The sequence below is a fragment of the Oncorhynchus tshawytscha genome, linkage group LG19, assembly GCF_018296145.1.
Source record: "Oncorhynchus tshawytscha isolate Ot180627B linkage group LG19, Otsh_v2.0, whole genome shotgun sequence".
Taxonomy (NCBI): Eukaryota; Metazoa; Chordata; class Actinopteri; order Salmoniformes; family Salmonidae; genus Oncorhynchus; species Oncorhynchus tshawytscha.
This window is the reverse complement of record NC_056447.1, coordinates 33,962,513-34,034,407: the sequence shown is the minus strand read 5'-3', so window position 1 is coordinate 34,034,407 and position 71,895 is coordinate 33,962,513. Positions and strand designations below refer to the sequence as shown.

Sequence of the window (71,895 nt, the reverse complement as noted above, 5' to 3'; positions counted from 1 at the left end):
CCTCTCTGTCAGCCATCAGAAAGAAAAAGTCATAATTATAGTGCTTCTCTCTGTCGCATGGCCTCAAATAAAGCTTCTTGCCTGAGCCCTTTTACACTCCCCCCTGCCCTGACACACACCCACACACACACACGCAAAAACACACACACACACTCACACACCCTTCAATAAAGAGGCACTAATCAATCAGGGGCTCCCCTGCCACAGCTTCATCCTGCTCCCTGTCTGAAAGGCGGACTGACAGCCCTTAACCTCCCAGCATTGTCAGGGGAGACTGATTAGGCTTCTGACTGGCTACCTCAGCCACCAGCAAGAAAAGCATGGGTTAAAGGGTCCCCATTTGAAATCGAAAAACACTGAAAAGTTCTGGACACCTGCTTTTAAAGCGATGCTTGTTTCTGCAGTTCTATCCCCTCTTTTTTGTTATTTGCAATTTGGGGGAGGTGGAGGGGAATGGGGCTGTTTAGGAGGGAGGAGGGAATCTGGTGAATAAGTGTGTGTGTGTGTGTGTGTGTGTGTGTGTGTGTGTGTGTGTGTGTGTGTGTGTGTGTGTGTGTGTGTGTGTGTGTGTGTGTGTATTTGGGCTGAAGTTTTGAAGGGGAGCTTGGCCCTGGGCCCAAGGCTGGAACAAAGAGTGGACGCTCTTTACATGCATAGCCAGACAGAGCAAACTGGCCGACATAGCTGCCAGCAAATACGAGGCCCCAAAAAAGTGAAAAGAAGAAAGTAGGGGAAAGCCAACCAACACAACATCAATCGACATCCCTCTCCAACCTTGCAGCATTTTAGCCATTTGTTTAGTTAATATCAGAAATGTATTGGGTGGCATGCTTGCGAGGCATTAAATAGCACAAGCTGCTTAGATTTTAGTGTTTGTGTTCAATATGGGCTATGTGGCCATGGGTAAGAGATCCCTTCGCAAACACCCGCAGGGTGAACAAATACATGCAATTAGTTCAACAGAGCAGCAGAAAGACAGGTGGGTGGAGAGGAGAGAGGAGAGGGGCTGCTTTGTCTGTTCTGTTTATGTTCTCTTCATCAGTCCAGCACTTGATAGTGGATCCGTCACATATCAAAGCCCACTGTATATCCGTTAACCTCTGAGCAGAGCACATGAACATGAACAATACACACATCCCATAAATAATAATATATATATGTATTTACCTTTATTTAATAAAGCTTTGCAAATTCAGACCAAAACTTTCTAAAGCCTGAAGTTTTCTTCTTTGACATGCCTATTATTTCTGGAGGTGCAGTGGATTCTTTTTCTTTTCTTTTCTCTTTTTTCTCCGAAATCAGCTTAAAGCACTGCTACGATTTTGCCCTCCAAAAGAAGGGGGCACCCACTCCATCAATGAAGAACAATAGCATATTCTGACAAAAGTCTGAGGGCGTTACGCCACCCCTCCGTCACCAGTTCACCCTCCATACAAACTCCACCGGTGACTGGTAAATGCCACTTCCAATCTTTCTCTTTTCTCTTTCTCCCTCTCCTTCTCTTTTCATCCCTTCTCTTCTTTGGGGCCATCAATGGGTGTTTTAAGCATTGTGCGTGTTTTTGGGGGGCGGTGAGTCAGTCTGGATCATTAAAAGCAGGCCCAGTCTTTGGCCAGATCAAAATAATTAACTGGAGGGGTCACAAGCTAATGAAATGAAAAGGGGGGCTGAAAGGGACCTCTAAATGGCTCTCACTAATCCTCCCTTTACCTTGTTTTAGGGAGGGGGACCCATGCCTCTATCGGCCATCTCCACTGATAATAGGTGGACGTTCTGTAGGGGGATATATGAGGAGGTGTGTGTGTGTGTGTGTGTGTGTGTGTGTGTGTGTGTGTGTGTGTGTGTGTGTGTGTGTGTGTGTGTGTGTGTGTGTGTGTGTGTGTGTGCACATGCGTGCGTGCCTGTGTTTGGGTGTATCCTTAGATCCCACTTGTATTTGTGACTGAAGCTAAACTATATTTCCTGCCTAATCCTAAGTTAAAACTTTCCATGAAATGTGTGTCCCAGACACCCAACCCACATTTTGGGAAACACAAAATTAAATATCAGGAAGGACAAGGGAAGGATAAACAAAGGATATGAATAAGGGTAGATGACTGTGAGCAATGAACAACTCTGCGTCACTCTGAACAGGTTCTACTGGAGCAGGACCCAACCTGTCAGTGAGAAGAGAAGAGAAGAGAAGAGAAGAGAAGAGAAGAGAAGAGAAGAGAAGAGAAGAGAAGAGAAGAGAAGAGAAGAGAAGAGAAGAGAAGAGAAGAGAAGAGAAGAGAAGAGAAGAGAAGAGAAGAGAAGAGAAGAGAAGAGAAGAGACTATATTTCCTGCCTAACCCTAAGGTAAAACATACCATGAAATGTGTAACAAGCTCTCACAGTCTCACGTCAGAATTAGACATTCATCCATGTTCCTCAAATGTCAAATTTCTAAGTTCTTTCAAATGTCAAATTTCAAAGTGTTTAAGGTTAGGTTTAGGCATTAACTCCAAATTCTTAAGGTTAGGGTTCAGTTTAGGCATTCATTCCGAAGGTTTTAATGGTAAATACCCATTAAATTGCTGGGAGTTTATACATGGTGTGCAACTTTTTTATTTTCATAGTTTATAGTTTATTCGCCGTTAGTCAGCACCTCCACACAAACTATTTTTTCTGGGTGTGCGCCAGCTCATGTTTTTTAAAGGTTAAGGTAATACACAACTCAGATAAGGCCCAGATGCAGACATTGGAGGCAGACAGTTAGAATCTCAGATGTGTATTACAAAACAGTCGTCAGGTGAACGGCAGGTCCAGGGCAGGCAGGGGTTGGTAATCCAAGACAGCGTCAATCAGGGACAGAACCGCAGGCAGGCTCAGGGTCAAGTCAGGCAGCGGTCGGTAATACAAAACAGCGTCAATCAGGGACAGAATGGCAGGCAGGCTCAGGCAAAGTGGGATATATACGGAGGGTGCGGGGCAACCGAAGACGAACAGCAGAGTGGCTAAGAATCTTAGACATGGGGAAAGTTTATGGGACTCCCCCCGGAGGGGCAGATCCCGAGTGGACAGCCATACCCTCTGCCCAAGATGATAGCGGGGAGCAGGGCTCCGGTGGCGGTCTGCCTGTCGTCGATACCTGGAGGTGGTCTTGAGAAGAGCGGACTAGGCTCTTTTCCAGGTACGGCGACAGCGGTGGACGAACATTTGGGCCGTGGGTATGCTGATCTCTTCCATGAATCTGGAAGACATGCTGTATAATGAGCTGAGCCGTCTCCTTGGCTGAGGGTAACTTGAGAAGGGGAATGAAATGGGCGGCTTTGGAAAACCTATCCACCACCGTCAGGATAGTGGTGTTGCCATCGGATGGAGGAAGACCAGTGATGAAGTCCAGGGATATATGGGACCAGTGGCGGTGAGGAACAAGGAGTGGTTGAAGGAGGCGATGAACACAGAGAAGTCAGGAACCAAGTCACGAACCATGATGGGCCACCAAAAACTTTTGTTGTACAAAGCCCAGGGTCTGACGGGAGCCAGGATGGCAGGCAAGTCTGGAGGAATAAGCCCATTCCGGGACCGGGGAACAGGCAGAGTCCAGGACAAACACCCGGGCAGTAGGAGATTGGAAAGTTCAACTGAGTGAATAGCAGGGCCCATCGAGCTTGCCTAGAGTTGAGGCGTTTGGCGGTGCGGAGATTTTCCAGGTTCTTGTGATCAGTCCACATTATGAATGGCTGTTCCACCCCCTCTAAGCAGTGCCTCCACTCCTCAAAAGCCATCTTTACCGCAAGTAGTTCTATTGTAATAATTCCTCTCAGCGGTGTTAAGACGATGAGGAAAGCAAAGCACAGGAATGTAGCTTCTGGTCCTGGGAAGAATACTGGGACAGGACATATCCCACTCCTACGCCCGAGGCATCGACCTCCACGAACTGACGGGATGGATCCGGATGGAATAAGATGGGAGCTGTAGTGAATTGATGCTTGAGGCCCGAGAACACCCGGTCAGCAGCTGGAGACCACGTGAACGGGACATTGGGAGAGGTGAGTGCTGAAAGGGGGAAGCCAGTGTGCTGTAACTCCAGATGAAACAGCGGTAGAAATTAGCAAACCCCAGGAAGCATTGCACCTGCACTCTGGATGTGGGTTGAGGCCAATCCAGCACCGCTATCACCTTCCCAGAATCCATCTGCATATTTTCTGCAGTGTTGATGGAAGGAGACTGTGGAGATATGGAATTCGCATTTCTCAGCTTTAACAAATAACTGTATCTCCAGGAGACGCTGGAAGACCTGTTTTGTGTGAAGAACATGTTCTTGAGCTGAGCTGGAAATGACGAGGATGTCATCGAGGTAGACGGACACGAACCGTTTCTCCATGTTCACCACGGAGAGCATTGTTAACAAGGGCCTGGAACACTGCAGGAGCATGAGTCAGTCCAAATTGCATCACCGGGTATTCATAGTGCCCGCTAGCCGTGTTAAAGGCTGTCTGCCACTCGTCTCCTTCCCGTAAGCGCACCAGATGGTAGATGTTCCGAAGGTACAACTTCGAGAAGATAGTAGCCCCCTGGAGAGGCTCGAAAGCTGAGGCAATGAGTGGTAGCTGGTAACGTTTTTTAACCGTGATATCATTAAGGCCCCGGTAGTCAATACACGGGCACAGGGTTTTGTCCTTCTTCTCCACAAAGAAGAACCCTGCGCCAGCGGGGGAGGCAGAAGAACGAATACACCCTGCAGCCAAGGAGTCCTCAATGTACCTTTACATCGCCTTGGTCTCGGGACTCAACAGGGAATAAAGCCTTCCCCGAGGTGGTGAAGTGTCCTGGAGAAGGCAGTTGTAGGGCCGATGCGGAGAAAGCGATGTGGCATGGGCCTTGTTGAAAACCTCCCAGAGGTCCTGGTACTCCGCGGGAACAGAGGAGAGGTCCGAGGCTTTTCCCAAGCCTGCAGGAAGATGACATAGGGCAGTCTGCAGTAACTTCAGGCAATGAGCGTGGCAGAATGGGCTCCAACCTTTGATAGAACCAACCGTCCAGTCGATAAAGGGATTGTGCCTCTGGAGCCATGAAAACCCTAAAACCACGGGTACCTGAGGAGATTCGATGATCAGAAATTGCATGGACTCACTGTGGTTACCTGACACTCACAGGTTGATAGGAACCTCATTATGGGTGACTCTGCCAATAGAGCGCCCATTCAGCGCTCTGACGTCAATGGGAAGGGAGAGGGGTTGAGTAGGGATTCCAAGCTCTGACACCAGGGCAGTGTCCATTAAACTCTCGTCAGCCCCAGTTTCAATGAGTACCCAGACAACCCACAGCAGGATGGCACGGAGAGGGGTACGAGTACTGAGAGATTCTAAATTCTCCGTATGTCCCACCAGCGTACTCGTACCTACTGATGAGCCTGATGAGGACAGGTAGAAATTAAACGACCGGTACAGACAGCTCTTGGTGTTCAGTATGCGTAAACATTCAGCAGGACACAACCTAGCTCTGCCAAGTTGCATAAGCTCTGGAAGAGGCAAGTCAACAGACCTCAGGTAACCTCGGATTCTCTCTGTAAAGTAGTTGCAGGGGACTTCCGGGATCCCTCGGAGGCGAGGTGGGATCATTGGATGAGCAAGTGTGACTGGGAACAGACCTCCTCTCCCTGCTATGTTCCCGTAAGCGCCCATCAATCCATATGGCCAAGGTAATGAGAGAGTTGAGATCCATGGGCAGCTCCTGGGCTGCGAGTTCATCTTTACCCTCTCTTCCGATAATTCATGAAGGAACGTGTCGAACAGGGATTGCGGGTTCCAGGCACTCTCGGCGGTCAACATGCGGAAATCAACCGCATAGTCTGCCACACTACTGGAGTCTTGACGTAGTAAGAGTAGCTTCCGAGCAGCCTCTCTCCCAGACAACAGAGAATCAAACACCTTTTTTACCTCCGTCATGAACTCCTTCAGACTGAAGCACACAGTGGATTGTTGCTCCACACGGCTGTAGCCCAGACGAGAGCCCTCCCACACATCAGCGTTATAAGGTACTCTATCTTCGAGCGGTCCAAGGGAAAAGAAGAGGGCTGCAGCTCGAAGATGAGGAGCACTCGGTGAGAAACGCCCGACAGGTTCCTGAATCTCCAGCGTAGCACTCCGGAGGACGTAAGCAGAGTTCTCGGGAAGTCAGGGTGGGCTGGGGAGACGCGTTGCTAACCAGGTTACTGAGAGGCTCGGAGGTTACTGTTGTGGCTGGCTGCCTAATAGACAATCCGCGGAATAGCTCCAGCAATGTATTGAAAGTGTGGTCATGACGTTCCGCTAAGGTCTGGAATCCTTCCATAACATTTTCAAGCAACACCTCGTGTCTTCTAATGGTGGCTCCTTGAGAGGAGAGGGTGTTGCGAAGCTGGCCCAAGTCTGCTGTGTCAGTCATGGCCAGTTGGTACTAACACAACTCAGGATAAGACCCAGATGCAGACACAGGAGGCAGGTTCGAATCTCAGATGTTTATTACAAAATAGGGGGTAGTCAAATGGCTGGTCCAGGGCAGGCAGAGGTCGGAAATCAAAGACAGTGTCAACCAGGGACAGAACGGCAGGCAGGCTCAGGGTCAGGGCAGGCAGAGGTCGGTAATCCAAAAAAGCGTCAACCAGGGACAGGATGGCAGGCAGGCTCAGAGTCAGAGCAGGCAGAATGGTCAGAACCGGGAGGACTAGAAAACAGAAACTAGAGATACTGGAAAATGGGAAAACACTCTGGTAAGACTTGACAAGACAAGATGAACTGGCAACAGACCAACAGAAAATGCAGGTACTGTATAAGTACCCAGGGGATAATGGGAGAACATTGGAGACACATTGGAGACACCAGGTGCGGGGGGTGAAGATAAGCACAAGAGAGGTGAAACAGATCAGGGTGGGATAGGCTTACAACAAAAATCTCAAACAACTTTCTATTACTGGATTCAAACATGCAACCTTTTGCACATGAGGCAGAGGGTCCTAATGGTGAGGTAACATGTAACATTTTGCACCAGAGGCAGATGCTTATGCTGATCCACCATCCCCGACCACAATTCCCTAGCAAAACCGAAACATACTTGATTGTAACAGCACTCCCTGTTGCCCCTATTGGCCAGTTTCCTTGTCATCTCCCGACGAACTCAGACATGGATGGACGTCTAATACTGACTTGTATCACGGGTGACCTGGCTGGAAATGTGTGTTCCAGGCTCCCAACCCACAATGTGGGAAACACAACATTAAATGTCAGGAGGGACAAGGGAAGGATGAACAAAGGATAGCACTACTGTGAGTAATGAATAATGCTGTGTCACTGTGAACAGGTCCTACTGGAGCAGGTCCCAACCTGTCAGTGAGAGGAGAGGAGAGGAGAGGAGAGGAGAGGAGAGGAGAGGAGAGGAGAGGAGAGGAGAGAGAGGAGAGGGAGAGGAGAGGAGAGGAGAGGAGAGGAGAGGAGAGGAGAGGAGAGGAGAGGAGAGGAGAGGAGAGGAGAGGAGAGGAGAGGAGAGGAGAGGAGAGGAGAGGGAGAGGAGAGGAGAGGGACAAAGCCATCACCTACAGAGAGATTAACCTAGAGAAGAGTGCCCTAAGCAAGCTGGTCCTGGGACTCTGTTCACAAACAGATCCCAGGATAGCAACACAATTACACCCAACCAAAACATGAGAAAACCTCAATAAAATTACTTGACACATTGTAAATAATTAACCAAAAAACAGAGCAAACAGGAATGGTATTTGGCCCTAAACAGAGAGTACACAGTGGCAGAATACCTGACCACTGTGACTGACCCAAAATATGACTATGAACAGACTCACTGAGCATAGCCTTGCTATTGAGAGAGGCTGCCTAAGGCGGATCTGGATTTCAAGAGACTGACCAAAGAGAAGACAGGCTATGTGGCTTTCAAGAGAAGACAGGCTATATACACACTGCCCACACAATGAGGTGGAAACTGACAATTGTATGACCATATTAGAAACACATATTTCCCTCAGATTACAAAGACCCACATAGAACTCGAAAACAAATCAAATTTTGATAAACTACCATATCTATTAGGCGAAATACCACAGTGTGCCATCACAGCAACAATATGTGTGACCTTTTGCCACAAAAGGACAACCAGTGAAGAACAAACACCATTGTAAATATCAAATCAAGTTGTATTAGTCACATGCGCCAAATACAACAGGTACCCAGGGGCTAATGGGAGAAAAGGCTTACTTACGAGCCCCCAACCAACAACGCAGTTTTAAAAAATACAGACAAGAATAAGAGATAAAAGTATCAAGTAATTAAAGAGCAGCAGTAAAACAACAATAGCGAGACTATATACAGTGGGGTACCGGTACAGAGTCAATGTGCTGGGGCACCGGTTAGTTGAGGTAGTATGTACATGTAGGCACGGTTATTGAAGTGACTATGCATAGATGACAACAACAGAGAGCAGCAGCGGTGTAAAGAGGGAGGGGGGCAATGAAAATTGTCTGGGTAGCCATTTGATTCGTTCAGGAGTCTTATGGCTTGAAGGTAGAAGCGGTTTCGAAGCCTCTTGGACCTAAACTTAAGCGCTGTTACCATTTGCCGTGCGATAGCAGAGAGAACAGTCTATGACTAGGGTGACTGGAGTCTTTGACAATTTTTAGGGCCTTCCTATGACACTGCCTGGTATAGAGGTCCTGGATGGCAGGAAGCTCGGCCTCCAACCGCAAGGCACTATACAGGGTAATGCGAACGGCCCAGTGATGGACTGGGCCGTTCGCATTACCCTGTGTAGTGCCTTGCGGTTGGAGGCCGAGCAGTTGCCATACCAGGCAGTGATGCAACCAGTCAGGATGCTCTAGATGGTGCAGCTGTAGAACCTTTTGAGGATCTGAGGACCCATGCCAAATGTCTCCTGAGAGGGAATATGTTGCGTCGTGCCCTCTTTACAAATGTCTTGGTATGCTTGGACCATGTTAGTTTGTTGGTGATGTGAACACCAAGGAACTTGAAGCTCTCAACCTGCTCCACTGCAGCCCCGTCGATGAGAATGGGGGTGTGCTCGGTCCTCTTTTTCCTATATTCCACAATCATCTCATTTGTTTTGATCACGTTGAGGGAGAGGTTGTTGCCCTGGCACCACACGGCCAGGTCTCTGACCTCCTCCCTGACCGCCTATCACTGTTGTGTCATCTGCAAATGTAATGATGATGTTGGAGTCGTGCCTGGCCATGTAGTCATGAGTGAACTTGAAGTACAGGAGAGGATAGAGCACGCACCTGTGAGGGGTCCCAGTGTTGAGGATCAGCGTGGTGGATGTGTTGTTGCCTACCCTTACCACCTGGGGGTGGCCCGTCAGGAAGTCCACGACCCAGTTGCAGAGGGAGGTGTTTAGTCACAGGGTCCTTAGCTTATTGATGAGCTTTGAGGGCACTATGGTTTTGAATGCTGAGCTGTTGTCAATGAAAAGCATTCTCACATAGGTGTTCCTTTTGTCCAGGTGGGAAAGGGCAGTGTGGAGTGCAATAGAGATTGCATCATCTGTGGATCTGTTGGGGCGGTATGCAAATTGGAGTTGGTCTAGGGTTTCTGGGATAATGGTGTTGATGTGAGCCATGACCAGTCATTCAATGCACTTCATGGCTACAGACGTGCTACGGGTCGTAGTCATTTAGGCAGGTTACCTTAGTGTTCTTGTGCACAGGCACTATGGTGGTCTGCTTAAAACATGTTGGTATTACAGACTTAACAGATGTTTAAAATGTCAGTGAAGACACTTGCCAGTTGGTCAGCGCATGCTCGCAGTACATGTCCTGTAATCTGTCTGGCCCAGCGGCCTTGTGAATGTTGACCTGTTTGAAGGTCTTACTCAGATCAGCTAAGGAGAGCGTGATTCACACAGTCATCCGGAACAGCTGGTGCTCTCATGCATGTTTCAGTGTTATTTGCCTCGAAGCGAGCATAGAAGTAATTTAGCTTGTCTGGTAGGCTCTTGCCACTTTGTAGTCTGTAATGGTTTGCAAGCCCTGCCACATCCGACGAGCGTCAAAGCCGGTGTAGTATATTCATGTTGATTTATTTTTCCTTTTATACTTTAACTATTTGCACATTGTAACAAAGTCAAAGATGGAGGTAAGATGGTATTCACATACACACACAACACTACCGACAGCAATACACACAACAATCCATACATTGAGCGAGCCAACACATGACAGAAGGCACCACTGTCCTTGTCTGATGATTTATATTCCTTGTAACAGAATGAAATTGTGTCTGAGGCAGAGACAAAGGCAAAGGCAGGTGTCCTAGCATTTACCTGGTTTCAAAAATATTGTAAAAAGATTACAGATTCTTAAAAGGCGCAAGTTTAAGTTTGTTCCACCTGAGCGAGTCTGATCACAAGTCAGAGACTACTATGATGATACACCAAATGCAGTAATAGTTTATGTGTAGGGAGCTAGGAGTATTTCTCCTGTCTTATCCGGTTGTACTGTGTAAATTTAAGTATGCTCCCTCTAATTCTCTCTTTCTCTTTCTCCTTCTCTCTCTCTTTCTCTCTCTTTCTCTCGGAAGACCTGAGCCCTAGGACCATGCCTCAGGACTACCCGTCCTGATTACTCCTTGCTGTCCCCAGTCCACCTGGTCGTGCTGCTGCTCCAGTTTCAACTGTTCTGCCTACGGCTATGGAACCATGACCTGTTCACCGGACGTCCTACCTTGTCCCGGACCTGCTGTTTTGGACTCTCAGCACCTGCTGTCTCTAACTCTGAATGATCGGCTATGAAAAGTCAACTGACATTTACTCCTGAGGTGCTGACCTGTTGCACCCTCTACAACCACTGTGATTATTATTATCTGACCCTGCTGGTCATCTATGAACATTTGAACATCTTGGTCACGTACTGTTATAATCTCCACCCGGCACAGGACTGGCTGAGGACTGGTTCCTCTCTAGATTTCTTCCTAGGTTCCAGCCTTTCTAGGGAGTTTTTCTAGCCACCGTGCTTCTACATCTGCATTATTTGCTGTTTGGGGTTTTAGGCTGGGTTTCTGTACAGCACTTTGTGACATCGGCTGATGTAATTAGACTTTATAAATCAATTTGATGGATTTGATTGAAATGCGTTTGATGATTCTTTTTTTCTTCTTCTAATGCCTCTTAAGGGGAAAGTAATCCAAAAGTAATCGGATTACGTTACTGAGTTGGGTTAATCCAAAAATGATGTTACTGATTACAATTTTGAACAGACTAGTAACTGTAAAAAATTTCATTTAGAAATCTACCCAACCCTGAAAGTGGGCAGGGCCTCTGAGCGTCCTTCCAGTCATTAGGTAGCAGGCAAACATCAGCTCTGTATCCCAGGAGTTCAGCAGTAGCCAGTTGAACCCAGTCTCACAGTTAGCAGTTTGGATGGAGTAGATTTACCCTGTAAACTGAGAATGTCACGGACAAAGGCACAGGAGAGCACAGCATTGGGAAAAAGAGGGTAAAAGAGGGAGGGAAGGGAGGGAGGGAGGGAGGGAGGGAGGGAGGGAGGGAGGGGGAGGGAGGGAGGGAGGGGAGGGAGGGAGGGAGGGAGGGAGGGAGGGAGGGAGGGAGGGAGGGAGGGAGGGAGGGAGGGAGGGAGGGAGGGAGGGAGGGTAAATGGTTGTGGGGAGGTAGGACAGGGAGAGATTAAAATAGTTTGAATTGAGTCCACGCTCGCCCTATTCATTTGGTATTCTGCTTAAATCAGGGCTTTTGTTCGGCCTGGCAAAAAGTGGTGTCAATCATCTCGATCCGGTTTTGTAGGATGAGGGAATTTATTATGAATTTGCTCCTACAAATAATGAGGACCATCACCCCCCTTTCTCCCTCTCTCTCTACCTCGCAACTCCAAACCCCCATCCCTCCTCACCCCACCCCCGTATCAATGCTGGAGAATAGTCAATAGAGAGTGAAGTTAGCAATCTTTGGGCCACTCGCACTCTGGACCCACATCAAAGTGACAGAGACGTCCAATCAGATTTGTCTTACAGGCATTACATGATGAATATGGTGCGGCTGCGGCACAAAAGCGCCTTTGTGACGGCTGGGAGCAGAGACTATTCACAGCCCGCCACAGCCATCCAGAGTGGAAGTAAATGGCCAAAAGGGCCCTCGCTGAAAAAAGCACCCAAACTTGGACAGCACAATGGGTCATGCAAATGACTGCCCCCCCCACCACCACCACCTCTGACTTCCCCCCACCTCCAACATCCCCCCTCCACCCCTTCAGGGTTCCTCCTCCTCTGGGTTGTCTGAAGTTTAGGTCCTATTCAGACACACACTGAAGTGTCAGTTAGGAGTGTTGGTCTGCGAGCATTCAAACTTGTTTTTTCTCTTTCCTTTTCTTTCCCTGTTCTTTTTCGAAAAGAGAAAGATTTCTTTTTTATGAAAAGATAGAAGAAAAACATGAGTCCAATGACTGACTTTTTTGTCGGAGAGTGAGACAACTAGGCGAGGTGGTGCAAGGGAAGGAGCCTATTGAAGACTATTTCTGCGGGCGGAACGAGGGTTTTTAACACAACGGAGAGGCCTTCTGACATGAACTTGCATGAGGGACAAAAGAGAAAATGAAATCTGATTGGCTCCATTTGGCATGGAGAAAGACATTGTGTGTGTTTTGTGTAGAAGAGCCAGGTAGCCATTCCAAAGAAACACAGGAACAATATGTCTCAGTGCATGAGTGGACCACAGAATCCAATGGACCTTCATGACACTGTGGCCATAATCGTTCCAAATCCAAGCTAGCAGGGTAGGAAGTGCCCAAATGTTCCTTAAGTTTGACCTTTAAATTTACAATTTATTAACAGACCAACCAATTATTTATTAATTGTCCATCCATTAACCTTTTACTGCAGTGGGCTAAATCAGGGTCACAGAGTGCTTCTTGGTAGTCTTAAACAAATTTACTTTGAAACAAAAATGTTCACCTCACACACATGGTTATGGGTTTAAAACAAGACGACATCTCTACCATGTCAGATAGACTTGAAATGTATTCAATTTTGAGTTTGCATCCTAATATTACACTCTATATACATCACAGAAGACTGAAATATAACAAAACCGTTTGACATAGAAACACCGGATTTTCATATTTTTTCATGATTATTAATTATGAAATTATGAAAAATATGAATAACATTCCACCCATGAGGCCACTAGTCATTTGACTGCAGGAAAGGGCTACAGCTGAGAATGGCATAAGGTGAAACAGCGCCACTGGTCGCCCCTGACACACTTGTTATTGTTTTTGCTATGTTTATGAAACGGAGGAGAGGATAATCCGGCATCGTGGTAAAGAAATCGCAGTACATACTCTGCTTTTTTATCGCTCAGGAAATGATTTGCAATGATTTCTGAGGAGAAAATACAGTGTTTGCTGTTTGAAGTAACGTCTTTGTTATTGTAATTTTGCAAACAGATGTGGATTCACCGCTACAGATTCCAGCTTTAATTCGTCATTTATTTTGGCCGCATCCCAATTTTTTAGGCAATTTGTATACAATTAATTAATTTCAATTCAGTTCCATATTGATTTAATTGAAAACTGATTTGATTACAACCCAGAATGAAATATGACTAGGGCCCAGTTTGTCCTAGTCAGGTCATCAAGTTTGTCGCAGTCAAGTGAAGGAAATCTCCTGGTCCTAAAAACGTGATGGTTTTGACCTTCACAACAGCCTCCCTACACTCATTACTCTTCCATTGGCCCCTGCACACTTGCCCAGCCATGTCCCTCTCTCTCTCTGCCTTGTCTTCCAGCCGTGTTTGTACAGAGCAGGCTAGACACGGAGTATGTGTTGCAATGCCATCCACACGTTACAAATGACCCAGCTGCAAATTAATCTTACGCTTGTTTTCCTTTTATGTGGTGTACGTCTGTATCCCTGCTTAAAAATTAACAACTGTAGGCACTGCCCAAGGTTGTGCACCATCTTTCCACCTATTTCCCACTCTGTCTCTTTATTTAGTTCTGTATATGTCTCACACTATTTATCTCTATTTCTCTCTTCAAATGAATCTGAAATGAAGAATACAATGCCTAGTTAGGCTTATTACTACCCACTGGAGCAGTGGTTAGCAGGTTTGCTTATACGAGCTGGGAGACCAAGGTTTGAGACTTGCAAGAGGCGTTTCATGTTGCCGATTGCTAAAATCGCTACAATTGTGGTAGCGGTGTGATGGTGCTTTGAGGGTCATTGAAGAGGTGTGCACATTCATTCATATGGTCTAACTTTCTTATCAAGTAACTTTGAAAACACGGTTTTTGCAAACACCAATTGAAAAATGACAGAACAGTCACGAAATAAGCACATTTTCATGGTTAACAAGATCCAAAAGTATATCTTGCCAACTGCTGAAGTTATATTACAGTATTATAAAAGTGTCAGTCAATAATGAGCCTAGATGTCATCATCTAATCTAGATTAGAGTTCAAAGTATCAACAGGGCGTTGCAAAAGTATTCATCCCCCTTGATGTTTTTTCTATTTTGTTGCAATACAATTTTTAAAAGGTTTTCATGTAATGTACATACACAAAATAGTCCAAATTGGTGAAGTGAAATAAAAAAATACTTGTTTCAACAACAACAAAAAATATGAATAAAAACGGAAAAGTGTTGCGTGCGTATGTATTCACCCCTTTGCTATGAAGTCCCTAAATAAGATCTGGTGCAACAAATTATCTTCAGAAGTCACACAATTAGTTAAATAAAGTCCACCTGTGTGCAATCTAAGTGTCACATGATCACAGTATATATACACCTGTTCCTTCCGAAAGGCCCCAGAATCTGCAACACCACTAAGCAAGGGGCGCCACCAAGCAAGCGGCATCATGAAGACAAAGGAGCTCTCCAAACAGGTCAGGGACAAAGTTGAGGAGAAGTACAGATCAGGGTTGGGTTATAAAAAAATATCTGAAACTTTGAACATCCCACAGAGACACATTAAATCCATTATTAAAAAATGTAAAGAATATGGCACCACAACAAACATGCCAAGAGAGGGCCACCCACCAATTTCATGGACCTGGCAAGGAGGGCATTAATCAGAGGCAACAAAGAGACCAAAGATAACCCTGAAGGAGCTGCAAAGCTCCACAACGGAGATTGGAGTATCTTTCCATAGGACCACTTTAAGCAGTACACTCCACAGAGCAGGGCTTTATAGAAGAGTGGCCAGAAAAAGTCATTGCTTAAAGAAAAAAATAAGCAAACAGGTTTGGTGTTCACCAAAAGGCATGTGGGAGACTCCCCAAACATGGAAGAAGGTATTTTGGTCAAATTAGACTAAAATGTTGCTTTTTGGCTATCAAGGAAAATGCTGTCTGGCACAAACCCAACACCTCTCATCACCCAGAGAACAACATCCCCACAGAAAAGCATGGTGGTGGCAGCATCATGCTGTGGGGATGTTTTTCATCGTCAGGGACTGGGAAACTGATCCGAATTGAAGGAATGATGGATAGCGCAAAATACAAGGAAGTTTCTGAGGGAAACCTGTTTCAGTCTTCCAGAGATTTGAGACTGGGATGTAGATTCACCTTCCAGCAGGACAATGACATTAATTATACTGCTAAAGCAACACTTGAGTGGTTTAAGGGGAAACATTTAAATGTCTTGGTATGGCCTAGTGTCACGTTCTGACCTTAGTTCTTTTATTATGTCTTTGTTTTATTGTGGTCAGGGCGTGAGTTAGGTGGGTGGTCTATGTTCGTTTTTTTTTGCGATTGCTGTGTTTGGCCTGGTATGGTTCTCAATCAGAGGCAGCTGTCAATCGTTGTCCCTGATTGAGAATCATACTTAGGTAGCCTGGTTTCACTTTTGAGTTGTGGGTGTTTATTTCCTGTTTAGTGTTTTTTCATTCACCTTACGGGACTGTTCGTTTGTCGTTTGTTGTTTTGTTCAGTGTTCAGTTGTTTTATAAAAAACATGAAAACTTACCACGCTGCACTTTGGTCCTCACCTTCTTCCACCACAGACAATCGTTACACCTAGACCGCAATCCAATTGAGAATCTGTGGTATGACTTAACGATTGCTTTACACCAGAGGAACCCATCCAACTTGAAGGAGCTGGAGCAATTTTGCCTTGAAGAATGGGCAAAAGTCCCAGTGGCTAGATGTGCCAAGCTTACAGAGACTTACCCCAATAGACTTGCAGCTGTAATTGCTGCAAAAGGTGGCTCTTCAAAGTATTGACTTTGGGGTGTGAAAAGTTATGCACAGTCAAGTTTTCTGTTTTTTTTGTGTTATTTCTTGTTCTTCAAAGTGGTAGGCATGTTGTGTAAATCAAATTATACAAACCTCCAAAAAATCAATTTTAATTCCAGGTTGCAAGGCAACAAAATAGGACAAATGCCAAGGGGGTGAATACTTTCACGAGCCACTGTACTTCCATTGTCACTTGTCTCAATAGTGTGCATGTTTTAAGCGTATCAGCGGTCAAACATTGCTTAAAAGACCAAACCAAACACAGGCAGGTGAATCTGCTCTCTGAGGAAAGGCAATGCGTGCCAAGATAAAGTCAAATTCACCATTTTACAAGCACAGTGGCTGACTTAATACTACCAAGGGCTTACCTATAGACCTCACCACACCTTTCACCTTTACACAGGTGGAAGGCCGGAACGTGATTGAATGGAGGGCCTCGCTCTCTGAGACATATCTGATCCCTGCATTGACCTCTCACAGATAGACCTGATGCTATTCAGATACTCGCTTCACTTATCATAGGCTACATTCAACAGGTGCAATTTATTTTTTTATGTGTGCTGGATGATACAGTTGAAGTCGGAAGTTTACATCCACTTAGGTTGGAGTCATTAAAACTAGTTTTTCAACCACTCCACAAATTTCTTGTTAACAAACTATAGTTTTGGCAAGTCAGTTAGGACATCTACTTTGTGCATGACACAATTCATTTTTCCAACAATTGTTTACACAGATTATTTCACTTATAATTCACTGTATCACAGTTTATTGTGCCTTTAAACAGCTTGGAAAATTCCAGAAAAGTATGTCATGGCTTTAGAAGCTTCTGGTAGGCTAATTGACATCATTTGAATAAATTGGAGATGTGCCTGTGGATGTATTTCAAGGCCTACCTTCAAACTCAGTCCCTCTTTGCTTGACATCATGGGAAAATCAAAAGAAATCAACCCAGACCTCAGAAAAAAAAATGTTTTACTTCCACAAGTCTGGTTCATCCTTGGGAGCAATTTCCAAACACCTGAAGGTACCACGTTCATCTGTACAAACAATAGTATGCAAGTATACACACCATGGGACCACGCAGCCGTCATACCGCTCAGGAAGGAGATGAACGTACTTTGGTGCGAAAAGTGTAAATCAATCCTAGAGCAACAGCAAAGGACCATGTGAAGATGCTGGAGGAAAAAGCTACAAAAGTATCTATATCCACAGTAAAATAAGTCCTATATCGACATAACCTGAAAGGCTGCTCAGCAAGGAAGAAGCCACTGCTCCAAAACCACCATAAAAAAGCCAGACTACGGTTTGCAACTGCACATGGGGACAACGATCTTACTTTTTGGAGAAATGTCCTCTGGTTTGATGAAACAAAAATAGAACTGTTTGGCCATAATGACCATCATTATGTTTGGAGGAAAAAGGTGGAGGCTTGCAAGCTGAAGAACACCATCCCAAACAGGAAACAGGGGGGTGGCAGCATCATGTTGTGGGGGTGCTTTGCTGCAGGAGGGACTGGTGCACTTCACAAAATAGATGGCATCATGAGGAAAGAAAATTATGTGGATATATTGAAGCAACATCTCAAGACATCAGTCTGGAAGTTAAAGATTGGTCGCAATGGGTCTTCTAAATGGACAATGACCCCAAGCATACTTCCAAAGTTGTGGCAAAATGGCTTAAGGACAACAAAGTCAAGGTATTGGAGTGGCCATCACAAAGCCCTGACCTCATTCCTATAGAACATTTGTGGGCAGAACTGAAAAAGTGTGTGCGAGCAAGGAGGCCTACAAACCTGACTCACTTACACCAGCTATGTCAGGTGGAATGGGCCAAAATTCATCCAACCAATTGTGGGAAGCTTGTGGAAGGCTACCCAGAACGTTTGACCCAAGTTAAACAATTTAAAGGCAATGCTACCAAATACTAATTGAGTGTATGTAAACTTCTGACCCACTGGGAATGTGATGAAAGAAATAAAAGCTGAAATAAATCATTCTCTCTACTATTATTCTGACATTTCACATTCTTAAAATGAAGTGGTGATCCTAAATGACCTAAAACAGGGAATTTTTACAGGGATTAAATGTCATTGTGAAAAACTGGGTTTAAATGTATTTGGTAAGGTGTATGTAATCTCCAGACTTCAACTGTACTAAAATACTTTAGAAATAAATCACTCAGAAATAAATAACTTGTGGGTGACCTCTTTATTTACATAAGTAGCCTATTCACACACTTGAGTCAATACTTTGTTGAAGCCTCCCTCCTAAAAATTAAGCTCTCTCAGTTTTTAAAGATATTGTGAAATAAATATGTATTTCCAACACAGCACAGCTATGAATATGCCATTATTGCCTACTGGGCCATAAAAAAAATATTTTTTTTTACCTACGGCTGTTTCTCTATCGCCTCTTTCAATGATTACTGTTCCCATTTCGATGGACGCCGTCCTGCTGACTAAATGCGGTCAGGACAGGCATTATTTCATCCTGGATAACTACATTAATTTCGTAGGCTGTTCTAGTTAGGCTGTCCAATCAGTGGTTGTGTGGAGAGTAGAGGATAAGTGAGGGCGCGCTGATCTCACTTAATTGATTTGAGGGCACCACCGGTGTCTCAGGGTCGTTAGAGCCAATGAGCCAATTTAGCCTGATATTATGTTTATGGTAAATGTGCCGCTAGGAATGGAAAGATTTGAGGCATACATGAAAGGTTTACCCACAGAGGTGCTCCTGAGTGAATGGGTTCTTCGTGATTGATAGTCAGTCTTTGATTTCCCAGAATGAATGTTACCCTTCGCATTGTGAAGGTGAAAAAAACATGGATGAATGTCTTATTCTGACATGAGACTGTGGGAGCTGGCAATGAAAATCACCTCACCATTCAAATGACCTGAAAATATCAATTTTTTCCCCTCTTCCTTTTCATGGATCTCGAGTGAATTGCATGGTCATCGTAAGGTAACATAACGACTCAAGGACATTATGTCTTACTGCACGTTGCATAACAAGAAAGGGCATTAAAAATAGCATTTCACGCATGTAATAATGGGCCAGCAGGGTTTCTCGCCAACATTGGTTTGTCTATTGAGTCTCTGAGATGTGGGAGGTTATAAAAAGAAATGAGTAATTGATGTCATTTATCACTTTTCTGTCCAACCGGCATGGGCCCATATACTGGACGTACGAGCACCATTAGCCAATGGAATTGCAGAGAGCTTTGTAATTGAGTTCAGGCACATGGGTTTTTCCCTGCAAGTAGCAAACTTGTGGGCAAGGGACAGAGAGAGATGACACTGTATATACAGTGGGGAGAACAAGTATTTGATACACTGCTGATTTTGCAGGTTTTCCTACTTACAAAGCATGTAGAGGTCTGTAATTTTTATTATAGGTACACTTCAACTGTGAAAGACGGAATCTAAAACAAAAATCCAGAAAATCACATTGTATGATTTTTAAATAATTAATTTGCATTTAATGCTCCAGATACTCAACTAGTCTAAAGAAGGCCAGTTTTCCATGCTTCACGGTTGGGATAGTGTTCTTGGGGTTGTACTCATCCTTCTTCTTCCTCCTCTCTAAGTGGAGTTTAGACTAAAAAGCTCTATTTTTGTCTCATCAGACCACATGACTTTCTCCCATTCCTCCTCTGGATCATCCAGATGGTCATTGGCAAACTTCAGACGGACCTGGACATGCGCTGGCTTGAGCAGGGCGACCTTGCGTGCGCTGCAGGATTTTTATCCATGACGGCGTAGTGTGTTACTAATGGTTATCTTTGAGACTGTGGTCCCAGCTCTCTTCAGGTCATTGACCAGGTCCTGCCGTGTAGTTCTGGGCTGATCCCTCACCTTCCTCATGATCATTGATGCCCCACCAGGTGAGATTTTGCATGGAGCCCCAGACTGAGGGTGATTGACCGTCATCTTGAATTTCTTCCATTTTCTAATAATTGCGCCAACAGTTGTTGCCTTCTCACCAAGCTGCTTGCCTATTGTCCTGTAGCCCATCCCAGCCTTGTGCAGGTCTACAATTTTATCCCTGATGTCCTTACACCCTCTCTGGTCTTGGCCATTGTGGAGAGGTTGGAGTCTGTTTGATTGAGTGTGTGGACAGGTGTTGTTTATACAGGTAACGAGTTCAAACAGGTGCAGTTAAAACAGGTAATGAGTGGAGAACAGGAGGGCTTCTTAAAGAAAAACTAACAGGTCTGTGAGAGCCGGAATTCTTACTGGTTGGTAGGTGATCAAATACTTATGTCATGCAATAAAATGCTAATTAATTAATTAAAAATCATAAAATGTGATTTTCTGGATTTTTGTTTTAGATTCCGTCTCTCACAGTTGAAGTGTACCTATGATAAAAATGACAGACCTCTACATGCTTTGTAAGTAGGAAAACCTGCAAAATCGGCAGTGTGTCAAATACTTGTTCTCCCCACTGTATACACTGCCGTTCAAAAGTTTGGGGTCACTTAGAAATGTCCTTGTTTTTGAAAGAAAAACATAATATTTTGTCCATTACAATAACATCAAATTGATCAGAAATACAGTGTAGACATTGTTAATGTTGTAAATGACTATTGTAGCTGGAAACGGCAGATTTATAATGGTATATCTACATTATCAGCAACCATCACTCGTGTGTTCCAATGGCATGTTGTGTTAGCAAATATTTTTTTATTTTATTTAACCTTTATTTAACAAGGCAAGTCAGTTAAGAACAAATTCTTATTTACAATGACGGCCTAGGAACAGTGGGTTAACGCCCTTGTTCAGAGGCAGAATGACAGACTTGTACCTTGTCAGCTCAGGGTTTCGATCTAGCAACCTTTCGGTTACTGGCCCAACACTCTAACCACAAGGCTACCTGCCATCATTTTAAAAGGCTAACTGATCATTAAAAAACTATTTTGCAATTATGTTAGCACAGCTGAAAAATGTTGGTCTGATTAAAGAAGCAATAAAACTGGCCTTCTTTAGACTAGTTGAGTATCTGGAGCATTAGCATCTGTGGGTTCGTTTACAGGCCAGAATGGCCAGAAACAAAGAACTTTCTTCTGAAACTCGTCAGTCTTTTCTTTTTCTAAGAAATGAAGGCTATTCCATGCGAGAAATTGCCAAGAAACTGAAGATCTCGTACAATGTTGTGTACTACTCCCTTCACAGAACAGCGCAAACTGGCCCTAACCAGAATAGAAAGAGGAGTGGGAGGCCCCGGTGTACAACTGAGCAAGAAGACAAGTGCATTAGAGTGTCTAGTTTGAGAAACAGACGCCTCACAAGTCCTCAACTGGCAGCTTCATTAAATAGTACCCGCAAAACACCAGTCTCAATGTCGACAGTGAAGAAGGCGACTCCGGGATGCTGGCCTTCTAGGCAGAGTTGCAAAGGAAAAGTCATATCATAGACTGGACAATAAAAACAAACGATTAAGATGGGCAAAAGAACACAGACACTGGACAGAGGAACTCTGCCTAGAAGGCCAGCATCCCGGAGTCGCCTCTTCACTGTTGATGTTGAGAGTGTTAGGCATCAATTACAGGACACTTGTAAATCCTATTCCACTGTAGCTCAAAGTGGCCAAATCAAAGAAGCCTTTCCATAATCCTAAACGTTTGTTTTCTATTCCCTTGTGCATAAATCGTAGTTAATTGGAATGGTGCCTATAGGAATTTCAGCTGCTGCAGTTGTGGTTTATTATGATTCCATAGAGAGAAAGAGTAGGCTACAGTGAAATTAACCTTTCTAGGGCGCAAGCGGAACCCCTCGACAACATTCCGCTGAAAGTGCGCAAAATTCAAAAATATTTTTGGGAAATACGTAAGTCCAATACAGCAAATGAAAGATAAACTTCTCATCATCCCATCTTGTCCGATTTCAAAAAATGCTTTACAGCGAAAGCACAATATATGATTATGTTAGACCACCGACAAGTCAAAAAAACACACAGCCATTTTTCCAGCCAAAGATAGGAGTCACAAAAAGTAGAAATATAGATCAAATTAATCACTAACCTTTGATGATCTTCATCAGATGACACTCATAGGACATCATGTTACACAATACATGTATGTTTTGTTCGATAATGTGCATATTTATATCCAAAAATCTCAGTTTACATTGGCGAGTTACGTGCAGTAATGTTTTGATTCAAAAACATTCAGTGATTTTGCAGAAATACTCATAATACACATTGATAAAAGATACAAGTGTTATTCACAGAATTAAATGTAGACTTCTCCTTATTGCAACCGCTGTATCAGATTTCCAAAAAACTTTACGGAAAAAGCATAATCTGAGAACGGCGCTCAGAGCCCAATCCAGCCAGAGAAATATCTGCCATGTTGAAGTCAACAGAAGTTAGAAATAACACTATAAATATTCACTTACCTTTGATGATCTTCATCAGAAGGCAGTCCCAGGAATCCCAGTTCGACAATAAATGACTGATTTGTTCCATAAAGTTCCATAAAGTCCATCATTTATGTCCAAATAGCCACTTGTTGTTAGCGTGTTCAGCCCAGTAATCCATCAGCCCAGTCTGGACGAGCACTTCGTCCAGACAAAAACTCAAAAAGTTCTGTTACAGGTCGTAGAATCAAGTCAAACGAGGTATGGAATCAATCTTTGGGATGTTTTTAACCTAAATCATCAATAAGGTTCCAACCGGAGAATTCCTATATCTGAAGAAAAGCACTGGAACGAGAGCTAACTCTGTCGGGAGCAAGCGTCACGAGCCTGAGACACTCTGCCAGACCACTGACTTATTCAGCTCCCATTCCCCCCCTCCTTTATAGCAGAAGCCTGAAACAAGTTTCTAAAGATGGTTGACATCTAGTGGATGCCGTAGGAAGTGCAACTTGATTCCATAGACACTGTGTATTCGGTAGGCCAAGCTTTGAAAAACTACAAACCTCAGATTTCCCACTTACTGGTTGGATTTTTCTCAGGTTTTCTCCTGCCATATGAGTTCTGTTATACTCACAGACATCATTCAAACAGTTTTAGAAACTTCAGAGTGTTTCCCATCCAATACTAATAATAATATGCATATATTTGCATCTGGGTCAGAGTAGGAAGCAGTTCACTCTGGGTACGCTATTCATCCAAAAGTGAAAAAAACAAGTAAGCTATTTTAATGCAAATTAAGGGACTGCAACTCTCAGACTCGACCATAGAAGACATCGGCGACGACATCGGTAAGCAACTGATTACTGACATATCCATGGCACCGTGTTTTAGTATTGCGCTTGATGAAAGCACTGCTGTAAGTGTCATTGCCCAATTATGTGTTTGGGTCCTCTTCCCTCAAAACGAGACATTCAGAGAGGAACTGTTATGTTTACTGCCCCTTCAGAGACAAACACAAGGAGAGGATATTCTGAAAGCCCTTGTTACATCATTTTTTGCTGATAATAATATTGACTGGTCAAATCTAGCATCTGTGTGCACTGAAGGAGAAGGGACTCATAGGCCTGATGAGAAATAGAGAGGATGTTCCCGAATTTGTTACGTTTCATTGTATCATTCATCAGGAAGCACTTGTGACTAAACTCAAAGACTGTGACTTACAGAATGTGATGCAGCAAGTTGTGCACGTGGTGAACATTATTATTGTGAGGGCACTGAATCGCCGGCAATTCCAACAGTTGCTAGAGGAATACCAGACAGAATACGCCAACTTAACATTTCACAATGAGGTAAGATTGCTGTCTCGTGGCAGAGTTTTGGAAAGATTTCTCTCTTTCCTCCCTCAAATCCGTGAATTTGTTGCAAGCAAGGGGAGAGAGGAGCCAGAGCTGGATGATCCACAGTGGATATTAAAGCTGGCTTTTTTAACTGGCATCACCTGCCACTTGAACACAGTGAATCTCCAGCTCCAAGGGAAAGCAAAAACTCCGGGCAAAATCCTGCTTGTGATCACAGCATTTCAAAATAAATCACCACACTGTTCATACCTGACAGACAGTTTATTAATTTCCCAAAACTCAAAGCAGTCACCACATCCAACACAGACATACAGCAGCATTTGAGCTACGATGCAGTTGTGTGTGTGTTTTAGAAGAGTTGAAGTTGGAGTTTGAATCAAGATTCAAGGATATCATGGAGTAAAGGAGTTTTTCAACTTCATTAAGAACCCTTTTCATGTGCCAGTGTCCTCTCTGACCCCAGTCATCACAGCCTTCTCTCCTGACCGTGCTGGAATAGTGGAGCTGCAGGCAAATGGCACATTGCAAGGTGAACTATGATCAGGTTGGTGCCCCCCCCCTTGGGTTGTGCCATCTTTGTGGGCTATACTCAGCCTTGTCTCAGGATGGTAAGTTGGTGGTTGAAGATATCCCTCTAGTGGTGTGGGGGCTGTGCTTTGGCAAAGTGGGTGGGGTTATATCCTTCCTGTTTGGCCCTGTCCGGAGGTGTCCTCGGATGGGGCCACAGTGTCTCCTGACCCCTCCTGTCTCAGCCTCCAGTATTTATGCTGCAGTAGTTTATGTGTCGGGGGGCTAGGGTCAGTTTGTTATATCTGGAGTACTTCTCCTGTCCTATTCGGTGTCCTGTGTGAATCTAAGTGTGCGTTCTCTAATTCTCTCCTTCTCTCTTTCTTTCTCTCTCTCGGAGGACCTGAGCCCTAGGACCATGCCCCAGGACTACCTGACATGATGACTCCTTGCTGTCCCCAGTCCACCTGGCCGTGCTGCTGCTCCAGTTTCAACTGTTCTGCCTTATTATTATTCGACCATGCTGGTCATTTATGAACATTTGAACATCTTGGCTATGTTCTTTTATAATCTCCACCTGGCACAGCCAGAAGAGGACTGGCCACCCCACATAGCCTGGTTCCTCTCTAGGTTTCTTCCTAGGTTTTGGCCTTTCTAGGGAGTTTTTCCTAGCCACCGTGCTTCTACACCTGCATTGCTTGCTGTTTGGGGTTTTAGGCTGGGTTTCTGCACAGCACTTTGAGATATCAGCTGATGTACGAAGGGCTATATAAATACATTTGATTTGATTTGATTTGATTTCTGGAGCCTTGTGTCAGACACAGAGTATCCCTTCTGAAGTAGTTTGTGCAAAAAGTGAAATCATTTTTTTGTCAGTACTTCATGTGAAGCAACATTTTCATCAAGGAACATTGTGAAACAAAAACCAAGAAACAGACTGACCAATGCACACCTGGATTGCCTCATAAGGATAGCAACAACAGACTATACATTTAGAATGAAGGGACATTTTCACTCATCCAACTACTGTAGCCCATTTGATGTGTGTATGTATATATTTGTGATGTGCTGTACATCAAATCAATTGCATGTGCTCTATTGCTCTGCATTTGCTCTCAATTGATAATTGAGGAAGAAAAAGTACAACAAAATTAAGATTTGTGCAGCCCTCTGAATGATTGTCTCAACCCAAAGTGGCCCACTTACAAAAAATAGTGAGTAACACTGATGTAGAAGAACAACTTACATGAAGTTGTTATCAGCAGCAGCCGAAAGAGATATCCTCTGCCTTTGATAGTTCTGGGTTACTGCAAGACTAAGCAAAACATAGTGTGTTCAAAGTAATGTAATCATTAACTAGGCTATTGATTCACCAATACTTATTATAGGCCTACATCATTTATTTTAAATTATTTATACATACAGTGCCTTTGGAAAGTATTCACACCCCTTGACCTTGTCCACATTTTGTTACGTTACAGCTTTGTTCTAAAATTTATTCAATTGTATTTTTTCCTCATCACGCAACACACAATACCCCATAATGACAAAGTGAAAACATGTTTTTAGAACTTTTTGCAAATGTATTAAGTATAAAAAACATAAGTATCTTATTTACATAAGTATTCAGACCCTTTGCAACGAGACAGGATTGTGTCGAGGCACAGATCTGGGGAAGGACACCAAAACATGTCTGCTGCATTGAAGGTCTCCAAGAACACAGTGGCATCCATCATTCTTAAATGGAAGCACCTAGACTCTTCCTAGAGCTGGCCGCCCGGCCAAACTGAGAAATCGGGCGAGAAGGGCCTTGGTCAGGGAGGTGACCAAGAACCCAATGGTCACTCTGACAGAACTCCAGAGTTCCACTGTGGAAATGGGAGAACCTTCCAGACAGACAACCAACTCCAACAATCAGGCGTTTATGGTAGATTAGCCAGACGGATGCCACTCCTCAGTAAAAGGCACATGACATCCATCTTGGAGTTTGCCAAAAGACACATAAAGACTCTCAGACCATGAGAAACAAGATTTTCTGGTCTGATGAAACCAAGTTGAACTCTTTGGGCGTAATGCCAAGCATTACGTCTGTAGGAAACCTGGCACCATCCCTACAGTGAAGCATGTATTGGCAGCATCAAGCTGTGAGGATGTTTTTCAGTGGCAGGGACTGGGAAACTAGTCAGGGTTGAGGGTAAGATGAACAGAGCAAAGTACAGAGAGATCCTTGATGAAAACCTGCTCCATAGCGCTCAGGACCTCAGACTGGGGGCGAAGTTCACCTTCAAACAGGACAACAACCCTAAGCACACAGCCAAGACAACACAGGAGTGGCTTCGGGACAAGTCTCTGAATGTCCTTGAGTGTTCCAGCCAGAACCCAGACTTGAACCTGATCGAACATCTGGAGAGACCTGACAATAGCTGTGCAGCAACGCTCCCCCTCCAGCCTGACAGAGTAGAATAGGAGAAACTCACGAATTATAGGTTTGCCAAGCTTGTAGCATCATAACCAAGAAGACTTGAGGCTTTAATCGCTGCAAAAAGTGCTTCAACAAAGTACTGAGTAAAGGGTCTGAATACTTCTGTAAATGTGATATCAGTTGTTGTTGTTTTTTACATTTGCAAACATTTCTTAAAATGTGTTTTCGCTTTGTCATTATGGGGTATTGTGTGTAGATTGATGAGGGGGAAAAAACAATTTAATCAATTTTAGAATAAGGCTGTAATGTAACAAAACGTGGAATAAGTCAAGGGGTCTGAATGCTTTCCGAATGCCCTGTACCTTCTCTCTCAGTCAGCAATAATGGCTTCATGAAACATAGGCTAGTCCCCTCAATTGATGCACACTGAAATACTTAGATAAAATAAACAATTAGCTAACTGCCAATGTCAGGCTGCGTCTGTAGCTTCATTTGGCATATCCCATAACAAAACCTAATGTTCATTTGAAAGTTGCCTGGCTAGCTTATAAAGTGACAAATTAAAGTAGCCTAGCTTTTTCTGTTTAGCTAGCTACGTTAGCTAGCTGGTGTACAAACATGTTCAAATTCTAATCATGTTTAAACTTTATTTATCTAGTCTATAGTTTATCATACTGCGACTTCATATATTGAATTAAATAATCAACTTTGCTTACAATACATTGAAAGATAAAGGGCTCATTGGTAGGCTATTTGCAAGTTGGTTCAACCACCATCCTCTCTTGAATTCATATGCTGAAATGGATCGGCAGTTGGTTGTTCAATCGAAATGGCAGTTACATTTTGAATTGATCGAAAAGTTCTATATAGAACCCCTTTTTTATCTAAGAGTGTTTTTATCAAACACATTATTATCTTGCATTTACACAACCACTCCACAAATGTCTTGTTAACAAAACATCGTTTTGGCAAGTCAGTTAGGACATCTACTTTGTGCATGACACAAGTAATTTTTCCAACAATTGTTTACAGAAGGATTATTTCACTTATAATTCATTGTATCACAATTCCAGTGGTCAGAAGTTTACATACACTAAGTTGACTGTGCCTTTAAACAGCTTGGAAAATTCCAGAAATGTCATGGCTTTAGAAGCTTCTGAAAGGCTAATTTACATAATTTCAGTCAATTGGAGGTGTACCTGTGGATATATTTCAAGGCCTACCTTCAAACTCAGTGCCTCTTTGTTTGACATCATGGGGAAATCAAAAGAAATCAGCCACGACCTCAGAAAAAAATGTGTGGACATCCACAAATCTGGTTCATCCTTGGGAGCAATTTCCAAACGCCTGAAGTTACCACGTTCATCTGTACAAACAATAGTATCCAAGTATAAACACCATGGGACCACGCAGCCATCATACCGCTCAGGAAGGAGACGTGTTCTGACTCCTAGAGATGAACGTACTTTGGTGTAAAAAGTGCAAATCAATCCCAGAACAACAGCAAAGGACCTTGTGAAGATGCTGGAGGAAACAGGTACAAAAGTATCTATATCCACAGTAAAACGAGTCCTATAGACATAACCTGAAAGGCCGCTCAGCAAGGAAGAAGCCAGTGCTCCAAAACAGCCATAAAAAAGCCAGACTACGGTTTGCAACTGCACATGGGGACAAAGATAGTACTTTTTGGAGAAATGTCCTCTGGTTTTATGAAACAAAAATAGAACTGTTTGGCCATAATGACCATCGTTATGTTTGGAGGAAAAATGGGGACACTTGCAAGCCGAAGAACACCATCCCAACTGTGAAGCAGGGGGGTGGCAGCATCATGTTGTGGGAGTGCTTTGCTGCAGGAGGGACTGGTGCAGTTCACAAAATAGATGGCGTCATGAGGAAAGAAAATTATGTGGATATATTGAAGCAACATTTCAAGACATCAGTCAGCAAGTTAAAGCTTGGTCGCAAATGGGTCTTCCAAATGGACAATGACCCCAAGCATACTTCCAAAGTTGTGGAAAAATGGCTTAAGTACAACAATGGAGGTATTGTAGTGGCCATCACAAAGCCCTGACCTCATTCCTATAGAACATTTGTGGGCAGAACTGAAAAAGTGTGTGCGAGCAAGGAGGCCTACAAACCTGACTCACTTACACCAGCTATGTCAGGTGGAATGGGCCAAAATTCACCCAACTTATTCTGGGAAGCTTGTGGAAGGCTACTCAGAACGTTTGACCCAAGTTAAACTTGTTAAGGCGGTGGGTTCCCCTACGGGAACTACACCCACCCGTTCAGCTGAAAAGGTGGCGCAGGAAATGCAAAAATATTCTTTAGAAATATTTAACCTCCACACATTAACAAGTCCAATACCTCAAATGAAAGATAAACACCTTGTTCATCTACCCAGCATGTCAGATTTTTTACATGTTTTACGGCAAAAACACAACATATATTTATGTTAGACCACCACCAAACCAAAGAAAAAACGTAGCCATTTTTTCCAGCAAAAGATAAAAATCACAAAAGCAGGATTTTAAAAAAATCAATCACTAACCTCTTGAAAATCTTCATCAGATGACAGTCATATGACATGTTACACAGTACATTTATGTTTTGTTCGATAATATGCATTTTATATCCATAAATCTCGGTTTACATTGACGCCATGTTCAGAACATCCTCCAAAATATCCGGAGGAATTATAGAAAGCTACACCACATAACAGAAATACTCATCATAAACTTTGACTAAAGATACATGTTCTACATATAATTAAAGATACACTGGTTCTTAATGCAACCGCTGTGTCACATTTTTTTTTACGTTGCGGAAAAAGCCTAACATTGCAATAATCTGAGACGGCGCTCAGACGTAACAATATTTCTCCGCCATGTTGGAGTCAACAGAAATACAAAATTACAACATAAATATTCCATTACCTTTGATGATCTTTCATCAGAATGTAGTGCAAGGAGTCCTAGTTCAACAATAAATCGTTTTGTTTCATAATGTTCCATTCTAGTGTCCAAGTAGCAGCATTTGCTACCACTTTCAGCTCAAATGCCCAAAAAATGACTTCTGGTCCAGGATAACTTTGCATCAAAACTTCCAAATGACATATTACAGGTCAAAGAAACTGGTCAAACTAAGTGCAGAATCAATCTTCAGGATGTTATAATCATATAGATCCAATAGCATTCCAACCGGATCATTCGTTTTCATCTGGGGCTGATTGGAACAGCCGAAGCACTCAAACGCAAACGCGCCTCAACAAAATGGAATCCTTTTGCGACACCAACTACTTTCCTTCCCATTAGGTCAAAGTTCACAGCAAATGCTCCATTACACTTTCTACTGAATGAGGACATCTAGTGGAAGACGTAGGAAGTGTTTCCAGATCCATAACTTGTTGGGAAGGGAGGGGGCGATGACATCAAAGTTGCCCCAACTTTCAGGATTTCAAAACTTGTTTGGAAGATTGCCTGCCCTGTGAGTTCTGTTATACTCACAGACATAATTCAAACGGTTTTAGAAACTTCAGAGTGTTTTCTATCCAATATTAATTATAATATGCATATATTAGCAATTTAGGACAGATTTTGATGCAGTTCACTATGGGCACGCAATTCATCCAAAGTGAAAATACTGCCCCCTATCTGTAAGTGGTTTTAAACAATTTAAAGGCAATGCTACCAAAACACTAATTGAGTGTATGTAAACTTCTGACCCACTGGGAATGTGATGAAAGAAATAAAAGCTGAAATAAATCATTCTCTCTACTATTATTCTGACATTTCACATTCTTAAAATAAAGTGGTGATCCTAACTGACCTAAGATGGGGCATTTTTACTAGGATTAAATGTCAGGAATTGTGAAAAACTGAGTTTCATGTATTTGGCTAAGGTCTACTTCTGACTAAACTTCTGACTTCAACTGTAGGTAGGGTTTAGATTCCAACAGCACAGGCTTGTATACACCTTGCTGTTTGCCACTCAGACCTCAGAAACAATGTTGCAAAATATGAATTTGATCTTCCCCTTAATGAAAGCTAACCTGTCTGACGTCAGATTGGATTTTTTTGGACCAGGCGAAATCATACAGCAGCATCATTAGCCTAATATGGATGAAGAATATGGGTTGTTTATGAATTCGATGGACCAATAAAAAGGGATAAAAAAACGTAGGTGCTGGATTTTAGGCCGGGTAGAACCACCACAGGGTGTCCATTCAGAGCACGGGAAGCAGTAGTTCCAGTTCAAGAGTTGAATGAACATCCACACACACAACACCACTCTTTCTAATACTAATTGTGGTTCTGTAAAGAAGATGAGAACTTAGGCTATAGCATAGTATGGGAGAAATATGCCTATTTGCGTGTCAACACACTAAACAGGCTACGTGGACACAAACACATGCTTAGATGCAAAAAGAAACAGGTGGGTAATAATTTGTGGAACATTCCGACAGGAATCTGTTCCAAAAACATTGTAAATAACAAGGTTGCCAACAAACAACGCATACAAAGTTGTATAGAAGCAGAATTAGATACCGCGTAGGGAGTGGGCTATTTCATTACGTTTTTCACTCAACAAGTTTATTCTGAAAAATATCTCTCCTCACTCTGATAGCCTATGAACAAACATTAAGAATAAGCTACATGGTGAGTTGATGCCTATTCGGCAGCTAGTTTGCTAGGGGAATTGACCGTGCTACTTTGTATGTGTTGTTTGTTTGTAACCTTGTACTTTACAAAGTTTTTGGAACAGATTCCTGTTGGAACATTCCACAAATGATACCCACCCCAAAGAAACAGTAGAGCAACATAGAAATATCTACAGGGCCTCCCGAGTGGCGCGGTGGTCTAAGGCACTGTATCACAGTGCTAACTGTAACAGTAGAGATCCTGGTTTGAATCCAGGCTCTGTTGCAGCTGGCCGAGACCCATGGGGCGGTGCACAATTGGCCCAGCGTCATCCGGGTTAGGGGAGGGTTTGGCCGGCACGGATGTCCTTGTCCAATTGCGCTCCAGCGACTCCTGTTGCGGGCCGCGCATGCACTCTGACATGTCGCCAGATGTACGGTGTTTCCTCCGACACATTGGTTAAGCGTTTGTCAAGAAGCGGTGCAGCTTGGCTGGGTTGTGTTTCAGAAGACACATGACTCTTGACCTTCGCCTCTCCTGAGTCTGTACGGGAGTTGCAGCGATGAGACAAGACTGTAACTACCAATTGGGGAGAAAAAGGGTTAAAAAAAAATAAAGAAATATCTACACATTATAAAACTTAATAAGCATGAGCGATCTATAACTGAAAATAGCCTAGTACCACAGACAAATGCTAATTGCAAATAAGCATGCTAAATTGTAATGCATTACAGATGACAATGATAATGCTAATGCTAGCGGGAGTACGCAAGCTAGCTAGAAGGTTTAATACAAATGGTACATATTTACAACAGACACTATTTAGCTCCAAACAACAAGACATCAGGATTTTGTCACTTACATTTAGCTGCATGCACAATAAAACATCAGAAAGAAAAGCAATTTTTCTGAGGAAGTAGAATAAACAGGAGAGAAAAATGGAAACTACAGACTGCCTGAGGGCCTGCCTGGTCGGTATTACCATAAGTCTCAGGGGAAAAGGCTGCTGATTGGCTAATAAAATTTGGATAATTGGGGTGAACTTATTTCAATAAGAAAACCAAAAGAAAGTTAGGGTCTTGGAAAGGAAAAAAGCTGGCCATTTTTTCAATGGATATCAATGTCAACGGAAGGCAGCTATAACAAATTAAAAAGGAATGTTAGCTGTCATTTCACAGTTTGATGTGACTCGGTTAGCTTTTGTTAGCTGTTGATTTTTAAAAAAAATCCCCATTAGGCTACACTCTGGGGTAGCCTAGGGATAGAAACCTCAAGGTTCTTTGGCTTCACTGGGTAGGCTATATAGCTTAATGTATATATCACCTTTTTTAGTAAAAGGTTCTTTAATCTCGTCCAAAGAACCAAAAGGTTCTATATAGTGCCTCAAAGAACCATTTTTCTAAGAGTGTAAGGATAATGAGGCGCAAAAGCGCACTCAATGTTGTGCTCAATGCGGTGTGCTCCCCATTTCTCGGGAGATTGCAGTTTTGATTGGGTTCTATGTGCCCTGAAAAACACAGTCAAATATACAAGTAGTCTACAACCCTAGTTTTTGGGGGGGGGGATTGATCTCAATCGACCAATAAGAATGTTTGACCCGCTGCATTGTCTTCCTGACGTTCCCTGAGCCATATTTCAAAGTGATTATAGGCCTACCCCTTTGAGGAAAGTGAATAGTAGGCTATATACCCCCCCCCTCTCTCTCTCTCTCTCTCTCTCTCCCACTCATCTGCTCCAGGCCCTCTGGGTTGGGCAAAGAGAGAGAGCATGAAAAAGAAACAATGCAGTGCATGAAACGTAATATTAATCTCCCTGTTCTCTATGCAGACAAAGCGCAAGGTATATATGTACATCTTTCAATGGTTATTGAGCACTCACACAGCTGCGCAGTTTTCCCTTGTGTGCCGAAACAACTCTGTAAAAGGTCAGACTAACCCTTTGAATAGAACCACAGAAGAAGTGTCTGTTTGCTCAGTGCAGAACCTCAGATATATCTGTATTTGATATATTTGAGTCTATTATATATACTAGTCATTTTACCCCTACCTATATGTACATAGCTACCTCAATTACCTTGTGCCACACTGCATGCACATCGACTTGGTACTGGTACTCCCTGTATAATAGGCCTAGCCATGTTGTGTTTTACTCATTATTGTTATTCCTTATTCACTGTGTACTTATTCCTCATGTCACTTTCTGTTTTCATTTTAATATTTTTTAATCTTTAACTTTAACTCTGCATTGTTGGAAAAGGGCCGTAAGTAAGAATTTCACTGTTAGTCTAAACCTGTTGTTTACGAAGCATGTGACAAATACGATTTGATTTGAAATAGCCTATATGTCAGGTGTGCCTACATAATAATCAAATCAGGTAGCCTATTATTTGTGAGCATGCCTGTCAGGCCTAAGCTACCTACTATTTGAGAAAGCTGATTAAAAATAACCGTGTCCACACAATAATGCAACAACACCACACAATGTTATATAAATATAGTTATCTTTATTCATAAAAAAATGTTTACACAAAATATATCTGTTAAAATCTGAGTCATATGAGTCTAGGAGAAACGGAGAGCAAGTGCATACATTGATAAAGGTCTCCATCCCACATAAAACCCTTCAATCTTTCACGGGAAGCTGTAGAGGTCTATTGCTGACCAATGGCTTGACACAGACATACTTGCCAATTTAACTGTCTACTGGTCCAGTCATGGCTATCTCATGCGCACTCACGGTCAGCAAAGTGGCAGTGTTCATTATTGCAGAACTTTGTTTAGTTTATCTCAATTAACAAAAATAAGTATTTATAGGCTATTGAACAAATAAGAATTTCAATTTCAGACAATGGGTACATCTTCGATACAAAAAGTACATCTTCGATACAATCTTCCCAGCAGATGCAGGCAGTTAAAATAGGCAGTTTTGCTCTCATGTGAAACTGCCAATGATAGCAAAGTACTTGGGAGCCACAACCATGCACTTCCGCTGAAATACTGTGCAGTCTCCACAGCTGCTGTTTCATTCACTAATTGCTCGTATTCAAAGTCATCGATAAAGACGTAATTCCACGCGTCACCGAAGTGCAGTCTTTCGTCCTTCGACGCTTTGTCCATGAGTGCGCGAAAAGTTTCTCTACCCTGTTATTCCGAAGGGAACCCAAGCGCAGTTCGACTCTCTTGTCTCTTGTAGCATAGCAACCGTAACTCTGAGTTACTTTCCCCTCTCATTGCCTTGTACCTGCAGACGCTGCCTGGCGATGGGAGAGAGAGAGAAAGTCGGTGCCAAGAGTGTGTCCACGGGTGTCTCGCCTGCAGAGTGAATCAAATAACTTGTCATTCTTTTCAACTTTGAGTCCCTTTTGATTGAATACGCTCCTGTTTATACACGGGTGCTGTTGGGTGGTAACGACAATTAGGCGACCTGGGTGTGTCTCAGTATCTGTCGAACCAGGTGGTAAAGTCCAGCAGCTCCTGCTCCTCGGAGCTCAGGGGCTCATAGCTCCCCTCATCGGAGGAACAGGTGGAGTGGGGTGACTCCGGCTCGGCCGAGTAGCTGTTGGAGATGGTAGGGGAAGGCACCCCGCACTGGAAGGCGGCAGACACTGCATCATGCTCGTCTAGTAGCTGCTGCAGGGCTCGGATATATTCCACGGCGGACCGCAGCGTCTCCACTTTGCTCATCTTCTTGTTGGCTGCCCCGTTGGGCACGTGCTGACGCAGCGTCTGGAAGCCCATGTTGACTTGTTTGACCCGGTTCCTCTCGCGCTCGTTCCGCCGGGCCACGGCTACGGGCAGCTGCTGGGGGATGGAGTAGCCGAGTCCGTTAAAGCTGAGCCGCCGCTTGCAGCGCAGGAGCTCCGGAGAGCTGGAGCGCTGTCTTTTCAGCACCGTGGTCTTGCTTTGGTAACCGGCTGCAATGGTGTCATTGGGGAGAGCGCACTCCTGGGCTGGGGCGTGCAAGGTAATGGTGGTGCGTCTCTCCATCAGTCCAAATGTGTATGCGTTCTGCGCCATTTGCGTGGTGGTGATGGTGGTAGTCTCCATGTTGGTTGGTGGTGAGACAGGGCTACTGACAGATGTGGGTTGCAACAGCGCAGCCTCACAGAAAGACAGTCCGTGGAAGAAGAGATCAAAAAATAGACAGAGGTTTGCAGAGCACTGCTCTCGTGTTCTTCGCGTGGGAGCCGTGTGGCTATAGCTGAAGCGCGCTGTGACTATTTGGTGTCCAAGTCTTTCTTGACTGCGCTTGCTTACTTCAAGAGCCGATCTGACCCAAACTTTGGCAGCACTCCTCTTTTTCAACACGCGCCCCACACACCCCACCCGTTGGAGACGCACGCTTCCCCGCGAGGCCCCGCCCGCTGCTGTGTGATTCATCTGCTAGCCGACTCCGCGAGCCAGGCGCGTGGCTCCGGGAGCTCAGTAAACAATCCAGAGCTTTCACTGCGCCAGGAGCACGCGCTGGGCTCATTTACATTCCAATGTCTCCAACTTGAAAGCCCATTGGTGGATTCAAACGGACTGCAACCCGGAGAAAATAAAGAAATAGAGAGAAATAATTAGAAAAAAGGAGAGAATGAAGAAAGGGGAATGGTTTGGTTCTTTGAAATGCCTTTTGAATTTGACAATATACCCCTGGCAAGTCTTCAAATTATCAGTCTTCCCCCACTCCACCCCTCTCCTCTCACTCTTTAAAATCTCAAATACCAAAGACGCTCTCTCCGGTATCCAGGTTACAGCCTTAGAGAGGAAAATAAATGGCAAGCGTGTCTCTGTATAGAATAATTGGCCATTATAGAAGTAGCATAGAAACACGATTCATTTAAGGTAAACATAATGTTTATGACGTGTGGGTATGTCTGCAAATGGCATATCGCTGCCGTGCGTAATGACCCCCGAAACTAGTGCTCTATAGGTGCACATTGTCTGCGTAGATATACAAGCATCTACTGCTTGGATATATTGGCAGCTGATTTTCTGTTGGATTCTGTGCCATTCCAACTCTTAAATGCAAGCCCCAAATGCCATGCGTAAAAAGCGTATTCCATACATGGATTTGGGTGTTTAGGATAATATGTTATAGCCTAACTAAGCCTATTAAATTATTCAGTTATTACGCACATTGAAGTATTAATAAATATACAACTTCAGGTACCACACTGAAGTTTGTGTTTTCGTTTTAGGCGAGTTTCATCGTGGTTGATGGGTTGTCTTTTTCAGCACCACATTCGATTGGACAGCACGTTCCAGTAACAGTCCTTATGTTATTTATGGTCAAACGGCTGCACAACACTAATCCTCCATAGAATGTTTGAATAGGACAATATACATAATTATTTCTCATTCTTTCATATGTTCAACATGTTGTACTTTAGCGCTCGGATAACTAGCAACATTTCCCGCTCTTACAAAAGTTTATTCAGTGAGCTTTTTTCAACAAATAGTCTAACATTTAAATCTATAATCTATAGCCCTCTCCGTTTATCTGTGTCATGTGCTGTTATCTCAAAGTACTTTCAACGAGACATCTCGTCGAATATCTTGTCAAGTTGCTTTCGGGAATGAATCAAAATGAACACGTAGTGACCTCTGGCGGTGAAAATAAATAATCACGCTGTACAATCCTATTATCTTTCCCAAGACTCGGCCAGTAGAGAGCAGCAGCGGATAACGTTCAAGATTGTGGCTATGGTTTCTCAACAAAAAAAAATACTTGTATAGGCCACTTGCCTGTTACGCTTTTGATTATTATATGTCTCTGAGTTAAAATAATGCACCCACAAGAACATAATAGGCTAGTATGGGATCGATGTATTAAGTGATGATAGGGAATATGGATGAGGTGTTTACATCAGCTGTGCTTCATAGTTGTTTCCCAATGTGCAGTAGGCCTACATCAAAACAATATCAGAAACTATAACCGACAGTTAGTTGTGTTGGTCTATTATGATTGGCAGGTCAGAACTGGTTAAACCTGGACCTGGTGGTGAAACTAGTTTCAACTAGTGATGCAAAACCCACCTCCAAACCGTGTGGGTCTAATCAGTACATCTGTTTATGATCCTCATGATCCTCAGTGCTCATAGTAATGAAAACAGCCTATACGTATAAACTATCAGAGGTCTTTACTCAGTCTACACTCTGGGGTACTTTACAGAGTTACAGTAGATACTGATTCTTACCAGTCGATTTAGATAGTGTTGATAATGGAACACAATTCAGAGAAGAGGAAGACAGGGAGAGTGAGAGGGACAGAGACAGAGAATCAGAGACACAGATAGACCGACATAGACAGAGAGAAAGGTGTACAGATATATAGAATGGCAGAAGGGTAAATAGGGAAACAGAGAGAGAAAAATAGAGAGAGGTGGTTGTTTCTGAAGTTCTCAGTCTCCCAGGAGATGCAGTGTGGATTTCCCCCTCAAAGCTCCCTACAATACAGGAGCCTTGGGGGTACAGAATTTCTCTCTTAATTGTCTGCTCAACAATACTCCCCTCAGTGCTGCAAAATGCTGAATAAATTAGATATACTGGAACTGGTAACCTGAAAGAGTGGCCCCAATCCAGTGCCCAAACTGTCTTACTGGTATTCATGCATTTTTCATACATTTCTTTGTGGAAATAGACTGACTTCCTGGTATGACAAATGCTAATCACAAGCTAAAGCGAGAAGACAATTTCAACTAAAAGATTTTCCCCAAAAAATCTGAAATAATCCTTTAACCCTAACACACACTTGAGTAAACCTCTATCCACTCTAGTCCATTCTCCACCAAAGGCCTGTGTAACACAGAAACAGGTCCCCTTCATTATAGCCCCTTGACATCCGTGTGGGTTTGTGCGTGTGTGTGCGTGTGTGTGCGTGCGTGCGTGCATGCATGTGGGTGCGTGTGAGCGTGCGTGTGTGTGTGTGAATAGGGATGTGAAAACTGCACTATACCGTCTGGATGAGGGAGCTACATCCTTCCCCAGTGTCAATCCAGAGGCCTTCACACGACCACAGAGCCACAGGGGCCTGCTCCTACAAAGAGATACATCACGGACCAGGGCAAAACAACATTTCCAACGAGCAGGAAGAGGGAAGTGTTCAGCTAGAGTGAGTATTGCTTCCCCATTCCTGAGACTGGCATGGTGGAGCATACTGTACACAGTTGAAGTCAGATGTTTACATAAACCTTAGCCAAATACATTTAAACTCAGTTTTTCACAATTCCTGACATTTAATCCTAGTAAAAATCCCCTGTCTTATGTCAGTTAGGATCACCACTTTATTTTAAGGATGTGAAATGTCAGAATAATAGTAGAGAGAATTATTTATTTCAGCTCTTATTTCTTTCATCACATTCCCAGTGGGTCAGAAGTTTACATAAACTATATTAGTACTTGGTAGCATTGCCTTTAAATTGTTTAACTTGGGTCAAACATTTAGGGTAGCCTTCCACAAGCTTGAATTTTGGCCCATTCCTCCTGACATAGCTGGTGTAACTGAGTCAGGTTTGTAGGCCTCCTTGCTCACACACGCTTTTTCAGTTCTACCCACAAATGTTCTATAGGATTGAAGTCAGGGCTTTGTGACGGCCACTCCAATACCTTGACTTTGTTGTCCTTAGGCCATTTTGACACAACTTTGGAAGTATGCTTGTGGTCATTGTCCATTTGGAAAACCCATTTGCGACCAAGCTTTAACTTGCTGACTGATGTCTTGAGATGTTTTTTCAATAGATCCACATAATTTTCTTTCCTCGTGATGCCATCTATTTTGTGAAGTGCACCAGTCCCTCCTGCAGCAAAACACACACCCCCACAACATGATGCTGCTACCCCTGTGCTTCACAGTTGGGAAGGTGTTCTTCGGCTTGCAAGCGTCCCCCTTTTTCCTCCAAACATAGCAATGGTCATTATGGCCAAACAGTTCTATTTTTGTTTCATCAGACCAGAGGACATTTCTACAAAAAGTACGATCTTTGTCCCATTTGCAGTTGCAAACAGTAGTCTGGCTTTTTTATGGCGGTTTTGGAGCAGTGGCTTCTTCCTTGCTGAGCGGCCTTTCAGGTTATGTCGATATAGGACTTGTTTTACTGTGGATATAGATACTTTTGTACCTGTTTCCTCCAGCATCTTCGCACGGTCCTTTGCTGGAATTGTCATACAGTGAATTATAAGTGAAATAATCTGTCTGTAAACAATTGTTGGAAAAATTACTTGTGTCATGCACAAAGTAGATGTCCTCACCGACTTGCCAAAACTATAGTTTGTTAACAAGACATTTGTGGAGTGGTTGAAAAAGAAAAACAAGTTTTAATGACAACAACCTAAGTGGATGTAAACTCCCAACAATAATGTAGGTTTAAGACAATTTAGTTTTAACAAAACACAGGTAAACCAGAGTGTGATGACTTGGTTAGGCTCACTGAGGCAGTGAAAATAGCTTTAAGGTGATGGTGGAATTAGAATAGGTCAGAATATGCAAAACAGAGGCTCCCTTGCGATGAGAGAGTACTAGACTGCCGCAGTGCTTGTATTGATAGAGACTAAAATAGTAATAGACAGTGATATGACTTTCGTTTTTTCACCCTTGTGTGGTACCAACGCTTCCTACTCATGACCTGTGGGTGAGAGGTCAGATGAATCTAGAAAAAGGAGGAAATATGATTATACAGTGCATTCAGAAAGTTTTCAGAACCCTTCCCTGATTCTACATTTTGGTACGTTACAGCCTTATTCTAAAATGTATTAACTAAAACATGTTCCTCATCAAGCTTCACACAATACCCTACAATGACGAAGCGAAAACACGTTTTTGAATGTTTTGCTAATTTATTAGAAATAAAAACAGAAATATCTTATTTACATAAGTATTCAGACCCTTTGCTATGAGACTCAAAGTTGAGCTCAGGTGCATCCTGTTTCAATTGATCATCCTTGAGATGTTTCAACAATTTGATTGGAGTCCACCTGTGGTAAATTCAATTGATTGGACATGATTTGGAAAGGCACACACCTGTCTATATAAGGTCCCACAGTTGACAGTACATGTCAGAGCAAAAACCAAGTCATGAAGTCGAAGGAATTGTCTGTAGAGCTCCGAGACAGGATTATGTTGAGGCACAGATCTGGGGAAGGGTACCAAAAGATGTCTGCAGCATTGAAGGTCTCCAAGAACACAGTAGCCTCCATCATTCTTAAATGGAAGAAGTTTGGAATCACCAAGACTCTTGCTAGAGCTGGCCGCTCAGCCAAACTGAGCAATCGGGGGAGAAGGGCCTTGGTCAGGGAGGTGACCAAGAACACGATGGTCACTCTGACAGAGCTCTAGAGTTCCTCTGTGGAGATGGGAGATCCTTCCAGAAGGACAACCATCTCTGTAGCACTCCACCAATCAGGCCTTTATGGTAGAGTGGCCAGATGGAAGCCTTTCCTCAGTAAAAGGCACATGACTGTCTGCTTGGAGGACTCTCAGACCATGAGAAACATGATGCTCTGGTCTGATGAAACCAAAATTGAACTATTTGGCCTGAATGCCAAGCGTCACGTCTGAAGAAAACCTGGAACCATCCCTATGGTGAATTGCGGTCGTAGCAGCGTCATGCTGTGGGGATGTTTTTCAGAGGCAGGAACTATGAGACTAGTCAGGATCGAGGGAAAGATGAACGGAGCCAAGTACAGAGAGATCCTTGATGAAAACCTGCTTCAGAGCACTCAGGACCTCAGACTGGGGTGAAGGTTCACCTTCCAACAGGACAACAACCATAAGCACACAGCCAAGACAACACAGGAGTGGCTTCGGGACAAGTCTCTGAATGTTCTTGAGTGGCCCAGCCAGAGCCCGGACTTGAACCCAATCAAACATCTGTAGACATCTGAAAATAGCTGTGCAGCAAAGGTCCCCATCCAGCCCGACAGAGCTTGAGAGGATCTGCAGAGAAGAATGGGAGAAACTCCCTAAATACAGCTGTGCCGAGTTTGTAGCGTCATATCCAGGAGGAGTCTAGGCTGTAATCGCTGTCCAAGGAACTTCAACAAAGTACTGAGTAAAGGGTCTGAATAATTATGTAAATGTGATAATATTTTTTATATGTATACATTGTAGAAAAATCCTAAAAAACAGTTTTTGCTTTGTCATTATGGGGTATTATGTGTAGATTGAGGGGAAAAAACGATTTAATCAATTTTATTATATGGTAAAGGAACATAATGTGGAAAAAGTCAAGTGGTCTGAATACTTTCAGAATGCACTGTATATCCTGGTGTTTCCCCCTGTTGCATGTCAGTGTGGTTGCATTGAAAGAGGAGGGCTGGAAAGAGGAAGTGTTATTCTAGGCCCAGCTGAGAGACAACATTAAAGGTTCTCTCATCAAGAAGAGGGCATCCCCACTCCCTCTCACTCTCCTCACTGTCTGACTTATTTTTACGTCTCACCATAAGCACATTATATAACAACACACCTGCAGATTTTTAACTTTGAAACTCTCAGTCCCATTTCTTATACCTCACGTCAGGACAGTGATGTTCAGCTTGACCTGCTCCTATTCAATGTACAGGAAATGCACAGGAAAATAACTGTTGTCTATAGCTTACTTTCAAACCAAGGTGAACAGTGGAGCAAACTGAAGGTGAAAACATTCAGTAACTCTTGGATAGATTAATGACCATCAAAAATACAGAGTATTATGTCTGTCTGACTGGCTGCATGGTAACTTGAATCAAAGGCACTGTTTAGTTACTGAATTGGACACATGTAACAGGAGATCTGCAGATGCCTGGTGAGAATGTATGAATGGGCATATATAGATAGCATCAGTCTATCTAGAGATGTGTTGTTATTTTAGTAGGAACAAAACCTAATCTTGTATTTACAGTGAAGTTTCATAAGTGACTATCTGTGGTGAGCCACCCTGGATTCTCTCAACCAATAACACGTCACTCTCAGCAGCTGTTATGGGCGGCAGGTAGCCTAGTGGTTAGGGTGTTGGACTAGTAACTGAAATGTTGCAAGATCGAATCCCTGAGCTGATAAGGTAAAAATATGTTGTTCTGCCCCGGAACAAGGCAGTTAACCCACTGTTCATAGGCTGTCATTGTAAATAAGAATTGTTCTTAACTGACTTGCCTAGTTAAGTGAAGGTTAAATTAAAATGAAAATATAACTGCATTGTATCACCTTTGATATATTTTTAAAAAATTATATAATTTCAAGTCACTACAACAATATGCATTCGGAAAGTATTCAGACCCCTTGACTTTTCCACATTTTGTTATGTTAACAGCCTTATTCTAAAATGTATTCAATTGTATTTTTTCGCCACTAGAGATTCTGGGTTCGAGTCCAGGCTCTGTCGCAGCCGGTCGCGTCTGGGAGACCCATGGGGCGCCGTACAATTGGCCCAGCGCTGTCCGGGTTAGGGGAGGGTTTGGCCGTCAGGGATGTCCTTGTTCCATCGCGCACTAGCGACTCCTGTGGCAGGCCGGGCGCAGTGCACGCTGACATTGGTGCGGCTGGCTTTCGGGTTAAGTGGGTATTGTGTCAAGAAGCAGTGCGGCTTGGTTGGGTCGTGTTTCGGAGGACGCACGGCTCTCAACCTTCGCCTCTCCTGAGTCTGTACAGGGAGTTGCAGCAGTGAGACAAGACTGTAACTACCAATTGGATACAACAAAATTGGGGGGTAAAAGTAAAAATATATATATATAAATTGTATTTTTCCCCCTCATCAATCTACACACAAATGTATGACAAACAAAAAACGGAAATATCACGTTAACATACAGTTGAAGTCGGAAGTTTACATAGACCTTAGCCAAATACATTTAAACTCAATTTTTCACAATTCCTGACATGGCAAAGGGTCTGAATACTTATGTAAATCATGTATTTGTTTTTTATTTTGAATACATTTGAAAAAATGTCTTTAAAAAGCTGCTTTTGCTTTTGTCGTTATGGGGTATTGTGTGTGGAGTTATGAGGGGGAAAAGTAATTGAATCCATTTAAGAATAAAGCTGTAATGTAACAAAATGTGGACAAAGCAAAGGGGTCTTAATATTTTCCAAATGCACTGTAGATCACTGATACAGGGATTTGTCTTGTAGGCCATGTCTGTAATCCCCTGAAGTTCCCTGGTTTATGGGTGTATTGTGCAATATCAATGCAATGAAAGGACCAACAGAATAGTGACTACAGTTGACACTGGTTACAATGCTAACAAAGCAACAAAGTAGTCTGGCTAGTTTTCCATAGAGGAATTTCCACTCATGGATATTCATTTACATAAGACACAAATCTGAATTAAATTCTAAAGAAACCAGCTAAATGGAATGCTACAGGTGTATTGGAAGTGAGTAAATGATGGGTCATTCATTCCCCCGCAATGTAATCTTACTGATTATTTTGATACATTATAATTAACCGACATGCTTTCCCAAACCCAGTCCCAAATCAATTCATATGTAGGTATAGATATCCAAAACAAAACTCCAGAACAAGGTGGATGACATTTCAACATCAGTGAGGCGTTCTATCTACACGCTTTCAGCCTGTTGTCAAAATAGGAATCGATGCTGATCTCTCTGTATAAGAGTCAGATTGATTTAATACATGTTTGTCACACATCTTATTATATCTTGACCCTGACACAGTTTGATTGCTAACTTTAGTGTGAGAAAAAATGGCCTACTTTGTTTGTTTCATCATCAGTTGGTGACAAGATTATTTCGCAGACTAACTTTCACTTTCAGACTGGCGTTTGTCATCGCGTAACACCCACTATTATACCAAACCAATGAGTTGGATACACATACATGCATTTTAATATTAAAGTACCATCGGAAATACCATATTAAATTCATCTCCTCCTCCTCCTCCTCCTCCTCTCTGTCCAGGGGAACTCCCTCTATCTGACATCACGACGCCTATAAAAATATTGTGCCAATGTACCTGGAAACAATTAGAAGAACGCGTAGTAGTACACTTCCATTGTATGACAGAAGTACGTGGCTCAGCATTAAAGATGCAAAGGTAATATTTTTTATATTTGCACGTGAGGTAAACAGATATGTTCTCGAAATATGCCGACTAGAAGGCTAGTTATAGTTACTGATAACGGTTACCGTAAAATAGAGTTAGGAATGGATATTCCAATGAGCTCGGCTATGCTTACCAGTGATTGTAGTGTGCTTCTACTGTAAAAACCTTGGTACCCTACCGATTGAATTGGTTGTTGAACGTATAGTGGAATGATAGTCTCTCTCCCTCTCTCCTTTCACTCTCTCTGTGAAATTAACAAGTGCTCTTCCATTGACAATTCGCTCACCAATGTTTCAGCCACTGTCTCTCTTTTCTGAAGTATGTATCTGCTTCCTCTCTGTATGTTCCAGCCGCAACCCCAAACCTCAGTTTGCGGACTGGCTGATAGAACAGGTGTGGACCGGGCAATACGCCGGGTTGTGTTTTGTGGACAACAACAAGTTCAGAGTCCCGTGGAAACACATCTCTAGGAAGGACTGCTGCGAGGACGACAGTAAAATATTCAGGGTAAGGAATAGGCTTACATCGTGGAAGGTAGTGCTTTGAAGAGATTCAAGGAAATAGGGGCTATGGTTTTATTGCAAACTGCAAATCTTGAGTCACAGTATTTTAATGTTATACAATTATATTATTAACTTGTTATGATACTTCAATTCGCCTTTCATCATTGTTATGTTGACAGGTTTGGTCAGTTGGCATGGCATTATTTTGCCTCCTAGCTACAGGATATTTCAGAAATTAAACTTCCACATTCTTTGGTGGTTACAGGCATGGGCAGTGGTCAGTGGTAAAATCAACACGCATCCCAATGACAAGGCAAAGTGGAAGACTAACTTCCGCTGTGTACTGAACAACCTGACCAAGCGTTTCATGATGGTGGAAGACCACTCCAAGGACTCAGACGATCCCCATAAAGTCTACCTGATTATCAACAATGAGTGTATGATCAATAAGGCTTTTGTAATGTATCTAAAGTGTCACAAGACTGTGTTAGCCCACTGAGCTAAAGCCTAAGCCTAGCTCAGGTAACCAATGCAAGTCTCCTCTTGCCTCAACTTTACTTTGATTATGTCTTCTTGTTACAGCTAACTATGGGAGCCCACACATAGAGGAAATTGCTGTGGAGGACTATGACATTGACATCCACAGCTCTCTCACCTCTACAGGCTACACCCCCCCAGGCATGGAGGTACAGTAATATAACATCTATATTGAACTAGGAGCTGGTTGTCCAATTCTGCACTCCTAGAAAGCACTATTATATTTATTCTGTTCTATTCTCACTTGTTTAGTATTTTTTGAGGACAAATTCATTATCAAATCTGTGAATGTATTTTTTGTCCAAACAGCATGATAATCTACTCAAGCTTGTGAACACCATAGACCTGAACCGTCATACTGGTACAGCACACCTCCCACATGTAGAAAGTCAACCCCTTACAATGGGTTGTTTATTACTCACACACAAAAAGTATATTTTTTTTCTTGAGAAAGCTTTCTAATGAGATAAGAGGCCAGTTTTCTCAAATCTCCCTTTTTTTCTTCTCCACAGAGGAGTGGGCAGAGACCTATATACACACACACCACCCAGTGGTACCAGAAGACTGCTACCCCTTCCAGCCTCTAATAGAGCCCCAGCCAGTCTCCCAGAACCCCTCACCACCACCAGTCCCAGTACCAGTACAGCAGCCATACAACCACGGTATGCAAGGGCCATACATCCACAAGTCAATAAAAAAGGACAAATACATACATACAAGTTGTTGTTGTTATTGTGTAAATACCGTTTTACCATGTAGGTCTAGTCATTTCTGTACCGTAAAATAAAGTGCATTTCAGTCATGTAGTAAAATGTGACCTGTTTGATGACCTCTCCCATCTCCCCACAGTGAACCAGGATGCCCTGCTCAACCTGCCTGCTGCCCAGCCGTCTCTCTGTGACCTGGAGATCACCATCTCCTACAGGAGGAGAGAGATGCTGAAGACCCAGGTGTCAGGCCCCATGGTTCAGCTCCACTACCAGTGTGATGTCCCTGAGCCCAACGCCCAGACCCTCTGCTTCCCTAGCACTGACGGCCTGCTAGACCACAAACAGGTAGGGGTGCTGCTACTATTCACCTGCACTACTATCTGGCGTTCTGTGTACATACCTGTGGTTTTCCAATGTGTGTCTTTGTTGTATACACGTGAAACTGACTGGTCATTCACTAGCAATGCACATAGCATTAAGAAACACTAACAACAAGTCTTAGCAACATGACAAGCAAAAACTATTTTTTAAATCCCAGACTAACTTCTCTGTACCTCTTTCTTCCTCTGCCTTCATTGCCACCAGATTGAATACACCAACTGCATCCTAGGGAGTGTCCAAAGGGGTCTTCTCCTGGAGGTACGAAACACGGGTATCTATGGTTACCGGCAGGACAAATGCCATGTGTTCTCTAGTACTAGTGACCCCAGAGAGGCACACCCTGAACCCAGGAAGATGCCCCAAAATGAAATGGTACAACTTTTGAGCTTCGACAAGTACATGACTGGTAAGTTTGTTCACCGGATTACACAAAGACCATGTAGACAGCTATGAAGAATCAGCTCACACACACACACACACACACACACACACACACACACACACACATATATATCTCTCAGAGACAGATACAAATCAGTATAATGCTAACCTCTGTCCACTTGTCTAATGTCAATGTTTTGACATCCATGAACCCATTTAGAGCTGATAGCATTTAAGGAGAACAGAGGAGGCTCTCCTGACTATACCATCCACATGTGCTTTGGCGAGAAGTTCCCAGACGGAAAACCCCTGGAGAAGAAACTCATCATTGTCAAGGTAAAAATCTCTCTCTCATGAGCTTTAACCATCAAGACAACAGCCAGCTTAGAGTAACGTAAAACAAATTGGTTATGAACTAATATGTATTGCGTGTAATCTAATGCAATTACTGCATATGTCATTTTTTGAATTAATCTCTTCTCTCTCTAAATATTTTCCTCTCCCTACCCCTCCACTCTCCTCTATTTTCCTCTTGTCCCACCTTCTCTCCGTTTCCCCTTCGCTTCCCAGGTGGTTCCCTTGATCTGTCGTCACTTCCACGAGATGGCCCAGGGGGAGGGGGCATCTTCCCTCCAGAACGACAACATCAGCCTGCAGATCTCCCACCACAACAGCCTGATGGAGCTTATCAGTGCCACCTGGCCCGACGGCCCAGAGCACACCATGGGGCAATACTTCTAGACCACCAATCGTACCACAACCCCACCCAGCCACTTAGCACCTATCTAGGATTGGTACCACATCCCCACCCACCAACCCACCCAGCCTATCTAGGACTAGTACTAAATAGACCTCTGGGTCTGTCCCAATCAAGCACTTTGGGTCTATCCCAAATTGGTCTTATGGTTGTGTCCCTAACCCTGGTTGTGTTACTTTACTGTACTTCTAGACCAGGAACGGTATCTAATAGACCTCAGCTAGGTCTTGTTTATTTAACTGGTCCATTACTCTACTGATTAGCTATATCACTAATTTAATATTCCCTCAGGATTTTTTTTTTACAAAAAGTAAATTATCTGATCTGTAATTATATGTACAATATAATGTACAATTCAAATGTGTAGATATTTGAAAGTGTCAATTTCTTCAACAATTGATCAGGTCTATATAATTATCAAACATACATTAGTAATGGAATGGAAAAACAGACTCTTTGTTTAAGTCTTAAAAAAATACTCCTTTAGTAATACAATTTGTAGGCAGAAGTTGGTACGGACTACAGTATAACAGTATATGATAGTTTCTCACCCAAGTTCTGCAAAATGTCTTAAGACATCCTGTAACTCATATAGCCTCCCCAATCCCCCTGACATAACTTTCCCTAACAACAACATTTTAAGAAATATAACCTCCCCCTGACAGCAGGAACCATCTTATCAGCAAGTAAAAACTCAGAAGTGGGTTTGACCGAAACTTGAGCTTTCATCACAAGTATAGGTCATGACATGGTGAACGAGTAAGCATCTTCTGACACGGGGCTGGTTTCATCAGGTCTGTGGCAGCCTTGTGGGATCCAGACAGGAGGAGTCTGAATGTAGACGCCTTCTGATAGTGTCTGAAGCTCACAACACTCAAAACAGGTTTTAACAGACACAAAGAGGTCTCCTGAAGAGGAGACCTTACAGTTTATCATAACATAATTTATTAACCCTTTTAAAGGTATAAGGCCTTGGTTTAACCCTCTTTAAAAGTCAGACAAATGTTGATAGTGTTACATTATTCTGATGATGAATCTATGTATCATATTGCTAGCAGTGTGTAATGCACTAGGCGAGGCCATCCTTCTCTTGTTAGGTTAACAGAGAATATGGCATTGTAACTGTTTTATTACTGTTTTACAATTGTTTGTGGGATAGGTATTTTATAAGTGAAAATCAAATCACCGTCTCAGCCTGTCTGTATTGAGTGTCTCATTTAGTGGTCTGTTCTCTTCTACTGAAGAATTCCCAGCTTCTGTCCCTATGGGTCACACTTTAAACCTGTCTTGGTCGCTCAATCCTTCAGTCTGTGTTCTCTATTATTATTTTGTCTTGAAAAAATGTATTTTATTGTATTGAAACTGAGCAAACAACTATTTTATTGTCATTGAACAGCACATTGTATAGTATGCAAAATAGGACCAATAAACTCTTTATTAGGTCAACCTGGTCCATCCCTTGTTTCATTTTACCTTTATTTAACTCGGCAAGTCAGTTAAGAACAAATTCTTATTTACAATGACGGCCTACCCCTGCCACCCTAACCCGGACTGCGCTGGTAGGCCACTCTATGCTTCCCAATCATAGCCAGTTGTGATACAGCATGGAATCAAACCAGGATCTGTAGTAATGCCTCCCTCTAGCACTGAGAGGCAGTGCCTTAAACTGCTGCGCCACTCGGGAACCCCAACGTTGTTTTACATTTACACGACATGACAAATGCTTCTGTCTCAATGCAATCTCTACAACAGTTATTTATGGATGTTTACTGTTTAATGCTTACTTTAGTACTGTACGTCATCGTGCCCCCTAACTAGTGTCTAGGTACATACAGATAAGGAACTGCCAGATGTGTCATAATAGTCGGAAGTAAAGCCGCACTAGGAACTACATTTGAAATTGAATACATTGAATACATGAAGCAGAGTGGAAAGAATCGCATATTAAACGATTTAAATGTATTTTCGACAGGGCTGTGGTCACCATTCATGTAATACATTAGCCCACTAACCGCATGTGTTAAATATGTAGTGTAGGGCTATGAATTGGACAGCTAGTAGGCTATTTGCTAATAGGTTAATTATGTTCTGGCTCGCCAACTAGCTACAAACTCAGAAACAAATTGGCTGGAGGCCAAGCCTAGTTGCCAACCCCCATTGTATATTATACACTGAATCCGCGCTTATAAACCCAGGGTCGTTACAATATGAATGTACAGTGAGGGAAAAAAGTATTTGATCACCTGCTGATTTTGTACGTTTGCCCACTGACAAAGAAATGATCAGTCTATCATTTTAATGGTAGGTTTATTTGAACAGTGAGAGACAGAATAACAACAACAAAATACAGAAAAAGGCATGTCAAAAATGTTATAAATTGATTTGCATTTTAATGAGGGAAATAAGTATTTGACCCCTCTGCAAAACATGACTTAGTACTTGGTAGCAAAACCCTTGTTGGCAATCACAGAGGTCAGACGTTTCTTGTAGTTGGCCACCAGGTTTGCACACACAGGGATTTTGTCCCACTCCTCTTTGCAGATCTTCTCCAAGTCGTTAAGGTTTCGAGGCTGACGTTTGGCAGCTCAAACCTTCAGCTCCCTCCACAGATTTTCTATGGGATTAAGGTCTGGAGACTGGCTAGGCCACTCCAGGACCTTAATGTGCTTCTTCTTTAGCCACTCCTTTGTTGCCTTGGTTGTGTGTTTTGGGTCATTGTCATGCTGGAATACCCATCCACGATCCATTTCCAATGCCCTGGCTGAGGGAAGGAGGTTCTCACCCAAGATTTGACGGTCCATGGCCCCGTCCATCGTCCCTTTGATGCGGTGAAGTTGTCCTGTCCCCTTAGCAGAAAAACAACCCCCAATGCATAAAGTTTCCACCTCCATGTGTGACGGTGGGGATGGTGTTCTTGGGGTCATAGGCAGCATTCCTCCTCCTCCAAACACGGCGAGTTGAGTTGATGCCAAAGAGCTCCATTTTGGTCTCATCTGACCACAACACTTTCACCCAGTTTTTCTCTGAATCATTCAGATGTTCATTGGCAAACTTCAGACGGGCATGTATATGTGCTTTCTTGAGCAGGGGAACCTTGCGGGCGCTGCAGGATTTCAGTCCTTCACGGCGTAGTGTGTTGCCAATTGTTTTCTTGGTGACTATGGTCCCAGCTGCCTTGAGATCATTGACAAGATTCTCGCGTGTAGTTCTGGGCTGATTCCTCACCGTTCTCATGATCATTGCAACTCCACGAGGTGAGATCTTGCATAGAGCCCCAGGCCAAGGGAGATTGACGGTTCTTTTGTGTTTCTTCCATTTGCGAATAATCTCACCAACTGTTGTCACCTTCTCACCAAGCTTCTTGGCGATGGTCTTGTAGTCCATTCCAGCCTTGTGTAGGTCTACAATCTTGTCCCTGACATCCTTGGAGAGCTCTTTGGTCTTGGCCATGGTGGAGAGTTTGGAATCTGATTGATTGATTGCTTCTGTGGACAGGTGTCTTTTATACAGGTAACAAACTGAGATTAGGAGCACTCCCTTTAAGAGTGTGCTCCTAATCTCAGCTCGTTACCTGTATAAAAGACACCTGGGAGCCAGAAATCTTTCTGATTGAGAGGGGGTCAAATACTTATTTCCCTCATTAAAATGCAAATCAATTTCTAACATTTGTGACATGCGTTATTCTGTCTCTCACTGTTCAAATAAACCTAACATTAAAATGATAGACTGATCATTCCTTTGTCAGTGGGCAAATGTACAAAATTAGCAGGGGATCAAATACTTTTTCCCCTCACTGTATAGTGTTGGTCCCATGTTTCATGAGCTGAAATAAAAAATCTCAGAAATGTTCCATACGCACAAAAAACATATTTCTCTCATATTTTGTGCACAAATTTCGTTACATCCCTGTTAGTGAGCATTTCTCCTTTGCCAATATAATCGATCCACCTGACAGTTATGGCATATCAAGAATCTGATTAAACAGTATGATCATTACACAAGTGAACCTTGTGATGGGGACAATAAAAGGCCACTTTAAAATGTGCAGTTTTGTCACACAACACAATGCCACAGACGTCTCAAGTTTTGAGGGAAGACGCAATTGGCATGCTGACTGCAGGAATGTCCACCAGAGCTGTTGCCAGAGAATGTAATGTTAATTTCTATACCATAACCTGCCTCCAATCTTGTTTTAGAGAATTTGGCAGTGCGTCCAACCAGCCTCACAACCGCAGACCATGTGTAACCACACCAGCCCAGGACCTCCACATCTGGCTCCTTCACCTGCGGGATCGTCTGAAGGGAGAGGCGGGGTGCTGAGGAGTATTTCTGTCTGTAATAAAGTGCTTCTGTGGGGGAAAAACTCATTCTGATTGGCTGGGCCTTGCTCCCCAGTAGCTACACCCCTGCCCAGTCATGTGAAATCCATACAGGGCCTAATTTATTTATTTCAATTGACTGATTTCCTTGACTGAATATTGACTGAATATGCTGAAAAAGGGCCAACTGTATTGAACACTGGTTTCATCTAGGAATGCCATCACTTTGCAGGCAGAGATTTCCACTGCTAGTACTAGTCACTAGTCAGTCACTGGCCTGTTTTAGTCTACTGCACATTTTTTTGAAGTAATGCTGTCTTGTCATAGCACAGTAGCTAGGTAAAAGTGATAATGTTTAACTTAAATAACACATTCTAGGGTAAGTGAAGGCTGTTTGGACAAAGACACTTGTTTGGTAGGGTTTAGTTTGTTGTAACCTTGTATGAACACTGAGAAGCGAGCATTTAAAGATATTCTATAATTACTTTAGATAAAAACATTGAGGCACCAAAATAATACCCTGGAAATTATAATAAAGTATATGCCATTTAGCACACACTTTTATCCAACCAACTTAGTCATGAGTCTATACATGTTTTTACGATGGGGGGAGTCCTAGGAATCTAACTCACTATCCTGGCATTGCAAGCACCATGCTTTACCAATTGAGCTACAGAGGGCCACTTATCTTATAATAGGTCTTCTTTTGATAAATGAAATAAGAAATAACTTTAGAGATAATTGTATTTTTTATTATTAATTACATTGTCCCAGAAAAATATGTACAAACATTTGAGTGGACCTCCAGTAGTCTGGCCCAGGCCCAATGGGACCTCCAGTCATCTGGCCCAGTGAGACGTCCAGTAGTCTGGCCCAGGCCCAGTGAGAGGTCCAGTAGTCTGGCCCAGGCCCAGTGACACATCCAGTAGTCTGGCCCAGGCCCAGTGAGACCTCAAGTAGTCTGTCCCAGGCCCAGTGAGACCTTGAGGAGTCTGGCCCAGGCCCAGTGAGACCTCGAGTAGTCTGGCCCAGGCCCAGTGAGCTATAGTCAAGGCAGCAGTAAGGATAATACAGACCTGCCAGGGAATGAGAGAAAAAACCTCTCCACTGGCTCAGTATAGAGCAACAAACCATTGCTCAGAGAAACCTACATCAGAATAGTAGAAATCAGGCAGGATTGGGGTTTCCACCTTCATTCCAGCCAATTCAGGCATTGAAATGCATTCCTATGGAGAAATGTCATGGCTGCTTTAAAAGTTGACAGGAATTGAACTGGAATGAATATAACCCCAATCCTGGTGAAATACCCCTCTCATCATTTCATCAGTTTGAGAGGAAATTGTAAAAATGTGTAATACCCTCACGTAAAATATTATGGTATTATAATTGTGGGTTCCTTTCCAAAATGTTGCCCATACGGTCACAAAAGTTATCCCTTAAATGTAGCATGTTAGTAAAACATGAACATCAGAGCAAAATGTAAATTGGGACAAATCTTACTTTTATTTCACTTAGTTGTAATTTTGTGTTCCACTTTTGAAGCACTTGTCCTAAGCGTCAAGTAAATGAGGGAAGAAAAAAGGTACAGTACATGCTCAAATCCAATCAACCCCTGGACACTTCAAGTACATCTGAAAGGATCAGATAGGTACAGCATACACAATTCAATAATAGCTCCATGTTGCCCTCTGATATACCTATCCAGTCCTTTCAGGTTTACAGAAGTGCCAAGAGGGTAATATTCCAGGATTGATTTGAAATTTTTATCGTAAAGTCCAAGGTGCAGGACAAGACAAGCTTAGCCAAAGAGGCAGGTCCACACACACCCGTTCTACTGAACACACACAGTATGGACACGTCAATTACAAAAAAGGAAAAGATAGGGTGACAGTGTCAAGCATTTTTCTACATAGAACATTTTAGAAGAGATTAAGAGGAATATGAAAATAAATTGAGAAGGCCAACTGTTTTGAGGCACAGTGGACAGCAGTATTCATTAGCAGGAAGGAAGCCAACCACCTCCTCCAATGAGAAACAGTGTTAAGGATGACATGAATTGCATACAGTATGACTAGGGCCAGTTTCTCCAACCCACGCCACCTGACTAGGAAAAACGTTGGGCCTTTGTTAGTTTTTTTTAGTCAGGTCATGTAGTCATCAAAAACATCCTGGCCCTGACTACGGACTGTTAGCTATTTAACCATGCACACACTCCCAACGACTAGTATAATGATATTTGTAAGTAACGAAACAAAATCAGTTTGTTTTTGCAAATGTTATTCAAATTGGAACATTTTCTTTTTGAATCAGACAATCTTTCAAAGGAAATGTGAGCAACTAGTTGAGTTCATAATCAAGTGTGAATAACTGCAAACAACATTAAGCTGCAAGACAGGCATTGTCTGCTTTGTCTTATGCTATAGCTTATGATACCAATACACAACAGGACTAGCCACTTGACTCTGAAATAACTGTAAAATAACAGAAAAGAATGGTGAAGGTGCAGAATTCACTCAGCTTCAAAACTTATTAAACTCCTGTCCCCCAGGGCTGCAGGTTCATTCCTCCTTGGCAAATTACTTGTCAATTGATTAATTAAAGTCTCACCTAGTTTCCTATGTCTTAGTCAATAGCTGAAGTAAAATTAGAATTAAAACCAGTAGACACTTTGGGTGTAGTCTGAATTTGAGAAAATGCACACATAAGAAACTTTATCAACAACCATGTTTTATGGGAAGTCTGAGTTGTGTTATCTCGGGTATTCTGCCAAGAGACACCAGAGGAGCGTTGACTCAATCTGAACACCACTCAAGACAGCCACTATGTGTAGCCACATACAGATGTAGGATCTTAACTTGATCACCCTGTTGTTGCAGGACATTTCAAGGCACAGCAGGAAATGCAAACATGCAGAGTATTCGTGGTTTAAAAAGGCTTCTAAAGTTTGATAGTTCCACTTTAAAATTTCAGGCTTGATTTGCCCCAACTAAAAATGTATCAACCCCTACAAAAATGGTATTTAGTTATAATTCAAATTTCCTGTTGCTACAAGACTATTTTCCTGCTGTGAGAAACTGGTCAACTTAAGAGCCTAACTGTACCGTTTGCCAACCAGCACTCCATCTGACCCACATCCCAAAGCACAGAGACATTCACAAAAACAACAAACTTCCTCCAGAACCATTCACAGTATACATTTGTGAATAACCAGTAGGAAGCTAACTCAACTGGAAGGGCGTACATAGTGAATCCAAAATCTAGATAGATTTACACCAAATCTAAAATCAGAAATAACATTCCTACTCTACAAATTTGCATACATGTATTTTTCTGCACTGTGGCATTATTTTCTTCTTCTTATATGTCAATGACAGCATTAAACTTTGACACCACAGAATTAGGACTCATGCCACAGATAAACACCCCTCTCCCATATAAAAGACACCATTTAAAAAAGAAAAGTCAGCACTGCTTCTTATCAGACATTTTGCCTGTAGAAAAAGCTCATTCACATTATTCCTCAACCTCTCTTGATGGAAAGGCTATTTGACAGAGCTGTCCGTTTAAGACAGAATCTCTGTGGGAACCTCTCCAAGAGTAGACCATGCTAGACCATGAAAACAAAGTGCATGGAGATGGTCTGGCCTTGTGTGAATCTTGAAACAAATCCAATTCAAAAACAAATGCTTGTCAGTCGGTGGTAATCAAAGTGCAAGACCACATTGGGTCCACTAAGTTATTTCCACATCTTTCAACGAAAAGGCTCTTCCATTATTTTGTGAGATGGTGAATTACTATGAACATAATGTAACAACTTTATAATCCCCAAAAACAATGAATAAAATAGCCAATCTGGGAGGCAGTATTTCTCAAAGTCCTTGAGTCCCCTAACAACCTGTGACAATTTGATAACAGAAATAATCAAATTAGTGTGAAAATAGCTGAGTCTTCAGGGTGTGTGGATGAATGTGGGGTCCTCATGGGGTCTCTGGGTCATTTGTTCTATCTGTTTCTGCCTCCTGTGTCTTCCCTCCATCCTCTACTTTCCTGTGTTTCCTGGAGTGTTTGTATTTGTCCACGTAGGCTTTGACCAGGTTGGCCACTTTTACTGGGTTGATCGCCCCGCTCTTACTATGGCAGACCTGGAAATGCAATGGAAAACAAAATCACATGCATGTTAGTGAAGCAATGTACAAGCACAGTCAAATTACTTTATTTAAATCCACAGTGAAACACAATGGCTGTCTTTCTGCAAGAATTAGAGTAAGACTCAGTCGATTCTTGTAACTTTTATGGGAGTGGGGGCCACAATCTGAACTCATGAAGGGCTGCAGTTGCTCGCGTGTCTCTTTACCCACATCAGTACCCACATTCATAGCCAGCCCCCTCCCTCCCTCCCCCTCCTAAGTGAGAGTGACTAACAAAATCACGAGGGGGCCCCTCGGTTGGTAATTTGATCATGATAACAAGTTTAGATAGCTGGCCAGTAAACTAACTTAGTAATCTAAAAAATGTTAGCTAACATGAGCTAATTGACTAACCATCAGTGACTGACATAAGAGGAAAAACTGCTGATGCACAACCAATTGGTCCGAGAGGCCTTCAAAAAGGGGGCTGCATGGCCGCCAGTTGCCCACCCCTGCCTTACATCAACCAATGAAAGACACTTGATCCAAAGATTCACTCCCATGATTAACATCTTTGCTTACATTATTATGTGCATGTTCTCCAGTTTCCATAAAAACTCATTTTAATTTATCATTGCAAACCACATGACACATTTTTGCCAATAATCAGGTGTACCTTCTGGACAGCCTTGCGTACGATATCCTTGTATTCGTCCTTAGTGATGTCTCTCTTCTGGTAGAACGGCTTGATAGCCAGCTTCACCTCCTCTATGGCTCTCTCCTGCATGTGGAGCTTCTTTATGTACTGTGGACAGAAACCAGGGATTGGTCAACACACACAACTATAAAAGGGGCCCAGAGCCATGTATTTACATATGACCAGGGGACTGGTAATTCACTTGCAACAAGTATTGGCTGTTGCCAATGCAGCAGCTACTCCTCCTGGGGTCCAGCAAAATTAAGGCACTTATATTCTTACAATACATTCATAACAGATTTCACAACACATCAAGTGTGTTCCCTCAGGCCCCTATTCTTGATGTGGAATAGAGTTTAGTCATGGCTCTACAGTGCTTTACAAAAGTATTCACCCCCTTGGCGTTTTTCCTATTTTGTTGCATTACAACCTGTAATTTAAATGGATTTTTATTTGGATTTCATGTAATGGACATATACAAAATAGTCCAAATTATTTAAAAAAGTACAAGTAAAAGTAGTGTGTGCATACAGTATGTATTCACCCCCTTTGCTATGAAGCCCCTAAATAAGATCGGGTGCAACCAATTTACTTCAGAAGTCACATAATTAATTAAATAAAGATTAGATCTCAGGATATATATACACACGCCTGTTCTGAAAGGCCCCAGAGTCTGCAACACCACAAGGGGCACCACCAAGCATTGAAGACCAAGGAGATCTCCAAACAGGTCAGGGACAAAGTTGTGGAGAAGTACAGATCAAGGTTTTTATTTTAAAAATATCTGAACCTTTGAACATCCCACAGAGCACCATTAAATTCATTATTTAAAAATGTAAAGACTATGGCACCATAACAAACCTGTCAGAGGGCAGCCCACCAAATCTCAGACCAGGCAAGGAGGGCATTAATCAGAGACAACAAAGAGACCAAAGATAACCCTGAAGGAGCTGCAAAACTCCAATCTCCGCTGTGGAGCATCTGTCCATAGGACCACTTTAAGCCGCACACTTCGCAGAGCTGGGCTTTACGGAAGAGTGGCCAGAAAAAAGCCATTGATTAGGGAAGAAAATAAGCAAACACATTTGGTGTTCGCCAAAAGGCATGTGGGAGACACCCCAAACATATAGAAGAAGGTAATCTGGTCAAATTAGACTACAATTTAGCTTTTTGGCCATCAAGGAAAATTATATGTCTGGCGCAAACCCAACACCTCTCATCACCCAGAGAATACCATCCCCACAGTGAAGCATGGTGGTGGCAGCATCATGCTGTGGGGATGTTTTTCATCGGCAGGGACTGGGAAACTGGTCAGAATTGAAGGAATGATGGATGGTGCCAAATACAGGGTAATTCTTGAGGGAAACCTTTTTCAGTCTTCCAGAGATTTGAGACTGGGACGGAGGTTCACCTTCCAGCAGGACAATGACCCTAAGCATACTGCTAAAGCAATACTTTAGTGGTTTAAGGGGAAACATATTGGAATGGCATGGTCAAAGCCAAGACTTCAATCTAATTAAGAATCTATGGTATAACTTAAAGATTGCTGTAGACCAGCAGAACCCACCCAAAAGGAGGCTCTACAAAGTATTGACTTTTGGGGGTTTGTCTTATTTCTTGTTTCAAGATAAAAAAATATTTTACATCTTCAAAGTGGTAGGCATGTTGTGTAAATCAAATGATACAAACCCCCCAAAAACCCATTTTAATTTCAGATTGTAAGGCAACAAAATAAGAAAAATGCAAAGAGAGGTGAATACTTTCGCAACAGCCCAAACTGTTGCATATACCCTGACTCTGCGTGCAATAAACGCAAGAGAAGTGACACAATTTCCCTAGTTTAATATTGCCTGCTAACATGAATTTCTTTTAACTAAATATGCAGGTTTAAAAAATATATACTTCTGTGTATTGATTTTAAGAAAGGCATTGATATTCATGGTTAGGTACATTCGTGCAACGATTGTGCTTTTTTCGCAAATGCGCTTTTGTTAAATCATCCCCCGTTTGGTGAAGTTGGCTGTCTTTGTTAGGAAGAAATGGTCTTCACACAGTTCGCACAAGTTGGCACAGCCAACTTCACACAGTTCGCACAGCCTGGCGGCCCAAACTGCTGCATATACCCTGACTCTGCTTGCACAGAACGCAAGAGAAGGGACACAATTTCCCTAGTTAAAAGAAATTCATGTTAGCAGGCAATATTAACTAAATATGCAGGTTTAAAAATATATACTTGTGTATTGATTTTAAGAACGCCGTTAATGTTTATGGTTAGGTACACATTGGTGCAATGACAGTGCTTTTTTTGCAAATGCACTTGTTAAATCACCCGTTTGGCGAAGTAGGCTGTGATTCAATGATAAATTAACAGGCACCGCATCGATTATATGCAACGCAGGACAAGCTAGATAAACTAGTAATATCATCAACCATGTATAGTTAACTAGTGATTATGTTAAGATTGATTGTTTTTTTATAAGATACGTTTAATGCTAACTAGCACCTTACCTTGGCTCCTTGCTGCACTCGCATAACAGGTAGTCAGCCTGCCACGCAGTCTACTCGTGGATGGAGTGCAATGTAATCGGTCATGATCGGTGTCCAAAAATGCAGATTACCGATTGTTATGAAAACTTGAAATCGGCCCTAATTAATCAGCCATTCCGATTAATCGGTCGACCTCTAGTCTGTAGAAACTGCCTTGTTGATAGTGCTGTTAAGGCAGAACAGTGTTTTCTTTTGGACAGACTTCTCCCCATCTTAGCTACTGTTGTATCAATATTTTTGGGCCATGACAGTTTACAATAGAGGGTTACTCCAGCAGTTTAGTCACCTCAACTTGCTCAATTTCCACATTATTCATTACACAATTTAGTTGAGGTTTAGGGTTTAGTGAATGATTTGTTCCAATACAATGCTTTTCCTTTTTGAAATATTTAACTTATTCCTTGCCACCCATTCTGAAATTAACTGCAGCTCTTAAGTGTTGCAGTCATTTCAGTCGCTGTAGAAGCTGACGTGTATAGTGTTGAGTCATCCGCATACATAGACACACTGGCTTTACTCAAAGCCAGTGGCATGTTGTTAGTAAAGATTGAAAAAAGTAAGGGACCTAGACAGCTGCTACTGATATCACCCAAATGTGCATCGATCCTTTTGAAGACCATCATTTTCCTTCCTCCTCTCAGACTCACCTTATCGTTCCTAGAAACATCATCCTCTCCCAGGTCTTCGTTGGGTTCCTCCTGCCCAGGTTTAGACAGCGCTACGTTGATTAAGCTGCTAGAGCTGGAAATGGCACTAGGGAGCGTTATGGACACACTGCCCCTCTTGGTGCTCTGGACCTTGGGGTCAGTGAGTGACGTAGCCCCCAAGGGAGCCTCCTATAGGTGGGAATATTTAGATGAGGCAATCTTCACATGTAAGCCTTTTGATTATTGGACAAATCCAAATTTGAGATGTGTGGGCAAGTTTAACATTAACTTAAGCTGTGTATTTATGTTGAGGGTGAATTATAAAAAATAAATTAAGCAACACAAGTTGATGTGTTGCTAAATTACAGCACAATAACATTTTAATTTAAATTTAATTTAATGTCATGTTCATATTCACAACAGAAATATGACCTAACCAGGGCATAAATCTCAACCATCTCTTGCCTCAACATGCCCTATCAGAAAATATGTTATTGTGTTAAGGTATTATCAGCACATAGCCTTTGTGATGCAACTTTGCTCCAGTTTTGATTTCCCTTGCAAGGTTTCTACTTTCATTTCACCATAAAACCCTCCTCTATCAGTTCAAGTTTCAGTCACATGATCTCTCTTGGGCCCTATTTGATCGGCACTGGCTATCCGCTGACACACCACAACTGCACTCCGAGTCAAAATGGACAGTCTGCCACCTTGTGGCCTTTTAGGAGAGGTGCATGTTTATTCTGAAGGTTTTGAGCACTAAATCACAGATATCTGTAAAGATCAACAGAACATCTACTTGATATTGACATGACTGGCCGCCAGTATGATGCCGTGACTAGGTGCCGTTTCTTAATGAACTGCCAGTTTACTGATTGATCATAACTACACATTAGCAGGAAAGAAAGACAGCATACAGCGGTAGAGGCCTGAAGCTAAGCACTGACCTCACACCACACAGAACAAATCAGCTATCTAGGTAAGTAGGCAAGGTCAACGTAATGCGCCGTACCTGACTGGATGCCTGGGCGGAAGAGGCAGGTCTGCGAGCTCCCTCCTGTTTCAGCTTCAGTTTGTAGAGGGACAGCTCTGAGACGAAGGCAAAAACAACACATCTTAATTAGCTGTACCTAATTCAAGAGCTATGACCCTCTCTGTGTTAAGTGAATTGGAGGTTGTTTCTGAACCAGAGTCAAAGAGTTGACTACAAATTGTTGATTGATGTAATTTAACACGTAAGGGCTCTAATTGTGCCAATCTAGGTTATGGTATGCTTAAATGTTTTAAAAGGGTACAATAAAAAAACTCACTAGTGCCAGTCTTCTCTGGCTGTGGCCCCTCTGGCTCCTGCAGGTTCCAGGTGACCCTCTTCACCGAGGGTTTGGCCTTGGCACCTGCCGTGACTGGCACCAGTTCTCCCCCAGTCTTCCCCTTCTCCCCCTCTCCTTCCTTCTCCTGTTTGACCCCAGCCTCGCCACTCTCTCCTCCTGGCTCCGTCTTCACATAGTCGAGGCTGTCCAGCATCATGTCCACGTCCATGTCATCGTCTGAAGGCTCCACTACCTCGTGCTTCTCTGGGTTCACTGAGATGGGTTGGACTAGTGGAGGAGTCTCTGTGACGGCCTCTGGTACTGGAGGAATCAGGGATGGGGTCCCCTGCTGGCTGGCTATACTCTCAGCAGCCTGAGGAGGAGCAAGGACAAGGTGTGTGCTGAGTGTTGAGAAGCTTGGGCTGGATTGGCCAGTTTGGGTGGGGGGAACAGGGATGTTGGACGTTAGGTGTTGGGCCAGCTCAGGCCAGATGGGCTCTGTCTTGATGGTTTCCTTTAACGCCTGATCTTTTTGATCTGCTATGTCTGATGTGGAGACTGCGCACGCCTCCTTTATGAGGGCGGAAGGGTGTTCTTTTTCGATCTCCTTGTGCTGTTGCAAGTCCTTGACTGTGCTGAATGTTGACAGAGGTTTTTCTTTTTTGATTGGTTTACTATCCAGTGATTCTTCCAACATATCAAAGGCAGGTTTCTCTTTTTTAATCTCTTTTAGCAGCATAGACTCATTGAGTAGTTTTGTTGAGAGAGAGGCAAGTCTCTCTGTTCTAATGTCATTGCTGTCACTCTCCTTTTTCACCTCTGAGGCAGAGAGGACAGAGAGAGATTTGAGTCCTGAGGAAAGCATCTGCTGTTTGATCTCTCGCTCTTTTCTCTCTTCTTTAGTCTCGCTCTCCTCTTTCAGAGGGACGCGTGGGAGAACTTTTACCTTTTTCTTCTCTTTCTGTTCTTCTAGCTTATTGAAGGTGGTGGTTGAGGAAGACCCTAGTGGTCTCTGTGACCCCTCTTCTTTCCTCCTCTCTCTGGATCGCGACCTGGACTTTGGCCTCTTCCGGTCTTTCGACCGCACCTCAACCCTGTCCTTTGATCTGGAGGATGATGGTTGTGATCGGAAGTGGTCTTTCCTCCTCTCCCTGGACCTGGAACGGGAACGCGAGCGAGACTGCGAGCAATCACGCTTCTTGTCCTTTGACGGGCGACCCTTCTCTCTTTCACTCCCTCTGCCCTCGTTCCTCTCCCTGCTCCCTCTCCTCTGCTTTTTCCTCTTGGACCGCTCTCTACTGCTGGAGCCTGACCATGACCTTAATCAAAATATTAGAAATAGTTATCATAATAGGAAATATACGAGAATACATATATAATTAAACACCACCAAATCACTGTGTACAGAATTAACATGATCAAACAATGACATTAGTACCTGGAGCGCCTCCTGTCTTTGGAGGGAGAACGTGACCGTCTCTTCTTCCTGCGAGACCTCTCAGAGATATCAGAAATTGAGCTGTCTGACGGGGACCGAGTCCTTCTCCTCTCCCTTGATCCCGAACGCCTAGAACTCTCTCGCCCCTTGTCTCCTCTCCTACCTCCCTCATAACGTCTCTTCCTCCCTGCCTGGTCCAGGGCCTTGTCTCCCCTCCTCCTGCCTGCCTCTGGGCTGTTTGAGGCAGACCGCCGCTCCATGGAAGACCCCCTGCCTTTGGATGTTTTCCTCCCCTGGCCTGGGGGCCTGGAGTATGATTTAGACCTGGATGGGGACCTGGGGGGGCTGTCCTGGGGCTCTGACTTTATCTCAGTCTTCACCATCCTGTTTCTGTGGTGGCTGGAGGCTAAGCTGGATAAGGAAGGAGTAGTCTGCTGGTTCTGGGGCTCTCTACTGTTGCCAGTCTGGCTGTGCTGCCCTTTCTCACCCCCTGGCTCATTCCTCTCCCTCTTCAGATGGACCTGGCTCTGGGACAGAGGTGTGCTGGTGCCAGTCATCACAGACCTGGGTGCGTTGTGAGGGCTGTGACCAAGCTTTGCAGTGTCAGAGTTCTCTGGCTCCCTCTTCACCTCCAGACCTTCTCCTGAGCCCTCATCACTCTCCAGTGACAGGGCTTTCACCTGCTGGCTGGCACCTTCCTTCACCTGCTGGCTGGGAACTTCCTTCACCTGCTGGCTGGGACCTTCCTTCACCTGCTGGCTGGGACCTTCCTTCACCTGCTGGCTGGGACCTTCCTTCACCTGCTGGCTGGGACCTTCCTTCACCTGCTGGCTGGGACCTTCCTTCACCTGCTGGCTGGGACCTTCCTTCACCTGCTGGCTGGGACCTTCCTTCACCTGCTGGCTGGGACTTTCCTTCACCTGCTGGCTGGGACCTTCCTTCACCTGCTGGCTGGGACCTTCCTTCACCTGCTGGCTGGGACCTTCCTTCACCTGCTGGCTGGGACCTTCCTTCACCTGCTGGCTGGGACCTTCCTTCACCTGCTGGCTGGGACCTTCCTTCACCTGCTGGCTGGGACCTTCCTTGTGCACCATGGTTGGTTTCCCCCCAGCATGGCTCTCTGCTTCGCTGTCTGAGCCAGTTGGATGGAAGGGATCGTATATATCCCCCTCTTCCTTCTCCTCTTTGACCGGTGTGTGTGAGGACGTCAGTAGATTCTGTTTCTTCCTGCGCTCCTCTCTTTTCCTCTTCGCCTCCTCTTCCTCCAGAGACGCTGGTTCTAGACAGTTTCCAGCTGCAACAATTGCAGAAGCGTTGCTAAGCTTTCTGGCGTGCCAGACAGAGCTGGCGTTGATCCGGAAGCACACCGTGGATGATGCTGATGAAGAGGTGCGGGCAGGGTTAGATGGAGAATCAGAAGAGGAGAACGAAGAGGAGAAGGAGCTGGAGAAGGCTGAGGAAGGGCCTGCTCTGTCTGGTCTCTGTCCCTCTGTCCTGCCCTGCTGCTGGTCCACACTTTGCTGCCTGCCCCTGTTCCCACCCAGGCTGTTCACACAGGTATCAGGGAAGCTATTACTACCACTACCATTAGCACTGCTACTACTACTACTACCACTACTACCCCCTCTGCTGGCATTGCCATTCGTCAGGCCACCGCTCTCCCGTTTTATCCTTGGTATCCTGGGAAGCACCAATACTGGTTCTTCCCATAATGGTTTAGCAGCGGCCTTCTTAGCCTGGGGCTGTGGTGGCACCGTCTCCCTACCTCTGGAGTGAGAGTCTGGGGTAGGAGTGGAGGTGGCAGCCCTCTGGGTCCCATGGGGGGGTAGTACACCGGTGTCCTCCCAGTGGCTGTGTCCAGGACTAGGTCTACAGGGGGCAGGGACGTGTGGGTGACTCAGGATGGGAGTTGGATAAGTGGCCGAGTGGGGGGATGAAGGGGTGAGAGGGGACAGGCAGGGTCCTGCTACCAGGTCTCCATTAATGGGGAGACAAAGGGAGCTGGCTGCTGTGGTAGGGGACATCTCTGAGTGGAGCTGGGCTACTGATTCACCAGAGCTGCTGCTCCTACTGCTGCTGGGCATGGATGACGACAAACCCACTACAACACAAACACAATAACTGACTCAACATGATATTGCTGTGTAACACACAGAATCCAACAGACTTCAAAATCAATGGTTAACAAGCAATAAAACATTGACTAGTTCTTAAATAGTCAGGTAATAGATACAGTACAAGCAAAATACTGAGAAAAAAAATAAAGTAAGAAACCCTAGCAGCCTGCTCACCTGGTTTGATAGCCTTGAGGGATCCATCTCTGTTAATGACTACGTCTGAGCTGTCCATCAGAAGCATGCTCTGCCCTGATAGGATGCTGCCCAGCAGGTCAGGCACTGGGGCCACCTCTGCGACCTCCTCCAACTGGCGAAGGCTCGAGCCCCACCTACAACCCCATGGCAACCACAGGTCAGACATGTATCATATTGAAGGATGTGAGCTACAAAACAAAATAACATTTGGGAGATAAGGGGTACCTAGAGAGGCCAGCAGTGATTGGTCGAGCCACAGGCTGGTGTGAGAGGAGTGCGGAGCGAGATAAGCCACGCCTCTTGGCCTCCAGCAGTGATGACGTGGCCGAGGCTTGCTCCTCCTCATCATCATCCCTGGGGTGGGATCAACAGCCAATCAACATTCAGAACCATGTTGAGGTCCATTCCACAATTGTCTGTTATTTTCTATGAGTTTTCCACTTCATGGTTTTGTTTGAAATTATTGTTGTCAGCATTAGATGGAGATCTCTATTCTCTAGATTAATAAAGTACTGTTACTTATAGTTGTGAGTTGTGCCTGAGACAGACCTGCTAGTGAAGGGGTCCAGATCGTAGGGGTCTCCATAGACAGAGAGCGAAGCAGCTCCTATGTCAGCCCTCATACTGCCCAGAGTGGTTTCTGAAGGTTGGTACACAGAGGGAAGGGACGAGCCCCGTTTGGGCTTCCCTATCCCTAGGCTACGGGCTATACGACCACGTGACGTAGCTTCCTTTTTCACCACCTAGGAACACACAGTCAGATTAAACATGAGCACTGATTCTGTCATTTTGTTATAGGCACTATATTTTTCATGTTATAATTGTTAAATTTGAAGTCTCACCAGTTTCCTTCTGGACTTGGTCCTCCTCACTCGCCGCTTCCTCCTCCTCACCCCGGTGCCTGCAGCTTTGCCCTTACCACCCGTGGCAGACGATGACCTCTTACTCTGGCCTTTCCTGCGCTTTACTGTGGGCAAATGCATCTCTTTTAAAAACCCAGGTAGCGTTTGCGTGCGTGCGTGCATGGGTGCGTGCGTGTATTCTTTTCACCTGTCCTGCGTCGTCGACTGGATGGAACGCGGGGTGTGAGGTTCCGTATGTACACAGCTGTGTTGAGTCCAGCCACCACTGCATTGATAGTCTCATCCAGCCAGGTGGTCTGTGGCATCAGAAAGCTGGGGGAGATCTGAGACCAGAGGTACACTGCATCACTCTACTATTCTCTGCTGTCTATTTGGACATGCTTTACTTGACATGACCTTCGTAGCCGTCTAATGAGGCAGGCTGCAGCATCACTCAGCCTGCAGCATCACCACCACCACCCTCTGGCTCTCTATTCTAGACCTACAGGTCAAATGTTACTTGGTGCAAGTAGCGCATTCAAACATGACAAAATAACAGTGTCATCATTAATCAAGTGTTATGTAATACCATTCTACACAACAAAAAACATACACGTTTCAACCCAGGAGAGAAAACATGGGTAACATCATTTTTCATAAGTACATTACCATGCTGCTCACAAAATAATCTTTGATTACCGAATTCATATCAATGCTACAGAGTAAGGGCTGTTGACACTAGTGGCGAGGAGCGGAGTGTAGTGAGGCAGAACAGAGAAGCCAATAGGAAGCAACACGCCTCATGCCAAACCTGTGCAATGCGTGCCTGGGTGATGCGGTGGTGGTTGACACTGGCGCGGACCCTCTCACTCTGCTGGGTGCGGGCAATGGCCCGGGTGGGGCCTGCCACAGGGAGGCGGGAGCGGCTGGTTGTGGGACGGGCGCTGCTCAGACTCTCCGTGTTGCTCTGCTCTTCCACTGAACCCCCTGAGGAGCAATAACATTGATGAACTCTGGGATCTTGGTAAAAGGACTTTTTTATATTGCTTTATACAAAGAGTATTGTCAACGTATTCCTCAGAGGAAGACGTAATGAGTCAGTACTGAGTATGATTACTTGAACGGCGGTTGTTGGCTTGACACTCTGGGCAGAACCATTCCTCCACAGGGACAGCATGGAGCGGGGGGGTCAGGCACTCCATGTGGTACCTTCCACGGAGCACAGACATGGAGTGGTAGAAAGTAGGTATTAACATGGATATGATCAAGTCCCGTATTCATAAAGTGTTTCAAAGTACCTACCAGGTTAAGAATGAGATAACATGGATATGATCAGAAAATAAAAACCAGGGAATATTCAAAGGGTTAATTGGAATGATCAGATAAAGATACATTTATTCCTGATTGTATGATTAATCAGGAACAATCCCAGAACGCTAGGTGGCGTGTGTTAATTGTCTCACCCAGCATCACAGCCGTCACAGAGCAGCAGGCGGTCTTCACGGTCACTCCCTCCACACACCTCGCAGCTGGTCTGTTCCAGCTCCAGGTCGATGACCTCCTCCTGGCCCTCCTTCACTGGTTTCTGCACTGTGATCTGCACTCAATCATCATGCACATAGAGCAATGACAAGAATGACTGTCTGTAATGGCTGTCTGGCAATGACTGTCTGGCAATGACTGTCTGGCAATGACTGTCTGGCAATGACTGTCTGCAGCTCCCATGCATTACCCATATTTGTATATACAATGTTTCAACCATAATGGTCTTTGCCACAAAATAAATCAAACACCCTTCATGAGGAATACACATGCCATGTGTAGTAGCTACTTCTCTACCTCTCAGAACACCCCCCTCTAACAATACATTCAGAAACACCATGCACAACATTAAATCAAGACCAAAGAAGGCAATTAAAAGACATTCACCAAGAGAAAGTCCCATTTTTTAACTCACCATTTTCTGCACTTTCCCACCATAACATTTTCTCAGGGAGATGTTATTGAAGACTATTCTGTCCACAGGACAGGAGTTTGCATTCTGAGGGAAGAACAAACCACGATTGGAGGCACAACATTTGAACACACTTTAACATATAATTACTATCTGTCTTAACAAAACCTTTGTTTATAGGACTGAAAGTGAAAGCTGAGGTGTGGCGCCTTTGGACCAAGGTTCCAGTGACGCTCATGAATTTGACAGGTGAGTGTCTTCTAGTTCTTCCGACAATATTGTAATTTTGTGTCTGTACTAACACTTAAGTGAATAAAAAGCTTTAACCCCTTGACCTCTCATTTTGCACCCTCTAATGTCACCCACCCACCTTGGACCACTCCAGGATGCAGTCGAGGCAGAAGTAGTGTTCGCAGCTCTCTGGCGTGGCCACGGGCTGGCTGTGGAAGGAGTTTAGGCAGATGGGGCATTTCTCAGTGTCCTCGTCTGAGCTCAGACCTGCCAAGTCAGTAGACGCTCCCCCCACCGCACCCTCCACCACATCGTCCTCTTCTCCATCTGAGGAACAAGTATGTCGTATGATCAGAAGTTATGAAACTCAAGTGGTAGATCTATACCTTGGATACTAAAAGCGTACCATGGACCATTACTGATTATTTTCCATGAGTACAGAATCCTACATTTCCACAGTCTCTCACCATCACTGTCATCCTCCTCTTCTTCCTCCTCCTCCTCTCCATCGAGGAGGTCTTCCTCCTCCTCACCACTGTCAGAAGCTCCCTCAGATTCCTCCCCACTTTTATCGCTGTCTTCATCTGTAAGTTGACAAATAAAAGTAGATGAGTAAGTAATCCAATTATTTCCAATACCAGTAGTGATGAGGGCCAATCACTAAGGGCGCTTTCAAACATAGTTTTGAGCTGTAGTTCGAATCAGAATTTGATTATTTGTTACATAGATTTTTGTTGGTCCCACATTGTCAAATGAAAAACAAACAAAGTGTCCATGCAAGTAATTTGTTTATTGGACAAAAATTCTCGCGTTAAATGAATCTTTGATTATCATGAAGCGTCACGGTGTCCAAATCTTCATATGACTTTAGTTTTGGCCTTCCAACAACATGCGGGAGGAAACAGCGCAATAGCCGCTCTAACTGACGTGAAAGGGCTATACAGTAGCCTGTATCCCCGGTATAGCCCGTCTCCCCTAATCTGCATCCGATGCGCTCAGAAATGTGCTGCTATACTCAGAAAGTTTAAAAGATATTAAGTTATGATGCAGCATGCATTTCATCAAATGCTCGCAGTCAAATAACCAATAATAATGCACGACTCTGGTTATATTCCTGTGTTTTGTCCGGACTGGGTTCTCACCTGCAGCAAACCTCACCACAGTACGAATTGAATCAAGACCCTTTCTGAGCAAACCACTATTTGTGGTTTACTGCGCTCCCGAGTGCGGATAGTGTTCACACCAGTCCAAACAAACAGAACTAAGGGGGTAAATGCACAAGAGTTTGAAAAAAACACTCCAAACCAGATTCACTCGTTAGGGTATTCATAAAATGTAGAAATATGATTCCATACCTGACATTGCCCATACTGCAGGCCTTTTTTCTTTTCTGTGTGAGGCATTCCGGTTGATCAGCTCATCCTGGTTGTCTTCTTCATCCATGGCTGAACATCAGAGAGCTTCCTGCACCAATATCTAGCTAAATATCAAAGGCTATGCTTCAAATGAGACATATGACTTTTCAGTAGCTGGAAAACACGTGAAATTAAAATTAGTGCCACAACTATTCACCTGGTCCGTGCACAACAACGATTTCCTGTGTAGTCAGTATTGACACATGCAACAAGAACGCATTTTCACACTGTTAATACGGATTTAGCTACTGCATGAGATAGCGGTATGTGAGGGAGCTTTGTAAGTCAATTATAGCATGTCACAAGTGGACAGCTAGTTAGTCATTGTGAGACGTGAGTTAGCTACGTTAGCTAGTTAACGTTTGCAGACTTGAACATTTGCGTCAACGTTAGCTAACGTTACCTACTGTAGATAACTATGGCTACATAGTTTTCCAGGCATAAATTACAAGCACAATCCAGACGGACAAATGAAAGACATTTATATCAAGTTATCTTCTTCGTAGATGTGTTAGCTACCTAGCTAGTAGTAACTGTTAAGCTTAACGAGTAATTAAGTAGCTAGGTAGCTAACAACTGCTGCTGCTTCACTGCCTTGTTTCCTCAACAACAAAAACATTGAGCGACTTTGGTGTTGCAAATGTAAATGTATGCTCGCTAAAAGAGCTAGCTAAATAAACCGTTGTAAATAAGCTTTCGTTACCTACCTTATTGCAAAGAAAACGTGCAAGTTATGGAATATTCTTAGCTAGCTACCAGTACCTGCATTGTTATGGATAATAGTCTGCTAGATGCTAGCCTGCTACTGCTAGCATTAGCTTGAGTCTAAATATAACTTCACTTGCACGCTCGTTATGTTCGGTGCATGTGACATTCATATGTTGTCAGTTTAAAAGTTATCATTATCCAGGCGTACGTTATTGTATACTTCGAACGTGCAAAGCCAGGGTGTTTACACCTACCCTACACGGTTGTGAATGACATGTTTGGAGTAACTGCTTAGTCCACAATTTTTGTTGAGTGACACCGCAGGCTGGAATGACGGAAATGGCCAAACGTACGCTTCTCTTCTTCTTCTCTGTGTCTTTTACAACTATTATTGTATTGCTGCCACCAACTGGACGGGGGTGGTAAAAAAAAAATGCAAAAAAATGTCATTTCAATTACAAAGAAGGGAAAAAAATATGAATCCACAGGTATTACACAAAAAAGTAATTAAAAAAACATCAGTCATTCAAAAACTCCATAACTCCCTACACAGGCTCTAGAGCCTGCCATGAGACAGAACTGCTGGTGATGGGAACCACATGAGGCTGCTGAGTGAACGGCTCATAATAATGGCTGGAACGGAACAAATGGAATGGCATCAAATATATGGAAATTCCCGAAAGGGAGTGTAGAAGAGGTGAAACTATTATTGCTGTCTATCAACAATGACAAGCCACCGGGGTCTGACAACCTGGATGGAAAAATACTGATGTTCATAGCGGACGATGTTGCCACTCCTATTTGCCATATCCTCAATTTAAGCCTACTAGAAAGTATGTGCCCTCAGGCCTGGAGGGAAGCGAAAGTTATTCTGCTTCCAAAGAATAGTAAATCCCCCTTTACTGGATACGCACTGAGCTAAAGGGTAGAGCTGCCGCTTTCAAGGAGTGGGACTCTAAACTGGACACTTATAAGAAATCCCGCAATGCACTCAGACAAACCATCAAACAGGAAAAGTGTCAATACAGGGGTAAGACTGAATTGTACTGCTCTGACACTCGTTGTATGTGGCAGGGCTTGTAAACTATTACAGACTACAAAGTTAAGCACAGTCACGAGCCGCCCAGTGACATGAGCCTACCAAACAAGCTAAATTACGTCTATGCCCGTGTCGGGGCTAGCAACACTGAAGTATGCATGAGAACATCAGCTGTTCCGGACGACTGTGTGATCACCCTCTCCATAGCCGATGTGAGAAAGACCTTATAACAGGTCAACATTCACAAGGCCGCAGGGCCAGACGGATTACCAGGACGTGTACTCCGAGTATGCGCTGACCAACTGGCATGTGTTTTCACTGACATTTTCAACCTGTCCCTGATTGAGTCTGTAATATCAACATGTTTCAAGCGGACCACCAAAGTCCCTGTGCCCAAGAACACTTACGTCTATAGCCATGAAGTGCTTTGAAAGGTTGGTCATGGCTCACTACAACACCATTATCCCAGAAACCCTAGACCCACTCCAATTTGCATACCGCCCGAGTGCTCCCTAGTGGCGCAGCGGTCTAA

At 43.6% G+C, this 71,895-nt stretch overlaps 3 protein-coding genes across 7 annotated transcripts; 1 reads left to right on the top strand and 2 right to left on the bottom strand.

Annotated features, from left to right (window-relative positions):
• Positions 1-33,979: 33,979 nt before the first annotated feature.
• Positions 33,980-36,110, bottom strand: LOC112219123 (achaete-scute homolog 1b). Its single transcript, XM_024380335.2, has one exon. It carries the CDS (start codon positions 35,864-35,866, stop codon positions 34,922-34,924), a length of 945 nt encoding a protein of 314 aa, XP_024236103.1. The 5' UTR covers positions 35,867-36,110; the 3' UTR covers positions 33,980-34,921.
• Positions 36,111-44,352: 8,242 nt separating this feature from the next.
• LOC112218673 (interferon regulatory factor 8) lies at positions 44,353-49,223 on the top strand. The gene is made up of 10 exons (XM_024379686.2): positions 44,353-44,499; positions 44,859-45,015; positions 45,277-45,448; positions 45,594-45,697; positions 45,858-45,909; positions 46,061-46,210; positions 46,398-46,603; positions 46,844-47,045; positions 47,241-47,356; positions 47,591-49,223. Exons 1-10 carry the CDS (start codon positions 44,462-44,464, stop codon positions 47,759-47,761), a joined length of 1,368 nt encoding a protein of 455 aa, XP_024235454.1. The 5' UTR covers positions 44,353-44,461; the 3' UTR covers positions 47,762-49,223.
• Positions 49,224-53,576: 4,353 nt separating this feature from the next.
• LOC112218672 (PHD and RING finger domain-containing protein 1) lies at positions 53,577-70,703 on the bottom strand. 5 transcript variants are annotated; one of them, XM_024379681.2, is made up of 19 exons: positions 70,579-70,703; positions 69,557-69,681; positions 68,669-68,785; positions 68,341-68,528; positions 67,974-68,057; positions 67,480-67,613; positions 67,134-67,225; positions 66,828-67,003; positions 66,225-66,360; positions 66,017-66,141; positions 65,724-65,917; positions 65,400-65,528; positions 65,154-65,308; positions 62,863-64,963; positions 61,425-62,743; positions 61,127-61,203; positions 60,115-60,303; positions 56,900-57,028; positions 53,577-56,238 (listed from the first exon to the last, which is right to left on the bottom strand). In XM_024379681.2, the coding sequence occupies exons 2-19, from the start codon at positions 69,642-69,644 to the stop codon at positions 56,074-56,076; spliced, it is 5,598 nt and encodes a 1,865-aa protein (XP_024235449.2). In that variant the 5' UTR covers positions 69,645-69,681; positions 70,579-70,703; the 3' UTR covers positions 53,577-56,073. The 5 variants fall into 5 exon arrangements, with proteins under 5 accessions (XP_024235449.2, XP_024235447.2, XP_024235451.2 ...); XM_024379679.2 differs by having other exon boundaries at positions 69,557-69,730; positions 70,579-70,685; XM_024379683.2 differs by having other exon boundaries at positions 62,863-63,580; positions 63,629-64,963; positions 69,557-70,667.
• Between the last annotated feature and the right edge of the window lie 1,192 nt (positions 70,704-71,895).

Bases quoted from the DNA above. Each gene is read 5' to 3' on its own strand.
- LOC112218672 (XM_024379681.2), bottom strand. From the start codon at position 69,644: ATGGATGAAGAAGACAACCAGGATGAGCTGATCAACCGGAATGCCTCA. The intron at 67,614-67,973 runs GTGAGTTAAAAA...GATTGAGTGCAG, and splicing joins GTGGGAAAGTGCAGAAAATG to ATCACAGTGCAGAAACCAGT. The intron at 65,529-65,723 runs GTCTGTCTCAGG...ATCCCACCCCAG, and splicing joins CTGGACCCCTTCACTAGCAG to GGATGATGATGAGGAGGAGC.
- LOC112218673 (XM_024379686.2), top strand. From the start codon at position 44,462: ATGACAGAAGTACGTGGCTCAGCATTAAAGATGCAAAG. The intron at 45,449-45,593 runs GTATGATCAATA...TTCTTGTTACAG, and splicing joins CCTGATTATCAACAATGAGT to CTAACTATGGGAGCCCACAC. The intron at 45,910-46,060 runs GTACAGCACACC...TCTTCTCCACAG, and splicing joins AGACCTGAACCGTCATACTG to AGGAGTGGGCAGAGACCTAT.
- LOC112219123 (XM_024380335.2), bottom strand. From the start codon at position 35,866: ATGAATCACACAGCAGCGGGCGGGGCCTCGCGGGGAAGCGTGCGTCTC.